The following is a 65,872-nucleotide window of genomic DNA, read 5'->3' as shown; positions in this document are numbered from 1 at the left end:
GAAACAACGTATGGCGGCGGGGTCCTCCGCTGAGCCCTGCTGCGCGTGGCCCCAAAAAATGGGAGTAACCGGCACCCCCTAAATAAAATGTTTAGAATTGCCTGTATGAATAGTTTGGAGGAGAGCGCAAGTACGGGTTGAAGACGCACAGTCAAAACACGACGGCAGCGCTGAGCAATGAAGTTCTTCCTTTTGGCAGAGGTTGTAAAAGGGCCATTTGAAATCATGAGAGATGGATCCCGATGGATACTTTGTGGCCACAAAGCTTTAAAGTAGATGCGGTACGAAAGACAAAGTAAATATAAAGTCACTACTTTGCCAATGTTGTCAGTCGCCGTGAGGGCGGTCTGGAGGCTGATCCCCCAGATGGTTGTGTGCGGTCTCTGTCTTTTGCTCTCCTTAAAATGTTCTTTCATCTCAACATCCACGTCCACGCGACATCGTTTGGGATATAACGGTAAGTGTGTTGAATGAGGCTCTCCACCCAACAGTTGAGTAAGTCAACACCCCCTTGGCAGAAATTCAACATGATGGTTTTTGCATAACAAGCACTTGACAAGAAAGTCGAACGTTCCCTAAAAATGCGCCACGAAAGCATACAAAATGGCATAGGAGATGCAAGGCTGCGCATATCGGATGACTATTTAGCTCGCTTCTGACTGCGATTTCAAAAAAAAAAACACACACACACAAACATGCACGCGCAAAGCCAGACACTTGTGCAAATGTTGTTGACTGATACGCGCTTTTAGTTTTGAGGGTGCCTAACGCAGAAGAATCGACTGGAAACTCTTGAATGTATCGTGTGCTCGGCCGTGCTCGAGCAGCGCTCTGAGCGCGTTGGAGGATTTGGACGACCGTAATTGATTCGGCTTCACGGGCCTCACCGGGACAAGCGTCCTCAGTCGATGTACGCGGAGGCTCAGCGCGAATCGAAAAGTTTTGGGCGGACACGGTCGCGAGGGCGAGGAAGGCAAGGTTGGCCGCGCCGGTGGCAAAGGAGCCCGCCGGTGAGCTCCGCCGGACCTTCGGGATGAAAGGTACCGATGGCTGAAGGCCGGCGCCGATGGCTGAAGGCCGGCGCCGATGGCTGAAGGCCGGCGCCGATGGCTGAAGGCCGCCGCCGATGGCTGAAGGCCGCCGCCGGTCGGTCGAGCGGTTCAACTGTTGCCTCTGGCGCGCCGACTCAAATGGACCGTTCCCAAAAGACGGGCTCAATCGTCGTTTTCCCTGACTTGAACATGGTTGTGGATAAACAATTGGCCAGTCCTCAACAATTGACACAGACATGGTTTGGGTAGTGAGGTGCTTTCCTTGCTCAAGCCAGACAGACAGACAGACAAACTTTTCCCCCTTTGGCCTGAGTTTCCCTTCTGCCCTAATGTGAGAAAATGCTCACATTTGCATATCTGATCGGTGTCGTGAAAACTTGTCATGTCATGATGCTTTCCTTCGATTTCGTCCGGATCATCAATGGTTGGTGTGGCGTCAACCTGTTTTGCAGCAGTTACGCACCGCGGCTTCACCTTGATCTTTCAAAGCGGCTGGCGCATGGGGACGGGACTCTGACTTGGATGGAGCTTTTCGACCTCTCAAAGCGCTTTGACCGCCGGCTCCTCATCCCACGGCCCGGCATCAGGAGCAAATGGCGGCGCAGTTTCTTGCTCGAGAACGCTTGGACGCGGTCACGAGGGCCGAGGATCGAAGCCGCGAGCTTCGCACCGTGACGCCGCCGTTCGACCGCTTGAGCCGCAGTTCTGCCTTCCTGCACGTGAGAAGTCTCCATTTGACCCCGACCGACAAAAAAATTGGCACTCACGCTTTAGGTTAACGATATTGCGAAAAGGCCGCTACGTAGACACCCAAATAGAGCTCCGATGCCTCAAAGGATGCATGTTGCCTGTTCAAATGTTGCTGCAGGAATCTTCCCCAATTCAACAAACAAACAAAAACAAAAGTAGCATTTATATATATAAGAGTGCTGCCTGGCCACCTGCTTAACGGAGCACCGCGAACCCGGGCCGTCTACGGCTGACGTTGCGTTTTGGGCAGTGCCGGAGCACTACGAGCGCTTTGCATCGTGCGCCGGGTGATCCAAGTCCTCCTCTTGGCTGACATTTCTCAGCCGGGGGCTGCGAGTCCGCCGTACTGCCTGGAAACGACTCCCGTTGGTGGTCTGCAACCAGGCGACTGAACAAGGGCTATTCGGAGGAAAGAGGCTTATAAAACAATGGGCGCGCAGAATAATGGAGCTCTGCTGGCTGGCTGTTTACGCGGCACAACAATGAGCAGGCGGCGGCGGCGGCGGCAAATGATGATGAGCGGCACAATACGAGACTCGACAAGTAAACGCGCTGCTAACGCCCGTTCCAAAACGTGTCGGTGCGCATGCAGCATCGGAAGCTACGCGACGGCCCCAAATGTCGCGGACATCCTTTTTGGCCCAAACTTGGCTGAAAATGGACAAATGAATGGTCGTACGGCATTGATTTGGCATGTGACTTTATCCCGATACTTTTGAGTGGAAATGGAGGTCAACGCGGCATCAAATGGCTGTTGGGTTTTGTAACATTAAACGAACTGCCACTGTGGACTCAACATGTTGGACTGGCAAATACGTTTGAAGCTTTGGACATACTTGGAGGCTCAATGCTAAAAACGTTGTTGTTTCCCATAACGCCACACATTATTGAAGTGCGCATGTGCAAGTACAAAATGAATTGCATAGCATTTGACCATTATAGCAATTTGCTGGAATCAAGTCAGTAGAGATTGTTTCTTCCTAATTGTATGGTTTCTTATGTCTTCCGTGCATGATTTGCGTTTGGCATCTTCTGCCATAATGCCACGGGGCACTGGCTTGCGCATTGCGCATGGCCCCGCGGCATTATGGCCAAAGATGCCCAATGCTAATCATGCACGGAAGACATAATAGCAAATCATACAAATTACAAACGAAAGAAATGAAGACAACAATGTGGCAAAAACCTTTTCAACTGTTACATGCGTTTTTTTGTTTGTTTGTTTGTTTGTTTGTTTACGTTCTATTCAATCACATCATTCCCACGTGTGTATATAAAAGATTATCTTTCCTTCTAAAAGCACATTGCAAAGCTTTTTGTTGTTTTTTGGGGGGTGAGGCTGCAACTGATTCATGGTAAGCAACAACGTGGCAGCTTGACAAAGTAGAAGTCGGCTACAAAATGGCCGCAAACCTTCCCAGCTTGCAACGGCTTGTCGTTTTTTTCCCCCTTCTTCTTCTTGCACTATGTTGTAAGACTTGAAGCGAGACTCATCCTGACCACACCTCCCTCGGCATGCGCGGAACACCAACGTGCGTACCATATTATCATGTGATTTGGGTAGACTGAGAAAAAAATACTATATTAGGAGCAAAATCTGAAACTGTGTTTCATTGTACCGCTACCCATTTAGGCAGCAAACTTCTTGGCGATGAAATGAAACATTCCTGCTAGCACGTATCTCTGTACGGTACATTAAAATGCACGCCGATGACAAAACACTGATTCCAAATGTCCGACGAGACGGTTTGGTTGCATGTGTCCACGCATGCTAATAATAACACGTGAGAGGAGAAGAGGAACAGAAAGTCATTGGCATGCGCTGTGCGCATTGCCACATTTCAGCACATATGGTTGCTCCATCTGCGGCGTTAAGCGCATCTGCATTTTAACAGCAGGCCACGTGTCACTTTGCAGACAACGTACAAAGTTTAGGTTTCACGCAGGCAGGTGGACACAAAACGTGGCGATGCGGCAGCAGGACCAACGGACAGTCACGGGAGTAGGCCAAAAGGATGAGCAATGACATTTTCTTTTGTTTGATCATTGAACATATAAAACGTGGAACAATAGCTACTCAAGTCAAACAAAATTGATGGAAACGAAAAGCTCAGCCCAATTGACATGTTCAAAGAAGTACCAAGTAAAAATCTCGTATCTAGTCCAGCCTCTGTTCTCTATAAAGTTTTGACTTGGAATACAAAAGTGGGTTATTCATATAAAAGGTGCTCAATGCACTCTAGCCCTGTACAGTTTTTGTTTCCCAATGTTGACTGATTTAGCTACGTGTGTCATGTCATGTCATCTTCCAAACCGCTTATCCTATATAGGGTCGCAGGGAGTTGCTGGAGCCTATCCCAGCCGTCAATGGGCGAAGGCAGACTACACCCCGAACTGGTCGCCAGCCAGTCGCAGGGGACATTAGCTACGTGTGCTAAAAGCTAATTGATATGCTAATGTGGGTCTTACAATGTGCCCTGTTGTCCGGTTTCAAGTAAGTAAGCAAAATGCTAACAGTTGCTTGGCTAATATACAATAAGATGGCAACCCAAGTAGAAAAACATTACGGCTGATTGAGAAGGACTTTACATTGAGCCCGGGTACCGGCCGGGTACCAATTCAAATGAGTCGATCAAATGCTAACATGCTAACAGTTGATATGCTAACATGAAACAGCCTGAGTACAGTACCGGTACTCAGTACCGAGGCAGCTCAATATCGATTTCACATTGAGCTCTAGGAATGGTCAAAAGGCTAACACGTATGGTAAGATAGCGACAATGGGTCAAATGTTAACAGTTGGTTGGCTGACATATCGTAAAATAACAAGCTGAGTACAGAAAGCACTCTGTTCATTTGAGTTCTGTACATAGGTGGTTACGTGCTCGAATGCAAAAAAAAAAAAAAAATGCAGCTGCGAGGTAGCAACCTGAGTAGAAAAAGTGCAAAGACTGATGAGCGTGTATTTTACATTGTGGCAAATTCTAACATGCCAATGTTTTATATCGTAACATCATGTTGTATCTGCACTCATTACGAACTCCAGATTGTGCCCCATTGGAGGTTCAAACCGGGCCTTCATCACTTGAGCGTTAGCGTCAGCAATTAGCCGGCGCCATGATTACGACAGAGCCGATTGCGGTTAGCGGCTGCGAGGCCGTCTTCGCAGCCGCATGACTAATGTGAGCTCAGTCACGTCTCCAAAGAGGAGGAGGCCGCCCCGCCGCAGTCTTATTAAGTACGGTAACAAGCAAGCGCGCTCATCAAAAACGGCGGCGGCGCTTCATCACTTAGCTTCGGGGGCTAATTTCTCGCGCTCGCTGAAATGTAGCATGTAATGCCCGGTGGACGGCGGCGGCGTGCGTGCGCGTCTGCCATTACTAACGGCGAGCGGCAAAGAATGCCCTTGTGTGCCGACGACTTAAGTAAACTAAATTACAAGAAACACGTTTTCGAGAGCGGAGGGAAAATAAACTGCATCAGATGTGACAGATGTGGCCGTGTTCGGAATCCAAATAGAAAGAGGCTTTACCGAAGAATAAAGTTCAGATGTTCTGGTTTCTTCAGACGTCTCTGTGGTCATATCTTAATGCGGTACGACTCATTTACGATTGCATCAGCTGGTAAAAGTTGGCATGCTAACATCTAGCATGCCATCAGTTGTTGTTAATGACGATGCAACTGCGCTGCAACTAACGATGATTGGAATCAACGATTAATCTGTTATTAATTAACCCATGAATCAGATAAAAAGAAAGCATGTTTTAATTTCCAGTCCTTCACGTCCAAAAACTGAACATTACCGTAGGTCAAATTGACAGTGCGGAAAAAATGCGCAAACGCAATGACTTATGATTCAGTTCCCGGTTTGGTCCGTAACATGTCAGAAAATCGGCAACAGTTGGCATCGTTGTTTCCAAATGATTGCCAATGTCTTATTGGGGATAAAAAAAGGCAAAGGTCAAAAGTCATTCAGCTTTCTTGGAGAACAGAAATCCGAGAATATGCGGTTGCATTTGGAATAGTTTCAGTTTAGCCAGGTCAGGAAAAAGAATTGATGATGAAAAACATTTGTGGCGTCTCCAACCCTTTTTCCACTTTGCACCGTCTGGTGTGCCAGTGTGGCTGTTGTTGCGATCCTCGGGTCGCACTTGGTGACCGCTGACGCAATAGTCCAGCTCATTCCGGAGCGCTCGCACACTCCTTCTTGCAACTGTGTTGGCTTTGCCCCCATTTTTTTTCTTCCTCCTCCTCCACCCGGACCTCCCCGCCGTTCCGTCAGTCAAGGGCCTCTTCCTGGAAAGTTGCGCTCCACTTTCAAAACAAGGACCTTTGGCTTCACGCTCGGCGCGACCCCGCCGTCCGTGGTGAGTAGCCGCTCTCGGGCTTTCCGATGGCATCTCTGCTTGGCCTTCGCAGCGCTTGCTCGTCCTTCATGTTTTGGGTTTTGTTTTTTTTCCTGCTTGGATATGCTGCCACTTTCGGCTATGCTATGGCAATGTAGAACACTTGCAAGTGCTAACTAGGATGTTGGCATTCGGGGATGTTCTTCTCATGGGCTGGATACTGTATTGCTCATGTGACATTTCAAACCATAACTAAATCCATCTTTTGTCAATCTGGTGTAATTGCATTTGTACACATCCTCAAGTGATCACATTTTTGTTTTTTTTTATGTCATTTGGGACTGTTTTGCCCAGGGCACAATCAGTGATCCCAGATTGCTCTGTTAGCATTTGGGACCGCTTTCCTCAGCGTACGCTCATCATAGTATCACATTGACACTTTTACGATCCATTTATCAAAAAGAGGATGTGAAACAACCAGATCAGAATATTAGTATTAAAGATTCCAAGCGATAGCATTTTTCTTTTCTTTTGGCATTTGCGAACGTTTTCATGTTTACTCTCTTTCCACCCATTTATTCAAAAGAGGATGTGGAACACCTATCGTTCCCCTTTATTAAAACATGTAAGTCAATTGGAAAGCAAGATTCATATTAGAGAGTCCTCAGCCATAGCATTTTTCGCTGTTGGCATTTGCTGCTGGCCTGTTTTCTGTGCCTGCGATATGTTGCCGCATGCATCGGCTGAGCTCTATTGAAAGTGACAGCATTCGGGAATGTTTAGCTCACTGTATGCTCGTGCGTTGCTGAGCTATTCCGTGTTTGCGCACTCGCCGTCCGTCTAATAGGAGGATGTGAAGCTGCTATCTTAAACCAAAAAAAAACCAAATGTGGGATTTTTATGTCTTTTACGACTTATAGGTCAATTGGTCGAAAAGATTCAAGCGCAACGTTGTATTCTTATCTAATCGTTCCCTATTGCGAGTGGCCTTGTTGTGAGAAATAAGTACACCAAATGGGGAAGTGGTGTTGAGTGTGTAATCGTACTGTGTGTCAAGGATGTTGCTAAATGGCCAAAGTGTCGCAATAACCTCCTCCTCCTCCTCCTCCAACATCAGCAGCGGCAAAGGAAACATATGGCGGGCCGGAGTACAATCATTGCAACAACGCAATCATGCATATGCCTTCGCACCACTTACTGCAAATGTGAGTGGCGGGAGAGCGCAAATTGGCTTGCTGGCAAAAACATGTGCAAAGAAAGAAAAATAGACCGTATTCTACAAAAAGACGACAGGGAGGACATAATGTGGTTTTAGAAAGTGTGAAGATACAAAAATAGTTGTCACATAACGAGATTCATTTTTGGAAACGTTGCAACATTACATCAAGTCATGTAATATAGCCATATTGATTTTTTTTGTTCTTTTAAATCACATCTAATGATTTAGGACAGCATTGGGCAACTGGTGGTGCTCACACTCTCAGTGGCCCCTTGATTAACTCAATTCATATACTGTATATATACATATATACATATGTATATATATATATATATGTATATATATATATATATATATATATATATATATATATATATATATATATATATATATATATATATATATATATATACATATATATATATATATATATATATATATATATATATATATATATATATATATATATATATATATATATATATAAACAGTACATGAATATAAGTATTGCTTTGGCATCTTAGTGCCATAGGGCCACTAAGTTGAAGTGAGGGGCTTCATGTCAACAAAAGTAGGGCTTTTCCATCAAATTTTTTTGGGGGGTGGGGGTTGGTGCCTTGTGACATTGTAGTCCAGGATGAAGACTTTAGAGCGCCTCGTTGTCAGCAGTGAGTGTGCGCACGTCATGGAGAAAGAGGGGGGATTTTTTTTATTGATGTAAATTTGAAGCGACTTGGCAGCCAGCATGCGGCCCAAACTTTACACTGGCCTATCAGCTTTAGAGCGCCTCGTTGGTTGTCCCAGCTTTTTATGTTTTGCTCCCCCATGTGGATGCGTCGTCATAAAGTTGCTAGACCAAGTTCAATTTTGTTTTTGCGTGTTTGATTGACAGTTGAGCAGGGCGCGGCTCCAGAGCATTCCGTGCATTCGGCGGACACGCCCGCAGCATTCAGAGAGAGAACGGCTTGATTTCCCACAAACCGAAAGCCTCCCTTGATGTACTTGGCGAATTGTTTTGAAGCGTTCAAACTTGGCGGGATCATGAGTAACCCTCTTGTCTGCCATCTTCAAATTTAGAGGACATTTCTTTTCACTAGACAGGCATTTTAAATGTTAGGTAGCCCAATGGTCAAAGAATCTCGACATTGCAATTGGGTCACTTGAAGCATGCGGCCACAGTGTGACTTTGTGGTACAAGTGTTGGTGTCATTTTGACTTCTCGCCATTGTGTTGACATACAAAACCAAGGGAAGTTTCCTCACACTGTCTTCCATTTGTGTCCCGGTGAGTGTGTGTGGGTGGGGGTGTGTGGGTGCGTGGGCGTGCGTGTGCGTGTGTGTGTGTGTGCCTGCGCGCCCGTGTCCTTTGTGCATTTGTGAGGAAAGGTAGATTAGTAACAATCCATTGTACATGACAACATGTATTTGTGTTTGGTGTTTTGGTGACGGTGCTTTGGCAAGTTCTCGCAGGGGAACAAATTAAGTAAGGGACAGGAAGTGGAGCGTTCAGTCACACCAGTCGGTCTCCTGACTAAAGCAAACAAACACAGTGCAGCTCAGCCTCTGGATGGCTTTTGGCACTTTATCGGCATTTTTGTCATCCTTTTTAAAAGCGTGATCATTCAGACTGTTCAGAATGTCACTTGTTACACTTGTTCCGAAAAAGCGGACGCAACAATTGGCCATTGCGCTTTGCTAAAAGAAAAGATTGAAGCTTTTCTATATGATGAAATGTGAACTCCATTTTCACTTGGGTAATATTGTCTGATATTGGACAAAGGCATCGCTCTTTCTCGACATCTCCTCCCATCTGCAGTATTGCGCAAAAACTACCGTTTGCCCTCCCCCGAAAAAGAACGAGTGTTAAAATATGTTTTGAATAATAAATAAGAAAAATGAACAAATGCTTTGCTACAATAAGAATGTAATCTGTTGACCCATAACTCTGGTCAACAAATTGGGAGCATTTTTTTTAAATCTAAGATGCCAGTAAACTTTTCTTGATTATTTATTCATGTAGTTGTTGCGCTGATTCCAAATCTGTTCTTGTTATTTCTCTAGCACATCAGGTTCTCATAATATAATCACAAAAATATCATTAAAGCTTAGGTTCAGCAACAGGTTGATTTTTTTTTTTATTCTTTCTGAAAATAAATTCAACACATAGTAGAATCCGTATTGTGCAAGCTTTAATAGGTCAAACTTAAAAACCCAAAAAATAATATCTTGAAAAATTGATGAAAAAACGTAATTGAAATAAGCATCAAAAATACTTCTGGGACACATAAAGCCACCTCTGATTAAAATTTGCTGTTCGGCAGAGTAATGTTTATATCTTTTTTATATATAATTGACTTACTTTACTAGATTGTAATAAACTTAATTATAATGTTGAAATTTTTACTGATTAAGAATTCATATTCAACGTACACCAACCAGAAGAGGTATAGTAACACACCGTTTAGTTTACTTATGTAACCTTTTGACCAAATGTTACTTTTGCAGCAAATGCTTGAGTATTTTTGTTTTGAAGAAACATGACTTTTACCCTCTTACTCATTACATTGTGTGCGCGTTTCCTTTTTTAGCGTCACTGCAGCGGCGACCGGCAAAGTCCCGACTTTCATGCGTGTGGAATGGTGAGGAGCTCAAAGACACGCTATCGTGTTTCACTCCAAGAAGCAGCAGCAGCAGCAGCAGCAGCAGCAGCAGCAGCAGCAGCAGCAGCAGCAGCAGCAGCAGCAGCAGCAGCAGCAGCAGCAGCAGCAGCAGCAGCAGCAGCAGCAGCAGCAGCAGCAGCAGCAGCAGCAGCAGCAGCAGCAGCAGCAGCAGCAGCAGCAGCAGCAGCAGCAGCAGCAGCAGCAGCAGCAGCAGCAGCAGCAGCAGCAGCAGCAGCAGCAGCAGCAGCAGCAGCAGCAGCAGCAGCAGCAGCAGCAGCTTGTTGATGATATGACATCAAGTCATAACTTGACTCCAATCATTTCAAAAGAAATGACAGGTTTTGTGATTGTGACGTCCCGCGTTTGTTCTTCGGCTGCCTGACAGTTTTTTGTCTTTGTCATGGCGGCCGCGTGGATGTCGGCGCTTGTCATGCTGGCGGCCGCGAACGCGAAAGCGGCGGAATACGGTAAGTGAGCGTCGCTGTCGGGGGGGGGGGGACGTGACCATGGAAAATTGCAAGCCCGAAAGCGTGAGTGCCCTCGTCGTGGCGTTGGGCTTACTAGGCTTGTCAGCAGTTCAGGAGATGTCGCCGCATTTATTAATTAGCTTCGGGAAATATTGTCATACACGATCATGTAGAAAAGTACAAAGGCTACACAGGAGGGACAAAAATATACAATGAGCGTGCCGGGGGGGGGGGGTTTCTTACAGGAAAACCAAAAGTATTTTGTCAAGAGAATAAACTTTTCAATATTATAAGCCATATTTTTTTACGAAAAGGTTACTTTCATCATCAATTAAGGTGACATGTGATTTCTGCCACGAAACGCGTGGAGGAAGGACCCAAAGCAGGAGGCAAAAATGATGTGCAATATTGAATTCAAAGAAAACAAAAAGGCCACAAGGCGCTGGAATGAGTCCAAAATAACAAAGTTCAAAAAAAGTGGGTGTCTGATTATTCCCAGAAAATGAGTAGTATTACGAGACTTGTCAGAAAACAAGTCAGGACAACGCAATAGTCATGTTTTTTTCTCGAAAAGGGAGACTACGAGATGAACGTATGGAGTGAACTCATTCCGTACCAGACTTTCAAACCCAATCATTGGGATGGAATGAGTTACTAGTTCAGTTATCACTATTCAGATTAAGTCTGTTCTTTTTCACAAAGATGGGAAACGCCACAAGATTGATTGTATTGTTTTCAATACAAAAAACGAGGCATGGGCGCGTTCTGATTACCAGGCCGCTACCGGCCTCATTTGAAGGCCTTGCGGAGGCGGTGACCGATACCGAAGGCTAAAATAACGAAGCGAACGTATTCAGCTAATAATGCTGCTCAATGCGGCAGCTTGAATACTGACTATAGATAGCGAAAAGATCATAGCAAATGTATTCATTTCGTTCTTTCTTCCCGACTAGAGGTGCGTCGTCACACCCAAACGACAACTATGCATTCCTGTTGAACTCTCTTCTCTTGTCTCCCTTCCTAGAAGGTGACAGGCGAGCATGCGCCAGCGTCCACGCGTCCAGTTCGGTGGTGACGCTGGGCTCGCCCGTCACGGCCACCTGCGTCATCCGCGACTGCCCCGCCGTCGCCGGACACCAAGTCCAATTTCGACTGGGCGACCGCATCCTTCCCGGCGCGCTTCCCGTGGCCAACGCCAGCGGCAGAGCCTACCGAGTGGTGATCCCCGCTTTCAACCTCAGCCGGGCCACCGTCACCTGCTGCCTCGGGGCCGCGCCAACACAAATCATCGCGGGGATGGAAATACGAGCTGGACGTAAGCAGAGGCTCTTTCTTTTACTTTTGGAACCCCTTGATTGATGACAGCGCAATCACTCTGTGTGTACACAGTGCACACACACACACACACACACACACACATATATATATATATATATATATATATATATATATATATATATATATATGTATGTATATATCTTTTTTTTTTCTTTCCCTTTTTTTTTTCTTTCCCTTTCTTTGTCTTTTACATATCATTTATACAGAGGTGTGCATTTTGCCGTTCCGTCATTCGCTGTCCGTCAGCGGCCAGGGTACCCGCCCATCTTTCGTCATTTTTCGTGACCAACTGAATTGTAATTGTCATTTAAGTCCGTCAGTTATTCCCTCTGCCCCCCCGAAAAACGTCAGGAAAACGGGCCATCGGTGACGGACCGACGGACCGTCACAGACGGACGCGGTTCTTTGTGAGGATTAAACTGACGGATGAAGCCATACTTTCGGCGTTCGTCACTCCGTCTATTTTAAAAGGTGTCCCGTCATTCGTCAACAAAACCGACATGCGTCAGTCTGACGGAATGCATATATATATATATATATATATGGTATGTATATACCGTATATGTGTGCGTAGACTGTATAGATACAGTCGACGCACTGTGCGTAATATTGTTTGTATGCATTTTCCTAAACTTCAGACCCACCTCCAGCGCCACAGAACGTGAGCTGTCAGGCCAACCTGTCCACCCACGCAAGTCTGACTTGTAAGTGGGAAGCAAGCCTGCCGGACTCCCACCTGCCCACAAAGTATAGCCTCCACACGCACATAAGGTAAATATTCCAACGTCAGCCTCGAAAGCTGAGTATAAATGTCACTCACACTTGGTGGGATTCGGACACTGTCAACTATTCCTCTGGCTTGTTTCATTTCAGCGATTTAAAGCAGAACCGCACATACCAGCTGGCGCCGGGGGTCCGCAGCTATAGCATCCCTCGCTCCGACTTTGTCTTCTTCTCCGAAATGCAGATATACGTGAAGGCCGTCAACGGGCTCGGAGCCACGAGCTCGGCGCGTCTGACTTTGGAACCCGTCAGCTCAGGTAGTCGCTGTGCCGAGGCTTTCTCGACGGCCTCTTCCTCCAAAGTGCAGAAAAGAAGGACGCGAGCTCCTTCGCCACAACATGTACTGTGTTCATATTGCTCAATTCGGACGTATGTGAATGTTTTGGGGGGGGGACACATCAAATTCAACATAAAAGTGGAGTCCATCATTGTAGAATAATTTATTCGATGTGATGGGACAAGCCGAAAGTCGCGACAAAAACAAGATACTATGACCTAGACGCTACGTTTTCACAGGGATTTTAATTCAATAAGAATATTCGAATTGAGGTTTTCTGCCGACCGCGCGTTGCGCTGTAAAACGCGATGACAAAAATGCCGAGGAGAACGGCCGAACTTTATTTGGAGTTGATCGGAGCCAATGGCGGCAAGGTGTGTGATGACTCCCGTTTAACATGACTCGGAATGTGCTTTGTTCATTCTGAAAACAAGCCCATCCCAAGTTCGAAGGGGGTGCGCACACTTTTGCAACCACACTAGCGCTCATATTTTTACTCACCCTTTGACTTTGTAATTGAAACGCAAACCCCCCAAATCTTTTGGAGTTGCACAGCATAAAGGCCGCATTAAAAGGAGAAAACGTTTTCAACCGATGGATCTCGGTCTTATGTGACGGAAATGTTGCATTTGAACAGGGCTGTGCCGACTTTTGTCCGGTGAAAAAAAATCTCAAGACAAAGCAAGCCTTGCGATTGTGATGAACTTGTGGGATTTGCCCTTTCCTTGCAGCCAAGTTTGACCCGCCAAAGATCGTGAAGCTGCAAGCGTGGCGCGCCGGCTGCCTCAGGCTCATCTGGGACTTTTCCCAGTTCCAGGCCTGGATGAAGGACTCTGTCGGTCTTCAGGTCCGCCTCAAGCCGGAGGCGAGCGGCTCGTGGAGCGAGCGGCCAGTAAGTCGCCGCTCCGCTCGTCTTTTCCAATGGGCTACCTTGATTTAGGTTGCGATTTCTTCCTGGATCTCAACTTATCCTGCTATCGTAGCCGTTGTGCCGTCGGAACGCCGCTAAGCCGTTCCTGCCTCCCCCCTCCCACCATTTTTTCGAGAAAAACACAAGATAAATATGCGTATATAATACAAGGGAAGATCTGGAAATCAACGGCTTTCGTGAAGTCTAATTAGAGTGACCACGCGAGTACAGTGACACCTGAGTGTTCGTGCGGCCTGTTTTTTATTTGATTTCATTTTGTCCGAGTTTGGACAGAGCCGCTCGGTTGAAATTGCTCTGTAGCAAACTGGTGACTTGGGGGTGATTTTCCGGAACGGAGCGGCCGCACAAGCGGCGGCTGGCCATTGGCAAACGTGCCGATCTCTGGATCCCGGTACTGTTGTGGTTTGATGCCGAGTGACCGTTTCAGACGCTGGGGCAGGCCATGCCCAAGAGGCACGTGTACCAGAGTGGTCTGCTGCACGGCACAAAGTACGTCGCCCAGATCCGAGTCAGATACCTGCAAAGCCCCTGGAGCGACTGGAGCGACGCTCGGTCGGCCGTCACCCTGGAGACCGGTAGGCCTTGGACCCGGAGCCATTCCGAGCTCATATGGGGGTGGGGGGGGGGGGGGGGGGCGGGGGGAGTGGGGCGTGGGCCTGAAGTTGCACAATTCCGTCCCGTCGGCTCAAAGCGATGGTAAACGTGGAAGGCCACGACCAGGCTGCAAGCTTTGGCATCAAACGTGTCCCCTTGTCTCGCTTTACTGGCACGTCTCGTTCCGACCGATGTTTAGCGGTCACGCCGCGTCCTTTCCGGGGTTTCCGGCAACGGGACGTAGGAAGTCCTGCGTTGAGTTGATCAGAAAGTCTTGACTGCTTCCAGCCCCCACTGGCGCCCTTGACACGTGGATGAGGCTTACTGGGAATCTCATGCACAAGCAACTCCGAATGCTCTTGTTTTGGAAGGTAGGCATTTTTTTGGCCTGGCCCCACGCGACGTGACGTGCGTTTCCAGTAGCTGTCCTCAGCAGAAGCGGTTCTTTCTTCTTTTTTCTTTCTTCCAGCCGTCGGAACGATTTCGAGCCAACGGCCGGAACGTGACTTATGTGGTCTCTGCGCTAAAAACGCCGAATGCGAGGGGGAAGTTGTGCGCCACGGCCGGGAATCACTGCACCTTCCGTGTTCCCAGGAAAGCCAGGAAAGTGTATCTTGTCGCTCTGAACGCGGCTGGAAAGTCCCCCCCTACGTCGGTCCCAATCTACCGTCCCTTAGGTACGACCGGAAAGAGGTTGCTTCGGAAAATGCCTCCTTTGTGACAATGTCCGTTGCGTACCCGCAGCCGGCCAGCTGCTATCGGACCTGAGCGCCACCGCCGCCGGAAACGGCTCCGTGCTGGTCCGATGGCAGAACGCGCCGTCGGCCGCTCTCCTCGATTACGTCGTGGAATGGAGACCTCTGTTGAACAGCGACCTGTCCCTCGTTCACTTTGAGACTGCCAGACGGAATCTATCGAGTCTTGTGCTAGCAGGTATATTTCTGCGTCTGTGTCTTGTTCTGTGACGTGATCATGCTTATCGTTATTTTGCATGTGGGCAAATGTAACACATCGGACCCGTACCGAATCGTCTCGCGTCATTCTCAAAGTCAACCGTATCGCTTTGGAATCGGAACGCAAATTGATCTCGTAATTGGAGTGAATTGCGGCGTATATGGACCCAATCGCATTTTATGGTCATCGAAATGAAGCGCGCCGCATCCTAATCGCGGTCGGCGGTATCCTATTACATCGTAGGTGGAAGGACTTCAATGGTAACTGGAGCTAATCGTTTCCCATCTTATCTGGAATGAGCCATTGCCGTAATTGGAGTGAATTTTGCCTCGAGTGAATCGTGTTGCGCTGGTCTTGTAGCGAATGGTATCGCAGTATAATTGCAGGGACTCAAATCGCCGCATACTTTGAATAAATCATTTCACAATTGAATCGTATGGCGTCGCATTTGCAGCGAAAGGTACTGCACGGTAATTGGATTGCATCGTTCGTAATTGGGGATGTCGCCTTGTCACATTGTAATCGGAGTCAGTCGTACCATATTGGGATTGGAGCGGATTACGGCATATTGCATCCTCAATCATCATTGGTTCAGTACATATACGCCCAGGCAAAATTCTCTCGAGCACTCCACGTCCTGGTCACCGCCTCTTCCAACTCCTTCTCTCAGGCGGGCGCCCACAAAAACCAGTAGCTTCTTGCCATGAACCCATGGAGCGGATTGTATCATATGCTAATGGTATCGTATCGTAACTGAAATGAATGTTGTCTCCCCATAAACGGAATCAATCGTGTCATGTCGCGATTCGAATGCGCGGTATTCGGTTGTCCTGCATTTTTAACAGGCGATGTTTCTTTTCGGACCGTGGCGGCCCCGGTCGGCCCCGGTCGGCCCCGGTCGGCGGTGGCGCACACCGTATCTTTGGCGGACCGGCAACCATTCAGTGAGCGGGGACCGGGGTAGCTGATTTACGTTCCTGATCGGGATGCATATTCCCCGCTACGAAAAAACCCTACGATTCTCCTTGTTGACCGCTGTTTGGGGACCGCTGAGAGATTAAATAGGAGCCCCGTACGGGTAGGTATTGGCCAATTTGGTCCATGAGATGCGCGGCGTAAATCCACTTTTTCACTTTCACATGCCAGCCGTTGTTATGCTACTCACCACTGGGTGCTCGTCTCACTGCACGCCCAGGAATGAGCTTCCTGTTACACCCTGTTGGGAGCTTGCGGATACACTCCAGCAACCTCCCTCGCTCTCCCCCACAGGCAGCTTTGAGCCGTACAAGCCCTACGGGATCTCCGTGTATCCCAGATTTAAGGACGGCATCGGCCCACCTCGGACTGTTCAAGCCTACTCGCTGCAAAAGGGTGAGTCGCTCAAGTTGGCTGAGGCAGGCCGGCCTGAGGTGCAACCAAAGGGGGAGGACATGCAGACATGAGTTGTGTGATGTAACAGTGCCCTCTTGTGGCTGCAAAGGAAACTGTTGGCCGCCCTCAACTCTTACTGTAAGGCGAGATCATTCAAATATGCATTAACTCTATTTTTGGTGTTTCAAGGAAAATATCATGTATTACGTTATTTCACTTGTTTTATTTGACCCTTTTAGCGCAACACATATGAATTGGTCATTAACGACTAATAAATACATTCAATGCAATACACTATTGATCAAATACATTCAATTCCTAGTGACATATTGATTAAAAATGAGCCCAATATTTTTCGCATTTTGAAAAAAACGCTTTCACGCTGTAGTCACACTTGGAATTATATGGTCAATTCAATTGGCCTGGTGTTTATTTTCCCCCCAAAAATGACTCCTGAACTACATCATTCATTCGTAGAGTACATTTAATTATTTATTACTTATTATCTATTGCATTTTTTCCCAATTAATTTTCATAAATCTCATTTCGAAAAAAACGTTCATCATTGAAATGACTAATTATTCAAATTATACATTGAATTGCTTCGTTCACTTCATTTTGACACATACTCAATAATTGTCGATTTATTGAATCAATAATGATTAGGTTTGACGTAATTATTTTAGATTGTATTCCACAATTGACCTCATCACTTAAACAAAATAAAAGATTCAACATTTGATGACTCGTTGAACACTTGGTCATTTTCCCACATTTGAATACATTGTTTTAGATTTGAATGAGGAAGTGTACATTTTAATGAAACATCTTTTGAAGAAAATTAAAACACTGAAATTCATATTTGAACAAGTTCATACTTCAACAATCTATTTAACTGGCTTTGCTTGTCTCATTTTGGCTATAGTACATTAGAATGTCAGTCCATGTGTGTTTCCTTATGATGGCCGTTTTAATCCATGCTAATCCAGCAAGGAATCATGTGGCTTTACTGCCTCACAACCAAACATGGTTTCCTGCCCTTACAAAAAAAGCAACAGTATATTTTAATGACCATAATAATCACCAACCATGATCTTTTTTTGAAGCTCCGTCGGAGGTTCCAAAGATAAGAATGAAAAAGAACTGGCGGTACCATGTGGAACTCACCTGGGATGAAATCCCTTTGGAGCGGCGGAACGGGATCATTCAAAGCTACAAATTGTTTTACTGGGACGAGACACAAAGGGTACAGGGTAGGCAATCTCGTATTTCAAGAGAATATTTGGTGCGCTTCATCCGGTGTCAAGCATGAACACGTGGCTGTCATTTCAGTGGCGAAAGGAGATCTGCAAGAGCGAAAAGTGGTCCTAACGGGCCTCAACTCCTTGTCCGTTTACGACGCCGTCTTGGTGGTCAGCACGCATGGCGGAAGCCGGAACGGGTCCATGGTTCATTTTGACATCAAAGAAATGGGTTTGTATTAGATTGCACTTGTTTCAATCAAGTTGGGAAACAATACGGAGCAGGGTACTTGCGGCTCGTTGAACTGAAAATAATGGCAAAAACGTCTTGTGTTTGGGTTTGCGCTGCCAGATATACTTCCAAACGTTCCAAGTTTGTTTTTTTTTTGGCTTACTTTGAAAATTCCAGATGAATTCAGCAGACAATTGAAAGTACTCGAGTGGATGCTATACAAAGATTGCAAGAATGCCTGGAGGTGTATTAGCCATTTGTAAATGGACAAGCTGAGAACTAAACGGCCATTATTTTTGTGGGTTTGTTGAAGGCATTTATTTTCTCACAAAATGGTTGTTTGGGTATCATTGAGCAAAACAAATTGGCAAGCCTAAGGGGTGCGCCGATACCAATGTCACTTTGGGTATTAGTGCTGATACTGTACGTTTGCACTAATGATTCATTATTGTATTATGATTACTTTTGCTTCGATTTGCAATGGTGGCCGTGAACTCAACTCAACTCACTTGACAATTAGTGGCACTTAGTAAATAATTCTTCATTAAGGGGCTTCAAGCTGTTCACTGCCAACCCCAGTTGGAAGTTACCATCAAGCTTAACATAAACCTCGGAGATTATTTAAATACCTCGGGTATTTAAAACAGCCACATAGCTTATCCTGTAGTCTGCTAGCTTAGTGCTAATGCTAACACAGAACGGGATTGCTAGCTAGCAGAACAGTCAATCAATGATCCTGTCCCTCAATGGTCATGTTAACTTATGTCTGAATTTCCACCACATCTACTTTGTAACCACCCTACCTGTTGAAATTTGAGTCAGGGTTCAATCAGGGTTCCCTTCTAACTTTGTGAGATATATCGCTATCCAAGCACATAAACATCTTCTTTTCCGCTGACCCTCAACACATTCACAGTAGAGAAGTATGCTAACATTTTCTTTCAATCCATTTACCCTATTTGCTCTGCCTCGGTCAAATGACATGGTTTTTTTTCTCAACGTTTTTTGTAACTAACTACATATAGTACAACGAGCAACCCTCATGTTCCCTTTGTGTTTTTGTCATCTTAGATCCTGTCTTTTCCTTGACAATTGTGGCCGCCGCTTGTGCTTGTTTGTGTCTGGCGATCATTTTTCTGGTCAAAACCTGTTCCTCCAAACATAATCGGTAAGTGAGACGGAAGCTAGCTGCGCTCTGCCGCTCCATTCAAGTTGTGACTGCGTTGTGTGTCATTCGTTCCTCATGGTCCCTTTTCTACAGGCTGAAAGTGCGTTTTTGGCCCGACGTTCCGGATCCCGCCAACAGCAGCATCAAAAGCTGGACCTCCGAATCCACACAGGTGACCCGTCGGCATTGTCTGATGGCCGCGCAGCAAGCGCAGGCTGACACGCCGCAGTACAGCTCACCTCCTAACGTTATGCTTGTAAAAAGCTCTCAAACATACCTTGTGGCGAGTGTTAAAAGTTGCGCGTCCGTTACAAATAGATGCCCACGACTCTCCACTGTCCACTGTATCGACATGCAAGCGTTTGCACGTTTTGCAGGATATCCGATCTTCGTGGGACTTTGAGGAGCCAAACCCGATTTATCTGTCCCACCTGAGCTTCCTGGAAATACCCCAGAAGCCGAGTAAGGAGGAAGACGTCAGCGCTTGGCTGAACAGCGCAGAGGACACCAGCGACCTGGGGGAGTCCATCTGCGGCTCCCCGTTCATTGCCGGTTTCAGCTCCTCCAACAGCGACTCGGTGCCCTACGCCACCGTCATCTTCCCCGCCCCGCACCCTCACGAGTACCTGCGCTCCGAGTCCACGCAGCCCCTGCTGGAGTCGGAAGAGTTAGGGAGGCCCAAGTGTTACCAGAACGTGGACGCGGCCAAAGGCTCACAGTGCTTTTTTGGACCGTGCGGGCCCGGAGAGGAGGCCGACGCAGCCGCCGTCCAGTGGGAGGACTTTCCTTTCCTTAGAGCGTTAGCCATGAATGACACTCAGTGATTCCAAATGTTTGATTTGACTTGTACAGTCACGCGGAATACAGCCGGTGCCTCGACTTAGGAGTTTAATTCATAGCCACAGTCAGCACTCAGACACTTGCTTCTCAAATCCTCTCTTCCTATTCAAATCCAAAGAAAATGCCCCCAGAGATGGCTAAAAACGGGTGGATTGGTTGCTTAACTCAGATTCCACAAACACAATCTTAATCAGAATGCCTTGTTTCAACTAGCGGGCCTGCATAGAACATATTCTTGAAAAAAAATATGCTTGGGTTGACTCCCACTTTAAAGCGGAAGTCAACCCAAACATGTTTGAAAAAAAAATATGCTTGGGTCCCCAAACATGTTTGGGAAAAAAATATGCTTGGGTTGACATCCCCTTGAAAGCGGAAGTCAACCCAAACATGTTTTTTTTCTTCAGAATATCTTCTATGCAGACCCACTAGTTGAAACAAGGCATTCCGATCAATATTGCGTTTGTGGAATAAGTGGTAATCCTCTCGTTTTTATCCATCTCCGGGGGCGGACATTTTGTCTTCTGTCGACTGAAAATGACATCACAACTGCTCACAACGACCAATCGTGGCTCAGTTTCAGAAAACAGGTCAGCCGTGATTGGTCGCTGTGAGCAGTTGTGATGTCATTTTCAGTCGACAGAAGACAAAATGGCCGCCCCCGGAGATGGCTAAAAACCAGTGCATTTTGCTGCTTGATTTATATTCCACAAACGCAAAATTAATCAGAATGCAGTGTTTCAACTAGTGCGCCTGCTGGGAATATATTCTTGAAAAAAATATGTTTGGGTAGACTTCCGCTTTAAATCTAACGCCATAAACGTTTGCGTTTCTCCTGCCGAACTGGTAAAAATGTTATAATGGTTGACTCGAGCTACAAACTTGTATGTATAAAATTTCAAGTATTTGTTAACAAAACGTGTTTTCCCTCCGAATAACCATTAACCACAATCCTTGCAAAAGTAGCAGTAATCTATTATTTTATTTTTTATTTAGTAACTCAGAACATACAAATGCAACAGCCAGGGGGGGTGACAAACATAGAGGCAAAGAAATATATTACATAAATATATTCGAAAGCGTGACGTCCTCGGCAGGCGCGCAGGCCACCGAAAGACCCCGATACAATCTTGCAACCCGATCACATCTGGTACCCACACCCGTCCTGTGAGCACATTCAGTATATAGATAATCAGCAGGCGCATGCGAAGGCGGGAGCCTGTCTGTGATGCGGGTCCGGTTGTTTCATTCATTCATTCATTCATTCATTATCCAAACCGCTTATCCTCACAAGGGTCGCGGGGCGTGCTGGAGCCTATCCCAGCTGTCTTCAGGCAGTAGGCGGGGGACACCCTGAATTGCTTGCCAGCCAATCGCAGGGCACACAGAGACAAACATCCGCACTCACAATCACACCTAAGGGCAATTTAGAGTGTCCAATCAACTTACCATGCATGTTTTTGGAATGTGGGAGGAAACCGGAGTACCCGGAGGAAACCCACGCAGGCAGGCACGGGGAGAACATGCAAACTCCACACAGGGAGGCCGGAGCCGGGATCGAACCCACGACCTCTGAACTGTGAGGCGGACGTGCTAACCAGTCGATCACCGTGCCGCCCCCCGGTTGTTTCAATAAATGTATAAATACCCGAGTCTGGGTGCCACGTTCACGGCCATCTAACAGGCCGGGTCTGCACTCTAGTATGGAATCTTATAAAAGATACATTATCAACATAATTAATATAATGTAAAGAATTAAACCCGTTGTGCATGCGTCATGATTCCATGCTCTTGTGCTGATCTAGTCACCAGGGCACCAGGGGGCAGTATAATACAGACAGACATACGTACATACATAGTACATAGATTTAACGACTACACAGTCCCTCGCAACTAAGCGGCAGTAATATTTCTCTTTTTTTTTTTTTTTTTTGCTTTTTTTTTAGAGGATAAGGAATACATACCTGTGAGTATTGTTGTATACTCTGTCTACATGTGTTTCTGCTGGTTGTGTTCCAATAGAAGTTGTTTAAAAGTACAGTAACACTGATGCCAGTTCCCCTTCACTGTCTATATGGAGTGATTAATTCTTATGAAAATGTTTTGATTCCATTGATGATTTGATGATGTACATGTCTTATCCTACTTTTTTTTTTAAAGGCAATAAAGTTTTTTTCTTTTATATGAAGAAATGTGTCATAATTTTTCTAGACTAAAAATGTCACTGTAAACATGTGTAACCATAAATGCAGTTAAATTTTCAAAAATATTTATAAAAATGTAGATAAACACGCAATAATAAAAATGAATGGCGTTCTGTCTGTAGTTAGCACAATTAATTGGTTGTATATTTCTATAATTATAACAGTTTTAACTTGTCCACCCCATCCGTGAATCGATGTGTTCTTGGTTCGTTTAGCATTCCTTGATCGAGGAGCGACAACTGCTTACGTCTAGCGAATATGGCGCAGCACGTCTAGCGGTCGAGGGTGTTTTACGTGTGTTTACTTGTGTTTTACTAGTGTTACTCCCTTTTCTCTTGTCTGCTCCGCTAAGGGTGCGTTTGTTGCCGAGTTTGCGAATTAAAACCAAAGCCATGCTGTCGAATATAGCGCTGAGGACCGTTCTAAGGTCTTCGGTGGGCGCTTTGAGGGAAAGCGCCGCACCTCCACGGACGTGCTGCCCGGCGTCGTTGTTGGGACACAAAGTCAGCGGTGGTAAGAAAACAACACGGAGGCAGGAACAAAAATGGAGAGTGGACTTATGTATTGTGTGCTATTAAAGACAACGGAACGTCTCTTATAATAAGCTTAATACAGCATTAACAAGTAGCATCGTTAACGTTAGCTCGTAGCTAAGTGACAGGCGAGAGTTGCGACGAACTGCGCATGCGCGGGCGACACTCGCTGGACACTACATTAGGTACACTTGCACTTTGGAATACTGTAAGTGTACGTTCTCCATAACAGTATTTGTCATCGTAACATAGCATTTTATTCGGGGACATGAGACGGTCAGCATTAGACTCACCCGTCATTATGACAAACTGCAACCACAAATGTTTATCATTTTCAAATATTTATGGAATAATTGAAAATAACATTCTCTGACGGTGATTTGGATGCAAGTCTTTAAGTGTCCCTTAAAATACGTGAAAATACCACTTTTCAGATCTGGGATAGCTCTTATTTTATGTTCTGAAATAAAATGCTGAAGTTAACACGTTGAAATGAGCATTTCCAAATGTAAAATGTCTCATTATTATAATTATAAAAAAACAGTTCAACACTTAAATAATTAAAACCCTTTTACTTATAATAATGTAACAGTTGTGTATTTTATTTCCTGAAATGATTTATAATACATTTTCAATCGATAAATAAAATCTGTCATCTGGAATTTATGTAATAATAATAATCATAATAATACATGTTTCTTTTTTTTTTTTCAAGATCGTTTTAAGCTTTAAAAATGAATGTAGTAACGCATGCGGTTGTCTCTCTTCAGCGTCAGGAAGCTTTGCCCCTCCGGCGCCAGTCCGACATTATGCTCGCACCGCGAAGAAAAAGGTGGCCGGTATGTCAGTGTAAATTCCATGGGTAGGCTTCTGAATAAAAGGCTCACTTTCAAGCGGTCGCCCTTTTGTTTGCTCTGCCTTCCAGGTCCTGAGAGCCAACTCTGCGACCTCCCTCCCACCATGCTGAAGATGGAGTACACCGCTGTTCCACTCGCTCAAACGTAAACACAACGCACAATGCTGTACACTATACAGTATACACAAGTAGTTCAATTCAAGTGTGGGTCTTGATTGAACTTGGATCCAGTTGGGTCAAATTGATATTGCGGCGTAATCTTGACTAAAACAAGCAGATTTCATGCGAGCGCAGTCGCAGGGTCTGCTTTGTTGATCTTTTTGTAGTTTGTGCCCGTCGTTAGCCAAGATTGAAGCGGGGCCCCCCACGCTGGCCGGCAGCCTGCCGAGAAAGCAGAAAGTCCACAACCTGATCCTTTACAAGACGTCAGGGCAACTGCTTTGAATGGTTGAAATAACGCAGACTTTGTCCCTCTCGAATGAAATCCCACGACTGCCTACGTTATGTTTCATACTTGAACTTTTGACGGCCGGCCCACATTTGTAGGGATCAAATTGTGTGATTTCTTTGTTCCAATCCCTACTGTTGGCTTTGGCTGTCACAAAGCGTGCATGTTTGTCAATGCAGGACGGACGATGTTGTCAAAAGACTTCTTTCGCTGGAGTTGGCGAGTCATGTAAGTTATTTGAATGGCTACATCAGACCATCAACGGATTGATTCATGCATGTCTGTCCACGTGCGTGTTGGTCCTTGTTTTTGTGTGTGTGCGCGTGCGTGCGCATGTCCCTATGTCCATTTGTGGCTGCGTGTCCCCTGTGTGAATGTGCGTCTTCCTTTGTGTTTGTCCCATGTCTGTGCGTGCGTGCGCGTATGTATGCATGCATGTCCCCTTGTGTGTGTGTGCATGCATGCGCGCGCACGCACGCACGCGTGTGTCCCGTCAGAGTGAAAAGCTGGCGCTGAAAAAGGAGCAGCTGATTGCCAAGGTGCAGCGGGACGAAAGTGACCGCAGTTCAGTGGAAGTTCAAGGTGAGTTGTCTTCACTGCCGCACACACACACAAACACACGCACGCGTATACGCACACACATGACTTTTGCGAGTGGAGTGTGTACGCCGAGTGACCCTTGAGGCGTGTGTGTTGCAGTGGCCATGTTGACGGCGAGGATCCGGAACTTTCAGGAGCATTTGCTCAAACATCACAAGGTAAGCTGAGACAATTCGTGACTTGGGACTTGGGTCATTCGAGATTGGAGAACGTTTGTGTTCATATTGTATTGTTATTTGGTCTTTTCTAAATGAATAAGATAAATGTACAAAATGAAACGACATGGTAAAAGGTTCATCAGAACGTTAAAGTGTCAACGCGTTTCCTCTCTGTAGCGTCACAAACATATGTGCGCGCGTACTACAGGATATCCTGTCAGTCACGCCACGCATACGATGGTCGTGGTCGGAAAATTTCCACTTTTTCAACACAATTGGGCTGTCCTTTTCGCTGTGTTCAAATGAGTATTTTTCTTTTTTTTTTTGACTCCATCCAAGCGTGCCCTCATTTGTGTCTTCCAGGACAAGGCCAACAAGAGACGCATGCTCATGGCCATCGACAAGAGGAAGAAGTTGCTGAAGAACCTGCGGCTGGAGCGCTACGACGCCTTTGAGAATGTGTGCCAGCAGCTGGGCATCACCTACACCTTCCCGCCAGAGTACTACAGGAGGGCCACGCGGCGCTGGCTGGCCAAGAAGGCCTTCTGCATCAAGGTAGCGAACTCGAGGCACCCAAGGGCGGCGGCACCAAAGTCGCCCCCTGCTGCTTGGCGGCAAGTTCCAAAGTCACTGATGGCCATCTTGTCATCAAAATGTGGCAAAACAATCAGCAGTTACATTTAGAATGTTGTATTTCATTTCGTCAACCTTCTAAAATAATGGCCTATGTCATTATTTCGTGTTTTTTTTTATTTTTTTTATGTATTTATTTATTTTTTCCAGAAAACACAAAAAACAACCAATTTCTGATTAGACTGTATTTAGTAATCATTTCATTTCAGGGGTAGAAATGAATGATCTGTTGAACTAATAATGTCACCCACTTTAGCAGACGTAGCCAGCATCCTGAGATGAAAAAAATGCTATATTTATCTGACTTCATTTTAAGAGGCTAATGATTTTTTTTGAAAATGTTATTTTAGTTGTCTTTTTTTTAATTTATGTATTCATTCATTTTATTTCTTTAAAAAGGTGTGCGTTAAAATACACACAAATATATTATAAAATACAACAAATAATAACTACAGAGTTTGTTTATTTGAAAATTACTATACACTATTTTGATGGGGGGTTTTCTTCAAAAAATACAATTAAAATGCTGAAATTATTGCTCAAAAGTTTGATATGAACTCTTCAAACATTATTTTGATATTGGAAAATATACACTCATTCATTTTACTTATATTTCTAACAAATAATGATTAATACAATACCCATGCATTATTACACATTTTATTTATTTTTTTCAAGTCATGTGTAATAATTATTAAATTAATAAATGAAAAAAATGTGGTAAATGTCATCATTTTGGGGTATTTTGTTTGGAATTGTACTGTTCAACCTACAAATATTTTCAAAGTATACAAATGAAACAAACAATTTGTAAATTAACACAATTTTTTATTATCTACAATAACACATTTTTTTCGTGATTACATTTTTTCATTACAACTTTAATTTCAGGCGCCAGAAATCGCCAACAGATATTTTAAAATTATTTTATTTCATTTTTTTTCAAAGAATAAATAATAGTACATTGGAGCACCACTGTTTGTGGTCATTATCACATATCGGCATATAACTCACACCCATCAGTATAATTACAGATTTAAAAAATGCATGTATAGAAACGGATGTTGGCTCTCCGGGAAAGGAAAAGAAAAAAAAACCCCGATATATTTCATCCATCCATTATCCGCGCCGCTTATCCTTTTCAAAAGAAATCTTTTTTCATATGGTGAACGTGCGAATGTGTCAAACTGCGAGTATGCAGCGTTGCATTCTATGTAACATTAATGTGCATATATATTAACAATATAATTCTGTGACAAACAAATGCCTTGTTTTAATGAGCACTAGCAGTGGAAAGAAGAGGAACCACAGCCGAGCAAGTCCTTGTTCGGCCTGTTTCGACATTTGATTTAGTCACTCCAGTTTGTCTCCGTTGTTTCTTTACTTGTCGCCTGTGGCGGGGTACGAAGAAACGCGAGAAAAGCAAAACGTTGTCTTGCCGACGAGCAGCGCGTCGTTGGCCACGTACAATTTGCGTTGGCAGTTTTACGCGCCTCACCACAATGGCCTGCTTTCTGTTTCTGTTTGTTTCTTCTCCCCTTTGACACCCGTGCGGTGGCATCCGCAGGTCTTCAAGGAGGTGCAGAAGCAGAAAGCCCAGCAGAAGCTGAAAATAAAGCACGACGACGCACAAGCGGCCGAGACGCAGACTGCCAGTCAGTAGCTGCCATCGCTCGCCCCCTTTTTTCTCCCAGGTCACCCGTCTGTATCACACACGGGTGTCCCAACTGCAGCCCTGGGGCCATTTGCGGCCCACTGTCCGTTTTTTGGGGGGGCAGCCCGGCCCCACACCGTAGAGGGCCCAATCCACTGTCACAGCTGTGATGCAGGATCTTCGTATGTGTGGAAGAATAATGAGGTCTGGAAACATCCATACTTCCATTTTGCTCATTTACTTAACAAGATAATAAAGTGGGTAATTAGTGGAAAAACACCTGACTCCCGACTTTTTTTGGGGTAACGCTTTACGGTCCTTTTTCTCACAAAGGAGACACATTGTTAGCCTAATAGGATCAATTTGGGTGACAAAAAAAAAAAACCCAAGTTGTACGGTTGCTTCAATTCAACCTTTGCACATTGCCATGACCTGGATCACTGCCAATCTGCGCATAGTGGAATTTTTTTTTATTGATATTGTGACATTAAAGGCCAAGTCAACCCGAAAATGTTCTCTGCAATATGTTCTTTGCGCCTCCACTCGTCTAAACATGGCATTCGGATGAATATTGCATTGTGGAGTAGAAATTAAGCGGCAAAATCCACCCATTTGAATTACACTTTACACACCCTAGCTCTTGTCTTGCTGAAATTGACCAATTTTGGGGTGCCAGCCCCAGATGAGATTTGCTTCTACTTATTAAGAGAAGACCGCAGTCAGGGAAAAAAACGGATGGAACAAGAAAAAAAAAAAAAAAAACATTTTCAACTCATGGAGGCAGCTCTTCATACACCACACTGTGTGTATGTGGCCCATATGGATACATGAGCAAAGACAAGTCGCCTCCACCGCCACCCACGTGTCGCCAACTTTGCAGAGCAAGCAAGTACGTTCGCTTGTCAGAAGCTAACGCTAAGCTATACGTCCGACAAAACTCAATCCAGCTCTGCTTACCCTTTAGGGTGGACACGATAGCATGGGAGTTGCGCCTCTGAGGAACGTGGGTGCTTCTGCATGATGGCGTTTCCCAACTGGCTGGCCGTCACTTGAAAGCGGCTCCGGATCTTCACCCGGCCGAGTCGATCGAGTCACGGGCAGAGAAACGGCGTCTGTGTTGGCTACCGGGTAAGTTAGCCCACAGCAGCTGTCAAAAGACGTACTTTGTTGTTGAATTTCATACTTGATGGCTGCGAAGACGGTCCAGAAGCACAAGCATGTGCATGCCCATTGTTCAAAAGTCAACTTTCCATAATATGTCCCCCCTAGAAATGTACAAGTGGACTATGCACATGATGCAAGAGAGAGAGCGAGAGAGAGGGGGAAAAAAAACCCGTTTCATGTGCGAATCACCGCAGTGATCTCATCATCCTTCTGAGCCGTTTAGTTTCACAAACGTTTCTCAACTTGAACCCCAAACTTCCTGTGTTGTCAAGCTCGTCAGTTTGATCGGGACCAGCGCACACTCACACACGCCTTCTGGTAAGTCGCCTTCTGTTTGTACTACTGTGCAAAATATGAAAAGATTTAGTGCTTAAATTGAACAAAAATGCATGTCACTTATACTTGCAATTCATCCTTGTAGGAATTTTTTTTGTTTAGCATACTTGACATCATCTATTGCCCATAGTTTGAATTGGCTATAACCTTTTTAGATAAGATGAATACCTTACATTAAAGCTCTGACATTTAGCAACATAAAACAATATTTGAAATTGTTTTTTTATAAACAATATAACCCCAAAATGTTGAAACATACACTTGTGTATTATCATTTCGTATTTTATGATACTAAACGTATTACAAATGATGTTGATACTGAAGAAATATGAACTAATATATTGCCGCCGTCATGTGAAAAACACTTATCTCCATTTTTTTTTTCATGTTCATATTTTTACATGAATTGTGTTTCCGCGTTACAGACATCACATTAATGTGAAAATCAAAACAATTTCCAAAATTGGAGATAAGTGTGTTTCACAGGACAGCGACATACATATACAGCAAATACTGTCTATGTCACCTTTCGCGGACTCGCTACACTGCCGATTTTTTTGACAGTGCTATTTTTTACAGAGTACGTAACCCCCGCGATAAACGAAGGGACCACTGTATATTGTTTCAATTCAAGCAATATAATACACAAGATGTGATACGTTCTAAATAGTGATGTTGTATATTTAATTATTCCAAATGTACGATGAGTTAGGTTGGTGGTGGGAAAATATCATTCCAATTGTTTTACTTGTGAATGTTTCTTTTTATTTTCATTTTGAAATAATTTTTGAAGTGCTTTATTCAAAGATGCTCAGTATTATGATATTATGAATTGAATATATCATTTTAGTATTCAAAAATGTATTTTTTAAATTAAGCATATCTGGAAAAAATGGGTGGGATTAGCATGTTTATTTTGTTTTAATATTAGGTTTTTGTGTTTAAATGATTTTTATGGGGACATTTTAAATGTATCATTGTCACGTGTATGATTTAAAAATAGTGATATTGTTTTTATTTTTTATGCTTCACTTTGTATTTTATGTGAAATAAAAAAATACAATGAAAACAAAACTACATTTATTTTGTATGCAGGGGCCCTTAAATTGGCCCCTGGTAGGAAGGAGGTCCCTAGCCCCTGTGCCTTCAAATGCAATGAGAGTAATGCTAAAGGTGAGTGCGCATCTGCTGACGGCGCAAATAACACCAGGTTCATCTTTTAGGCTTATGACTCACCCTGTAAAGTGGGAAAAAACAAGCAGAGCACAACAACAATGTGACAGGATTCAGGTTACATTGCTTCCTGTTAAGATCAAAAAGATGTACATATTCAATGTCTCAGAACTTGCAGCCCACATGTCAAACCCAGCGGTAACCAGTCAACCCGGCGCCGGCAGCTATGGCACCAACATCCAAACGGGAGAGTGGAGCACGGGCCTCTGCTCCTGCTGCAATGATTTGTTGATTTGTGAGTAGAACGACGGGGTTTTGTTTGTTTATTTTTATATAATTCAGTCATCAGAAATAGTAATACATCCTTCCTCCACCAGGTGCTTCCGGCTTCCTCTGCCCATCCATCCTGGCCTGCTACACGGCGGACAAATATGGAGAACACTTCTGCTTGGGCTGCGTGCCGGGCGGTTTGGCGGCGATGAGGACCCACATGAGGCTCACGTATGGCATCCAGGTATGTGGAAGTGAAGAAGAAGAAGAAGTGCTTTGATTTCACTAACAGATTGCACCAGAAAGGAAATGTTGCTCATTGGGGTGCAATTGAGAAAGTCGATCGCACTTATGTAATATGTGCAAGTTACAAGTAAGTCTTGAAGTGGAAGTCATGTCCAAATTTTCCTTTGCAGTAATAATAATAATAATAATAATAATAATAATACATTGCATTTGTAAAGCACTTTTCATTTAGCCAAAATCTCAAAGTGCTCCAAAGAATGCTAAAAAGCAGGGCAAACGCCAAAGCAATAAAATCTGAGAAAATAAAACCGTATTATTTTTTAATAATAATAATAATAGGTCTATCTGCTCCCACTTGTCGAAACATGGTGTTCTGAGTAATGTTGCCTTTGTGCAATAAGAATTAAGCAGATCAAGCCACCCATTTCCAGTCATCCAAGGAGGCGGACATTTTATGCAACACCGACCCCGCTGTTTACTGAAATTGGCGACAAAGTGCCCTTGCGCTCGCATTACGAACGACGTCACGTGACACCGACGTCCATTTCAGTGGACAGCACGGGGCGGTGCTACATACGATGTCAGCAAAATGTTCCGGACTTCAAGTCAAGTCTCTTGATTAGCAAGTCAAAGTCAAGTTCAGTCTTTCATACGTGCAGCCAAGCAAATCCTAAAATTGTTCACTTAAATTTGACTTGAGCTCGAGCCACCCACCTCTGAAACTTCCTCGGCGGCACGAGAGCTACAATTTATCCATTTAACTTAAAAGATGATTTTTTTTCCGAATCCTAACGAGGAGCGCCGGCGAAGGAAATTGCCGTCAACTGTGTTTTTTTGTTGTTGTTGTTTTTTTTGTTTTTTGTTTTTAATGGGAATGGGCGGAGGAAAGTCCTGGTCCGCTCTAGTTTGATCTGGGAAAGTAAAAGAAAAAAAAAGATTAACTATGGCCATAAGATGGCGGCATTGGGTTTTCCTTCACTGTTCACTGTACAAGCAATTAATTTTCCATGTGTGCTCTTTCATTTATTCGCAGGGGACAGTTTGCAACGACGCACTCATGTCATTTTTCTGCGGCACCTGTGAGTTGTGCAGAATGGCCAGAGAGGTCCGCATCCGGAATGGAGAAACGTCACTGTAATAGCAACAGTAGATCAAAGGAGGGGCTGTCCCCCAAAAGAGGGATACTTTGTGATTATTTTGTGTACTTGAAATCCAATGAAGTACCACATACGAGAAAAAAATGTGTGGCGTGTTTTGATTTCCATAACTTAGCAATTCAATATTTTTTTTATTACAATATATATATATATATATATATATATAATTTTACATTCTTTTTAAACAAATGTATTTAAACAAAATCAAAGTCAAGATGGCTGTTTATGGTTTGTTTTAACGTTGTTTTCGCTGCAAAAATTAAACCCGCATGTGGGTCTGTATGTCCAAAAATTTCAAGAATGTGATGTGGACGAAATACCTCTAAAAATGCTTAAATTAATATTTGAATGTACCCATTTTATACATCATTAGAAATGATAAATATGATTAATTATACATAAAATTGATTAAATAAAGTAACAAAAATATTCATTTTATGCATGAAATGTTAACAACTGTACTTAATTCAAATTTGTAATAAAAGATAATATATTACTTTGAAAAAGTTCTATACTTTTATAGTAATGCAATAGACATTTACCTTTACGTTACTTGTTTTATAATATCCAAATAATTTTGGATGATTATTGAATGTATGGATGTATTCATTTTCTTTACGTTACGTTTTCATATTATTTGTAATAATAATTTTGTTCGACATTAATTTCAGGCCGCAGAAAAAATAAGATTCCATAACGTAATAGCAGATGAATAATTCTCCCTTGTTTTATTCATGTACTTTTTTTTTTTCAAACAGAAGCCAAATAAAACCGCGTAAGACCCCAATAGTGTACAGTACATACAGTTTTAGTACAACTTGTACACTTTTGTGAAACTAATAATAATTACGATAATGAATACCAGTAGTATTTTTTCATCCAACAAGTTTTCGCTGAAAAAAAATATTTAGGGATACCTGCCTTAATTAGAAAGTTAATAATTAGCTTGTAGTGATATAAACGATTTTAGACTATAGAAACCGTTCTCATCCTCTTCCGCAATTATACTCAACTTCCTGTTTTGATGACGTCTATTTCCCTGATTAGCTATCTCCTGCGTGGCCTGGCAACCAGTTGAGGAGGCATTAGCAACCAATCCCCTCGTCAGTAGTAGTGAGCTAGCCACAATTGCTAGCTCTCTGTCTTTTCCGAACGGGTCAGTTTGTGGTTCAACATTTTCCAAGGTTCCAATATGTCGTCGAGGACTCTCCCGCTGCTCTTCATCAATCTGGGCGGGGAAATGCTTTATATTCTGGACCAGCGGCTACGAGCTCAAAATATCCCCGCTGACAAGGCTAAGAAAGGTGATTAGCTTTTGGCTACACGACAACAAACATTACAACAGCTAAGAGACAAAAACACGGCACACTGACTAGTAAGGTCGATGTGTCGTTTTACAATGTATTTATTAGTTACGTCTTCACTGTAGCTGACTGGGTAGACGATAACAGAATGTGAGGTATTATTACAACAATATGTGACGTGTAGTTGCTACCGTCGCTTCAATATGCATAAATAAGGGGAAATTTGAATAAGACTCTGGCCATCGCGTGTCTCTGGATCAAGTGTCTCTGGATCGTCTGCTTTCCGGACAGTGTGTGATGTCAACCGTGACATAGTGATGTAAGATATCAAAATAAAGGAGTCAATTGCTATATTTGGTTCTAGAGGTGCAGGAAATGCGGTATTTGATTCCTAGCGACTGATGTGCTATACATAGGGTTCAAAAGGGGTGGAAAATTTCCGGAATTGTGTTGCCCCAGCGAAAAGTACAGTACTTTCAATGGCTATTGGCCACAGTGCTCACCCACCAATTTGTCAGTCATCAGTATGGCATCGTGGACAATACCTTAAGCCTTCCCGCTCTTTCCCTTCATCTCCGACTAGTCATGAATGACATCATCACTACCATGTTTAACAAGAAGTTCCTGGAGGAGCTTTTCAAGGCACAGGAGCTGTATTCCAAGAAGGCGCTGCGCACCGTCTTCGACAGGTTGGCCCACGCCTCCATCATGAGGCTCAATCAAGCGAGCATGGACAAGGTTAGTGTGATCATAGCGTGCTGCGTCGTGATACGTTGCATCATTTTAGCATGCACACCTTCATGTAATGTCGTATCAGTATACTCCACCAAGATGAAGGAAAATGCAGAATTGGATTTTTCAATGACCACCAAATGTGCAATCTGGATTAAACTTGATTTCACGTTGTAGTTTCAGCAATGCCTGCCTAACCCTAATGCCTGAAAATTTCTTTCAATCCCGATACTTTTTACAATGATAAGAAGTGTCTGAAAATGTTACATGTTAGCTATGTACTGTATATGTCCAAGTATGTTGAATTGGATTTAAAAATTCAGTTGAAATCCCTCTCAAATCTGTATCAGATCTGGATTCAATTTAGTTTCGAATTCCATCTTCTAACCCCGCCGTCAAAGTAGCGTTCATCCATCCCTCTTGCTCCCGCATAGTAAATGTCATTCAAATGAGCACCTTGTACTCTGTGCTACGTACTATGGATCAGATGTGGATTCAACTTGGCTTGACATTACAGCTGTACGACTTGATGACCATGGCCTTCAAGTACCAGGTTCTCCTCTGCCCTCGGCCCCGGGACCTCCTCCTGGTCTCCTTCAACCACATGGACGCCATCAAGGAGTTTGTCAAGGACACGGCTTGCATTTTGGCTCAGGTGGACGAGACGTATCAGCAGCTCATCGAGGTGTGCCGACACTTGCTACGCGGGGAATTTGAACTGGCTTAAATGGAAGCTAATGTGGTTTTATTTTCCCCTTCCAGATGTACGCCCCGTTACCGAGCGGCGAATTCCAGCTGATTCGACAAACTCTTCTTATCTTCTTTCAGGACATGCACATAAGGGTAAGTCTTGGAACGAGCATTTTGTAGATCGCGCAGTCAATATATTTGCTGTGTCCACTCGAGACAGAGCCCCGCTGCTAACAGTGACGATCCAAGAGGAGTCAACGCTTCTCCAAAGGGACTAAAAATTGTCTATGGACGCCACAAGATGGCGGCAACGCACCATGCTTTTCTAAATCAAGAGCTTCTCAAAAGTGCGGTTCGTGTACTACTAGCTGTACTCAGGCTGTCTATGGCCTTACGCATACGCAAAGGAATCACTGAATGAAATGTTACTGTGGCTGAAACTTTTTTTAATCGGCACATAGTTTGATTGTCAAGTGAAGTTCAGTTGTTTTTAACTTTTAGGTACTATACATTTGCACTTAATCTTATAGTACCATTTGTTGCTAAACGTTAGTTTAGGTACAAAAAAAAAAAATGCAGAGGTTGAGTTTGCATCCAGTAATTTTACTGTCATTGTTTTGCTATCTTGTATGCCAGGTCTCCATTTTCCTCAAGGACAAAGTGCAGAACTCCAATGGTCGATTTGTGCTCCCCATCAGCGGTCCTGTGCCCCACGGGACACAAATTCCGAGCTTGATAAGGTGACACCGACTCGAGCTGAATCTAGCCGCTGGTTGAAAGTGTCTCTGGATCTTGGCCCATCCTAGCTGCCGAGTCGCGGATGGACAAATTCAGTATTATGCAAATGAGTCTGTGACTGTGAATTCAAAGCGGCTTTTAGGAGATAGGCAGCTCAAAAAAGGTTTAACTGGATGTCAAATGTCACATTTGATGATTGGGGGGAACATATTTGTAGTATATATAAGACCTTTAAAAATAAATATGCAATATAATCTATCGACTTGAAGAGTGGTGAGGATGAAGATCCTTCACTGTGTTTGCCTTCCTTAATCGTCTTGGTTGTGATTCTACCTCCAAGCTCAAGTTGGCCCGCCTGCAGCTAATTGCATTAGTCTTGCTTCTCGGCCTTTGCGTTCTAACTTTAGACCACTTGGGTGTTTTGATTGTGTCGCGCAAGAGTTGTGCTCATCAAAGCGGGAATCAAAACCAAGTTCAGGAGCTAAAGTCAGCAGTAGACAGGCCAGAGAGAAATTACAAACAATTATGTCATAGTAAAAGGACATCAGTGATAGTTCTGATTTGCCGAGTGGAATGCACTGCACAGTACAGACGCTGTGTGTGCAAAATACAAATGAGAGATTGTCCCTGTCCAATAACAAGTATTATTAAATGATTGATTTGAAAGAAAACAACAAAAACATGCTGTTCGTTGCGCCGTATGTAAATCGATGTCAACAAAAATAATCTGAACATGCATGGATTTAATTCCCGTCAATACATCAAGTAACAAGAACAAGACAATCCAAAAATAAAAGTTATAAAAAATGTTTTGTATGAACCAATAACAATGTCCATGTTGTTTGTTTTAAAGCCATTTGTTGCACAAATTAAAACTAATTTTAAAAATGTGTTACTTTATTTACTATTTTAATCGTTGAAATAATTGAAGTACACTATCCAAAAGGTAACGTTGTTAAATGAATCCTTTTTACATGACCTTTCTAGACCTGCATATGCTGAAAATGAATAATGTGCATTTTCTATGCTTGAAAGACTTTAACATCACACAAATTGAGAAAACATCAATTACTTTGTAATAAAATGTATATCGGATAGCTCCAGAGCCAAATAGCGAAAATCTGGCAGTTTTTTTTAACACTCCCAGAAAAGGTTTATTGTTGCCTACGGATGCCACAAGGTGGCGGCCAATCATGCTGTTTTCTAGATAAAGCTCCCCAACCTGCTTGAACATAGTTCCTTGGCACCAAACGACAAGATAAAAAAAACAAACAAACCGTGATTGCGTATTGGGGAGCTCTGTGATTAAACGCATATTTAAATATGAGTTTTAAATTCAAGCGCAAGCAAATCAAAAAACTATACATGAACTCATTCTATCCCAATGACATATTTATGTCATTTCACAATGGATCTGAAAAGGCTTGGTAGTGAATGAGTTAAGCGGGGGGGGGGGGGGGGGGAGTAATAGTTTTGAAATGATTGTGATGTTTTGAACACACGAATGCGGCGATTCCAGGATGTATAGCTGCACTGGCGAGGAGTCGAGCAGGCTGCAGTTCAATAATGGCGGAAACTACGTCGCTGCACTCTGCGAAGGATCCTTTGAGCTTTTCGGCGACAGGGTCACCAAACTGGGCACTAACATGTAAGACTTTCCCAATGCAACACATGAAAAAAAACAAAAAAAAACAAACACACCTTGACAACAAGTTTGTATTTTGACTGTAACTTTCCTGATGCGGCCTCACAGGTACAGCGTGTGCCGTCCGGTGGAAACTCACATGTCGGGAACCTCCAAGCACGCAGCTCAGCACACTAAGGTCCAATGTTTTTTTTTTATATTTCTACACACATAGGTTACTACAGTCAACGAAAAGGGGATTACACAATGTTTAGTGGTTTTTTTTGTTTTGTTTTTTGAAATGTATTTACTAGCTAACAAGCATTCTCTGAAAACAAAATCAAATGAACCCATTAAAGCCTAAAGCGCTTGGCTCAACAGCTCCCCAAACCTGCGGTCGTCTTTGGAATTACCCTTGAAAACCTGAAGTTTTCCCAGAAATTCAACACCTACAAAATAATTGATATCTCAGCCCCTGTAGCAGACAGAAATATAATTCCAAAAGATTTTGAGACCTTAGACATGTGGCTCGCACACAGGCCCGAGTGTATTCATCTTTACTGTTTCAATCGAAGATGTAAAAATCGAGTGGTAATTACCATCCTCTATTTTGTTACAAAGACGACGGTAATGTCATTGTCTACAAACATATGTCTTAACCATATATCGCGTTCGACCGGTTCTACTGGTTCAAAGTCCACAAGCGCATCGTCTATATCGCAGCCGTTACTCATTTCAAAGCTCCCGCGATCGATGGTGTCCGCCATTATGACTCGAAAGAATTCCAAAACATCCTCTGCGGGCTCACGACACCGTCACGTGTATATTCTGCATTTCATTGGTTAAGAGAACAAAAATGGGATTAAAAAAAAAAAAGAAAATGACGTATATGCTCTCCAGGCATTAAGGGTAGAAAGACGCAACAGCGCTCCAGGCTTTAAGGGTAGAAAGACGGTTATGCACTCCCACCCTTAATGGGTTAAGTGAAGAGCAAACATCCAAAGGAAATAAAAAGTAACTCTAACGAAAACTCCCAAACTATGATCACCCTGGTACACGCACGCACGCTCGCCCACACAAACGATTGTGTTGTCGACAGGTCAAGCTGGCTCCCAACCCTCTAGCTAAAGAAGAGCTCAACCTCTTAGCCAAACTCATGGGAGGCTTGGAAGTCCAGAAGGCCGGCAATGCGGAGAGCGGCTTCCGGGTCAACCTGTTCGCAACCGACGAGGAGGAAGAGTGGGTACCTTCTCGCTAAATCTGATTTGTCCTATTCAAAACTTGACATTTGTGTATTTTTTTTGTCGCCGCAGAGAGGCGTTCATGTCCAGACCGGATGAGTTGTCGTATGGATTCATAAGCATCCAAGCTACAAAGGTACCGCTTCTCTTGTTACGGCGCCCACGTCACTCACCAGGCCAGGGGTCCTTCCGCCTTTTAAATCCAAACACGCTCAAAAGTCACAGATACTACAGTAGAATGTGAGGACGGCATCCCCAAGCGGGCAAAATACTAGCCGCACCTCAGCCGCAAACATGTTACTGTGTCGTGAAGCATTTCCGCCGGGCAACTCTGCCCCACAGGACCAAAGTGCCAACGCCGAGCTGGCCAAGATCATGGGGGAGTTCGGCGAGTCTCGGGAGTCGCCCCCCCGTCAATCCCCGAGTGACGGCAGCAAAGGAGACGATCTCCTGGCCATGATGGACGGTCTGTGACGTCCTCGGAGCCCCGCCTCACCAACCCCGCCCCCACAGCGTGGGATGGACCGCAATACGTTGTCTGCACCAGCAAAAGTAATGCTGCCGCGGGCTCGCAGAAAACCTTCAGGTGCTTTTCTCCCCGTGTGCGTTTTGGGGTACGTTCAGGAAAATGGCCCGCGGCAATTGGACCTGGGAGACCGGAAAATACAATACCGCGGTTTCCCGAACCTAATCAAATACATTACGTGGGGCATTTCAGAATTGGACTGGTGTATTCACTTTTGTTGCCAGCAGTTTAGACCTGAATGGATGTTTGTGGAGTCATTTTGAGGGGACCGGAAATGTACAGTCTTGACAAGCCGTACGCTGGCTTCTTTGTAGTGTCGCAAAGTGTCATTTCTTCCGTATTGTTGTATGAAAAGACGTGAAAAAAATATTTACAAAAACGTGTACTTGCTTGAGTGAGCTATTACACACAAGTTTAGTCGTCAAATCCATGCAGAGGTCGGTTAGAAACAAGTACATGTAGTTTACATCATGCATACATCATTTCAGTTGTTTTCTTCAGGACCCCAGATAATTTCACGTTCAAGATGCAATGCCATTAGGGAAATTGCTTATTCTTCTGTATTTGAAAGGATGCGGTGCGGGGAACCTGCAAAAACCCAAGTGCTCTTTTTGAACCCGATTGTGATCCGATTGAAATGATGCGATGAGCTCATTCGCTGCCAGCACATGTAAAATGCGTCTTTGACGTCTCTAGCCGTCAATGGCAGCCAATGAGTTCAGAAGTGAACATTACCATACTCGCTCAGGAGTCATTTTACACGATGATGTGAAACATTATGGAGCTGCCGGCCACAAATGAAGGAGAACTTGTTGGTCTCTAACTGCAATGTCAACAGCTGTAAATATGTATATTTCAGTTTTATTTATTGCATTTGTGTACTTTTTTCTGTGATGTGCAGTTTTGCAATTTAGCAGTACCAAAAAATAAAGTTACATTTCACAAATGCGGATTTGAGTTTTTATTTTTTTTAATTTTTTTTTTGTTGGGTTTGGATTGGGTTTGTGTTCAGGGATTAATCATTTGGAAATATATTTTAAAATATCAAACAAAAATACTGAAGAGGCTTAACTGAGGCTATGGCATAGTGAAGTAACAATTAATATGTATTCTTATAGACCGCAATAAAATGTTTTAACGTGTATATTATTATAATTTGCAATGATAAAGCAAAATACATTAAAAAAAAAAAAGAATAAAAAGGTCAAAATTGCCGGATTGATTGTGCCCCCTGCTTTCAAGATAACAAGGGAAAAGTTTTTAATAAACAGTATTCAAATGTGTTGCACTCAATAGGATATTTTAGCGAGTGTATTTACAAGCCATTTCTGTGTGAAGCAGTTTGCTTTGTCCACACAATGGTAAACCCCCCAGTTTGTAATCGTTTTACACGATGATGTAATCCCATCCTGTTCCATTACGCAAATTGAAAAAAATGTCATCATCGGCGAGCTGCTCGCCCCTGATTGGTCGAGCCGGGCTGTCAATCTTGTCAAATGCGTGTGCGTCACTTCCGTTGTCAGGTGGCGTTGTCGCTGTGGAAAGATGCGATCAGCGGCGAGCGAGCAGGCTTTTCTTCGCTAATCGCTGCTTTTTCGGAGGCTTCAAGCGGCCACCCGACCCGCGGCGGTCCGTCCGGAACCGTCGTCAAGCAGAGAACTCGCCCTCGCGAGAAATGTCGACGTTGTGAGGGCGGAGGACGACGCCAAGACCCTTTTTTTTTTTTTTTTTTTTTTTTTTTTTTTTATTAAACCCGGCGGTTTCGGCTCGAGGTGAGTTAGCAAGTTAGCTTCATGTTAGCCAGCTGTAACATTTCCTACTTTGTTTAAATGGCCTCTCCACTCCACTTGACGCTCGTCAGTCGAACCTTTACCACCCCCGAAAAATGGAATGAACATGCTAAATTATCCCTTGTTTTACGCCAGCTAAGTAGTTTTCACGGAGAACTTGGTGGTGTAGCGTGCCTTCTTTGTGTGTATCTTTGCCTGCCTCTGTTGGAGGCTCCTAGCTAAAGAATTCTTAACTTTTATTCCACACGGATTTGAGTAAAATCTAAAAGCTTTCTGTCCCCTCTGCAACTCCAACCAACACCAATGGTAGTAGACCGCATAGTAGACTGCATAGTGAAAGGATTCGCTATCGATTGTTGCGGGTTAAACATTCATGGGACACTTCATTAGGTACAGCTACATTGTCATCTTAAAGCCATAAACCACTACAACTCTCAAAAACATACCCATGTTATGTTTATACGTAAGATTTTATGCCTTTATTGAGCCAAGGCAATACAGTGCAACAGAGGTGCGTGGACAAGCCCTCAATTATTTACTTTATTGTATTATGGTGTACGTATCCCTCCAAATAATTGCTTAAGTACTCAGTGAAAAAAATACTCATGCGCTGTAAGTTCTGATTTCCCTTTTTTTTTTTTTTTTTTTTTTTTAAGTTTAAAGGTTAACTTCACGCGCATGTGAAATAGGATAGTGAAGTGAAACTGTTAAATCTTTATAAAACAACATACATTTAGTGTACAATTGTCAAACCGTAAAGGTTTTTTTTATTTTTCAAAGTGGAGTACTTGTGGGCTGAGATGTAACTGTTCTTTTTCATAATCCATCTGTCCATTTTCTATACCGCTTATTCTTACTTGGGATGCAGATGAGCTGCGCCTGTCTGTTAGACAAGCTTTGTATGCTGTGGAGGAGCTAAATTTGGCCTGGGTTGTTAGTGGAAAATACATCAAGTATTTCCTTCAAGTGCATTTTTTTAGATTCAAGTAATCTATAAGTCTTATTTTAAAGGGCAATGTAAGATTTGTTTAGAAGTGTAGGTTCACTGTTTTTTTTACGTGGGGAAAATAATCTCATTGCCTGGCACACGCAAAAGTCAGAAAAAGTAGTCTATAATGTCGAGAGTCTCAATTTACCGAAAAATGTATTTGCTCAGTGTATTTCACATGATGGCTATTATTGCGTTGAATGAATGGCAGCAGGTGGATACGCAGGTTAATTGTACCGTGTACGTGTTATCAAGTGAAAGAGCATTTAATTGTCCTGGCTGTCACTCTCACTGGCAAAGATGGAAGACTAATAGAATTCACTTTCAGCTGTGACCTTGGATCATTTCACAAACTGGTTTGGAATTGCTTCCTTCCAGCAATTTAGGCTGATGCAGGTGTACCTAATATTGTGAGTCAACTGTGGATGAGTTGTTGTAAAGTAGCAGCCGAGCTAAATTTAACCGGTGGTAAGGCGATACCGTACAAATGCAACGGGAAATGTGACCAACCACGTGCGATTGTTACTAGAAGACCCTTTCACGTGCGACATTTGGTATGATTTCGAGGACGTGGGGTCGATTAACACTGGTCGGTCAGTGACAGTTTATATCCACGCAAGAAGCGTCAGGGTTCGGCATAACGCTCCTCTTCTCTTCTCTTTTTTTTTTCACTTTTTTTTCTTTTCTTCAGAATTTTCTTGAACAAACTTGTAACCCTAACTGTTTCGGCGAAGATTCTACTCTGATCAACTTTGGTACGCTTTTATTTTGAAGTTGTGCGTGGCGGCTGTCTTGACTCGTCGTCTTCCTGACTGGAGAGGCTGCATAGTTGGAGGCCCAGTTTACAATTAAGGACGCTAAAGGGAAGAAAATACAGTCATCTAAAAATGAAAACCAATTGGTCGTTTATTATTGAGTAAAATGTGTTATTTTCTCTTCCGTATTCATAATGGTGCTTTAACCTATACATTTTTTGAGCTGCACCCCCTGTAGAGTGATTTTTTTTTTTTTTTTTGTACCCCTCCCCACACCCCGTTTTGTGTTGGTGCCATTTAAACAAGGCCACGATGTGGGACGGAATTAGGTTGAAAAGTTGAAAAAAAAAATCTGGGCTGTGCAATGCGGTGTGACCTTGTGCAATACAGCGTGACCTTGCCGCCCAAAGCCAATCAAGGACATTGCCAATGTGGTCTCTGCAGATGTTGGCCTTCATTTTGTTTTAGGCTCCAACAAATTTGCGTCCATTCACTCATTATCTTGGTGGGGGTTTTTTGTTGAATTTGTTTGCATCCAGCAAGAAGTCCCGTGGGTGGATCTAGTTGACCGCTTTATGTGCTTGATTCGATTCTATTTAAGGGAGCCGGCGTGTCCCGTGGGCAGCGGCCTCACGGGTCACGCCTCTCCTCCTCGCGCCCCGTCGAGCTCCCGTTTTCGCCGCAACGTGATCTACAAGACTCGTATGTGTTGTCTGTGAGAAAAGAGACGGCCGCATGCCGTCACCGCGCTGATGTCATCTAGGTCGTCGTGCATTCGACGGCGGTGCTGACCTTTGCCTTTTACATGTTGGAAAGGGGCGGGGGTGTTGTCTGGCGTTTCGTAGCTAGCTCCATGTGTTGCCTTGGAGGAGCTGATTGCCTTGTTGTTGTTGTGTGTTAGGTAGCTCCTCCCAGTGAATCATTTACATTGCCCCAAGGTGCTCGGATGATAATATTACTCAGGTTTTGTTGTTTAGTCAACTCCTGCCCGTTTGCTGTTTGCTAGTCATAAATGCACTTTTATTTTCCCTTCTTCACTTATTTGGTGGAAAAAAATCACACGTTTGTGTTTTTGTTTTGCTCTTTTGGTAACACTGATGCTGTAAAATGGTGACAATGCCCAATGCTGGCAGAAAAGTAGTAATTGTTGTCAAGGATACATGTCAACTGTGCTATACACGTGTGCTTGTGGTGCAAGTTTTTCCAAATCAAATCATCTGCAAGGCATTTATCTTGAAAGGTAATGCAAGATGAGTTTCGATCTAACCGAGGTATTGTCGCTAGTAACTGGTCAGTCGGTGTTCCGAGCGTTCTTGACCAACACTGTCATGTTAACCGCTGCCGGCCACCCATTAACTAAGGCAAGTTTGATATAAAGTTTGACTTGAAATGTGACATGCTCATTTTGGACCGTTTCTGGTGGCGTTCCCTTCCAAAGGCGCCAATGTAACCTTAACAGTCGTTTTTCGGTCAATTGCCGCACGCCGTAGTCTAGCGCTATTTATTCAATGCAAGTTGTTTGTGTAGTTTCTCAGCCTAAAAAAGAACATTTATATAGCTTTTAGTGTGACTCATTGCAGTTGCACAAACACAATGATAAACACCTTGTTCAGTTAATACCTCTCCAACAACTCAGCGGTAGTGTCATTGGTGTCCACTAATACAGGAAACAGCCTCGTCCGATAGAGTTTACGCTTTGACTAATATTAAAGTAGTATGAAGGGGTTATATGATTTCCAGTCTTTTTATTTTTTGCTTGCTCAAGTAGACGTGATGACCCGGTGTCACGGGCGGTTTGCGCCATCGAGGCTGTCTGTCAGCAAGCCTCGCTGGGCGATGACTCGCGGGGAGGGGGACGGATGGGCGAGAGACACCATGACCGCGATAACGCGCGGCTGTCTGGGATCACCAAAGAAAAGAAAAAAAGCCTCACTCGCGGAAGTGAGAATTCGCAGCGGCTGCCAACTGTCGTGCCTGCGCTCTGGCCCAAAGTGCCAGTTGGCGAGTGGCGTTCGTTCGAAATGAGGATCCCGCATGATTATAAAACCAGCAAGTTACTTTTGCACTCTGGCTCACAAAAATTCCCTGCAGCCTGTTGAATCTGTTTTTTTTTTTATTTTTTATTATTACAATGCTTGGATTCTGCTTGCGTGAGTCACCCTTCTCCATCGCTTCGCTGAGCGCAGGATTACTGTATCGAGTGTACCCTGGTTTCTTGTGGGGAGTCTGTTCCAGGCCCACTTGCAGTAGGTAGAAAACCACAACGCGCAAACACTTTGAACACATGCTTTAAACACAGTTGAGCTAAAGAGTCTTGAACCAGAACGCACAGAAAAGCAATTGCCAGTGTCAAATGTATTGCAGCGTCTGTGTACATGCATGTGCCTTTGAAGAAGCGGGGCCTCCCCATTTACTTTCCAACGGTGGCCTCGGCTCGAATAGAATTGGGCACCGTGCGGCATTTCACCCTGAACGTAAAAGTGTCTTTGGTGCCCTGATCTTGTTGTTAGGGGTGGAGACAAATGAACCGCTAAATGCTACCCCAACCAAAATATTGACGAGCGTGACCTGAGAGCCACACGGCACTTGTTTGCTCATCAGCTTTTTGGCCGCGCTGCCGTTCCCGCAGGTGCGTCTTTGCAGAAACTTCACGAGCGAGTATTTTCCATTCTCTGGCCGTGCTGCTATTCGGAGTCGCCAGGATTCACATGAGACCCAAATAGAAGCTGCTCATTTGAACACCTTCCTTCTTTTTTTTTTTTTTTTTTTTTTTTTTTTTTTTTCAATCCAAGTCGAGTCAGCTTTCTTTCCACCTGCAATCGGGATTGTTATTTGCAGCTGCGGCAAAGTGGGGCGTAGCAGCACACCAGAAAAATACCAACAAAGAATCAAGCAACATTAGGCAAGGAGTGAAAGCGCATCAATTCCGATGTGTTTGTTTGCTCTCAAGTGCCACGATTGGGGAACGGCGTCACGGCGTCAGCTTTCGGCAATTGTGGAGCTGACCCTCGTTGCGGTCATTTTAGTGTCAGCCCAGGCTAACTCTTTGTATGGTGTCATATTGTTTACTTCGATTCAGTGTTGTCACAGCCCGGCGCTGACGCTCGTCTCGTTAGTTACATTCAATCCGGGCGTCACGTGAAATGAACGTGGAAGCGGACCAACAACACGAGGAAGTCGGAATCGGGCACTTCAACATGGCCGTCAATTCCGCCATAGACATTCCTCCCAACTTCCGTTGAGTAGACCCGGAAAAAAAGTCTCAAGAAGCCCAAGCTGCCATTTTGGTTTGATGAGGCTCATCCCAGGCTTCCTCACTGGTGCTCCTCCAAGAAACGTTGTCCGATTGCCACCAAATTTGCAGGACGTATTCTCGAGCGGCTTGGGTGAGGCAAATGGTGGTCGTGCCAGCAGCCCCTCTCTGCTTTTCTGACCCAGCGGTCAGTGTAGATCCAGCCTGCGTAGAACGAGATCAGAGCTTTACAGATGGGAATGGCTCACATGTGCGTGCATCGATGGATGCAAACGACAGCAAGAATATGAGTTAGGCGCTATTCGGTTCTTCCTATTCATACGTAGATACCTGGCACGCAAACACCCTTGCTCACAAAATGAGGAAGTTCAATTTTCTCAGTCACAGACATTGCTCCCTCCGCCCCCCCACACATCCACAGCAGCAATGCCTTTTGTCATGCTTGAAACCTTCCAGAGCTGGTTTGACACGCGCGTCACACGCTCGGGGCTGCATTTGGTCCTCTTTGGTGTCATCACCTGAGCATTGAAACGCATATCGCCGTCCAACGACGCTGGAAGTCCAAAGCGGTGAGTCATTGCTCTCCTCCGGCTCCAAGCAGCACTTACTTCCCTGTTACGGGAAGCCGGCGTAATTTCTCGGCGCAGGAACGCACAAAACAAAACAAAGCTTAGCTCTCCATGCATAGCCGAGGCGTTTTTGGATCGCGTCACACCGTCGCGGGCTCTTTTTTTCTGGCATAGTCGAGTGCTTTGTCAGCCTTGTCGCGACACGCACGGCACGTCATGGCAGGTAAGCCGTCAGATTTGCAGATAAAATGCGCAGGTTAAGAGTGGAAGGGTCAGGAAAGCACAAAGGCAAAATGAATAGATGAAAAGCGACCGCACCCGCCGTGTGTGTGTGTGTGTGTGTGTGTGTCCCACGTGAACGAGGAGATTGTTTGTCAGCAGGGGTCGAAGTCAGGGTGTCATCCTCACCACCGGCAGCCGTCGTTGCGAACGGAGCTGTCACGGTCTCACGTTGGCGCTGAGGTGTTGCTAAACGTGTGGGAGGGACCTTGGAAATAGGGGGGGGGGGGAACTTGCCCTGTGTTTTACCTCCTTTCACTTGTCTGCACGCGCTCGAGCCAGCAGGACTTGCTCCCTCTCAGCTTTCGGTATCGTCTCATCTTTACCAAAGCCGGGGCAATGTTTTTGCCTTATTTGGAGCATTCAGCCGCCAGTGCCCGTCTTAATCTGATTTCCTTTCTTTTTGTTCTGTTCTTCCCCTGCAGAGCTCCAGTATGTCCAAGCGGCGTGCGTCGGAGAGAGGGGCCGGAGAGACATCAGGCAGGGCCGGCAAGCTGCAGTGTCCCGTGTACAGCGGGATATCTGGCAGCAACGCCAAGCGAGCTGGGCCCTTCATCCTTGGTAAGAAAGTGACCGTGCAAAGACTCAACGCTCAGACAAAAAGCTGTATTTTCCACATAGGCCATTTTACTAGTCTTCAGTGGTGAACAAATGGGGGCTTGTCGTTGTTGGGCCTGAGGTGGCCTTGGGATTGTTTTCATTGCTTTTAAATTGACAATTCTAAAGCATAGATGCAAGTGAGCATGCTTTAAATATTTTTTTTTGGGGGGGGGGGGGGGGGGATGATTTCCACACGCTTGTAGCATAGAACGGCCGTATGGCGTACTGTGACTAGTGCTACGACACAGTGGCGTAAAGTGACAAAATTGGGCTAATTTTGGATTCTCGGACCATGTCCAGAGGTATGGAGACTGTCACCGCACCACAGAGCGTTCTAGACCGGCGACGACGGCAGAAGGGCAAGTTGAAAGTCCTCCTTACATTGGCCAATTGGAAGACAAGATGCAAAACCTGCCATGAAGCAGTCGTCTCCTTTTAAAGCGGAAGTCAACCCAAAGGCCTAATGTTACTCCAGTAAAATAAAAAAAGTTAAACGGCAAGTCCACCCCATGTGGAAGATGAGTTGGGCACTAGTAAAATGCACCCGTTTTTAGCCATGTCAGGGGGCGGCCACTTGCTGTCCACTGAAAACGGCATCACAGTTGCGCAGGGCTCGAGTAACGACCAAGCGTGGCTCATCTTCAGAAAACGGGTAAGCCGTGAAGGAACGTATAATTGCAAAGAATTTTGGGGTGTTGACTTCCCCTTTAAGCCTCAGTGCAAACGTCAGTGCAGTGTAGTAATGTAGTACCTTTTTTGTTTTTTGTTTCCCCCCAAACAAATCTTAATTGGTGTCATTGTGTCTTTACTACTGCGTTAGCATAGGTTAGTGATGGACTATTCCCCATTGTCACTTTTTCATACAAATTTAGTTCCATCACCGCCATTAGAGAAGGAGCTCTGTTGTAAAGAAACAAAACAAAAATAAAGTAAGACCAGTCACTTTTTGTCCCGCCTTTTGTTGGTATTGCTCGAGTTACTTGGTGTTTAATAGATGTAGAATCGTTATTTGATTGTATTGTAGCCAGCCACTTTGACAAGTTCCATTTCCTGTCGTTCCAGCGGTTATCCGCACTGTTTCCGATCAAGTGTACCTTTGGTGCGTTACACAAGCAGCCGGGACAGACGCTCGTACGTCACTTTGCTCCTGCTACGGAAAAATAAATTCTGGGAGCGCTTCGCCATCACGGCTAAAAAGAGACTTGCTGAGATGTGTGAGATTTTTTATTTCTTTCTTTCTTTATTTTTTTAAATCGTTTTTTTTACCTGACTTTTGAAACTTAGTTTTCCGCACGCCTTCGACTGAACTTGAGCTTGGATGGCAAGTCGTTCCTTCTGGTGCGTGTGCGCGTGTGTATATCAAAGAGTGGCGGGCTGTCTGCGTGTACGTAGGGCGGAGACAAGAATGCAAAGAATTTTGCTGAGCGCCATCACACAGACCGGAGAGGTCTGCGTTGACGCAAGCGTGTAGAAGATGTACTTTCTTCTCACCCTCGAGGCCCTCCTGACACGTCCCGTTTACTCTTTGAGCCATCTGCAAAGCGCCAAACTAAACATTGCGCCGCCATGGGTGTTAATTTTTTTATTTTTTTGTAAACGAGCACACACGCCAGTATGTTGCCGGCCTTTTGGTCATGCAGCTGTTCTGTTGTTTTTTTTTTGTGTGTTTTTTTTTCCGCAGGGCCTCGTCTTGGCAACTCTCCAGTGCCCAGCATAGTGCAGTGTCTGGCCAGGAAAGATGGCAGCGACGATTTCTACCAGCTCAAAGTAAGTGACGTGCAACTTTGAGATCAAAAACTTTTCACCTTCCTTTTTGCTGGGGTTCACTTTATGGCCTGGCCTGGCATGGACAAACCAATCTGTGCGCTCCCGTTTATTGGGGGCGGCTGCCATGTTACACAAGCAAGGGGCATGCAAAATGGGGTGGAGGTTAGCGGCCCCCCTGCAATGTACACGTGTAATCCCCTCATCCGGAGACACCGCGTTGTGAGTCAAAACTGGCCAAGGGTACACGCTGATCTCGTCACCGGCCAATCGCGGGGCCCACATAGACAAGTGCTCACACCTCTGGACAATTTGGTCTTTCAATGAACAGAACTGATGCAATCCAGAGTAGCTGGGAAAACTGCACAGAAGTGCAGGGAAAATGTGCAAATTCCACAGCGGAAGGCCCTAATACGAGATCCAAATACAGGACCTGGACTGTGAGGCAGACATGCTAATCACTAGTACCAAGTGTTATTCGCTAGTTCATGCTGTGCCAATAGGAAGCAACAACAGGAAGTTACTAGCAGAAAACCTCCGTTAATTGTATTATGTAACCTTTTAATTCAAGTGTAAAAACTTAGAGTCAATCGCCGTACGTCAAAATGTAAACAGAGTCAAACTACTTGTCATTTGACATGTTACATCAGTGTTTCCCACAGATTTGAAATCTACTTGGGTGGATGGACGCAGGCGGGGATGGGGCAATTTTTTTTTGGTTATTTTACTCTTCATATCATGCATTCTAGTGAATTTTCAGAGTAAAAATTGTCACCGCAATGTTAACGTTACATGCGGTATCTACGGTCGTGACACGCTTAGTTTTTTTGTTTTTTGGGAGGTTGTGTTTTTTTTTAAACATTTATTTATATATATATATATATATATATATATATATATATATATATATATATATATATATATATATATATATATATATATATATATATATATATATATATATATATATATATATATATATATATATATATATATATATATATATTTTATTATTATTTTTTTTTAATCAAATTCTCTTAAACATCTTGGGTGGGCCGCCCAAGTATTAACATGGTGTGGGAAACACTGTAGTGCCGTGTTTGCAAAAATGGAAATGGAAGCCGGTGAGCAGACTTCATGCATCGCGCTTTTTAATATTTGAACCGTCATACAACCACCATACATGAAAAGTAAAATGAAATGAAACAACTCCAGTTGACGCCTAACAGATCCTGAAAAACGAGGCCTAGAAGTGTATATATATTCATATTCTAACAGGTGTGCAAGTGTAAAAAGAAATTAACTTTAAACAGGGAGTCAACTCCAACAAATTCTCTGCAATATGTTCTATGCGCCTCCACTAGTGTGAAATCGGCTTTCTGATTTAATGTTGTTTGTGGAATACGAGTTAATCCAGCCCATTTTCTCCATCTCGGGGGCGTACGTTTTGTCACTTCTGTCGACTGAAAATAATGACATCGCAGACCCTCGGGGCTCAGATAACGACCAATTACGGCTCACCTGTTTTCTGAAGCTGAGCTATGATTGGTGGTTATCTGAGCCCTGAGCATCTGTGATGTCACTTTCAGTCGACAGAAGTGACAAAATGACCGCCCCCAGAAATGGATGAAAAGGGGCGGATTTGGTTGCTTAACTCAATATTCATCAGAATTCTGTGTGGGGGCCACATAGGACTTATTGTTATTGTCAGGAACTGTTTTTTTTTTTGGCTTAACTTCCCCTTTTTGAGCAAAATAATTGTCGGATGGCGACATAGAACCGCGTTGCCTTAGCGGCCACTGTCTGGCTTCTTGGGTCAACCCGCTCAGGTTTGAGTGTCAAGTCTTGGGATGGTCTTCAACTGGCAGTAAGCTGCCCCCGCCCCGCAGTCTGAGCCCAAATCCTCCTCTGATGGCCCCCGCCTCTGTTTCCGCAGATCCTGACGCTGGAGGAGCGAGTGGACTCTGCCGGCGAGACGCAGGAGGAGAGGCAGGGGAAGATGCTGCTGCACACCGAGTATTCCCTCCTGTCTCTGCTGCACAACCAGGACGGCGTGGTCCACCATCACGGCCTCTTCCAGGTAGCCGCAGCCAAGCGCTTTTATGGGCCAACCTATGTGCAAGGTGGCAAGTCGGTCCCTGAGCTTCAGCCGCCTTTGGTGCGCAACTTAATTGAATCTATAGAGCGCTTCAAAAACTGCTGCAGTTGAAACAAAGTGAGAAGTCAAACGCATAATATTGAAAATCGAACAGTGCCCACGCTCAAATTCATTTGAGAGTTTTCCATGTCTCAGTCAAACAGGCTCAGCCGTTTTTGCTGCCTGGATGTGTAAACGCTAGTGGTAATTACAACTACTACCTGTTGTCCTTTTCCTGATGGGACTAGGTAGACGTGCGTCCATTTGAAGTTGAATTGTAAGTGAATGATGCACCCGGTGACTAGTAATCTACTTAGGGGGACGCCCAATCTTTGAGGAAAGAGGATCTCGTCGATAGACACCAACAGCCAGCCGTCTGTTTATTCCTTCAATAGTAGAGAGTCCACCCTTAAGAGCCTTATTTATCTGCCGTCATTCACTTTTCATTGCCTCGTCCGTTCCCCTCACCCCTCCCTCACCTGCCCTTCCCGTCGGCCTGCCTCTTAACTGTGTTATTGCTCCATCTTCCCGTCTCCTCGGATCGGCGGCAGCGGCCGACCTGCGCCCTGATTCATTTACGTCCGCCGTATCGATCGCATTACGCTTGCGTCCACCACGCCGGGAGATCAAGATGATAGAAGCTCTCAGAAGCGCCGGCTCGAGCTTAGAAAAAAAAAAAACACGTACAGATGTGATACAGAAATCAATGAGAGCTCTGCTTTTAGAGAAGCTGCTAGGGCAGGTTGAAACAATACGCTTGAATCTATGGGTATAAACACATTTTGTTCCTGTTTTCTTTTTCTTTTTTAATGAACGTGACAGACCACACTCACGACCAAAGGAAAACGGGCTATTCCCGAACATTTTGTTCCTTTTCTTTTGTTTTTTTTTTTTGAATGAATGTATGTGACAGACCACACTCACGACGACGGAAAACGGGTCACGCTCACTCGAGATAACGGCGCAGCACAGCACACGCAGCTGTTGTCATCACGTTGACATGACGCGTTGCTGTGCGTTGGCCTCTTTGCTGTGCGCTGATTGTCAGAAGCAAAGGCGTCTAAATTCCGCGCCTCCTCCCGGTTGCAGGACCGGGCCTACGAAATGCCGGAGGACCCGGAGGCCAGCAAGTTGCGCAAGATGAAGAAGCGCATCTGCCTGGTGCTGGACTGCCTGTGCGCGCACGACTTGAGCGACAAGACGGCCGACCTCATCAACCTGCAGCACTACGTCATCAAGGAGAAGCGGCTGGGCGAGCGCGAGGCCATCATCATCTTCTACGACGTGGTGCGCGTGGTGGAGGCCCTGCACAAGGTGAGCTTCGGGAAGCGGTTTCCAACATAGGAGCTGTTCCATTCTTACCCGTAGCCGCCGCGTACCGACAAGCCTTTCTTTCCCGTCTGCAGAAGAACATCGTGCACAGAGACCTCAAGCTGGGAAACATGGTGCTGAACAAACGGTAAGGCTTGAAAAGAACCAGCCACCCCACCCGGCTTTTGCAACCGAGTCGTCTTCTCCGCTTGGTGCCGTGTCGCGCGCCACCCGAGCCGAGGGCCGCGTTCTTGCGCTGACAGCGGGATCGCTCATAGGAAGACTCAGTCTGTGACTTCCTGTCTGCGGCTTGAGGGACTGAGCTGTTTGCTTAGCTCTGCGCTGCATGTCAGAGTTTATTATTGGTGCATATTGACTAGGGCTGCAAAGGGGTGGAGTTTTTACATATTGGGAACCTGCCACGGGAATTGAGGGTAGTTTTATGCAAAGGTGTCTTACTCAAGCATAAATGCGTATCTTGTTTTGTCATAAGCAGGCATTCATTCGCGCGAAAAAGGACCAGAACAATACATTGGCCAACGCATGTATGGACGGGTCTGCTTTCTAATTGGCTGACTCCCACGTCACTTACCAGACTAGGCCCCGCTTAATCACAGGTGTGGAACTTGATGATTCTGACAGCAATGATACCGGCCACTCACATGCACATGCTTAATATCGATCAATTGATTTTGATCCGATTACTCCTTTAATCAACGGATGATTGATAGGGTAACTGGTTTTAAAAATAGGTAAGACTTGCATGAAATGGTGTCATTTTAGTCTGTATTATGTTAAAAATATTTTCCCCAACTGTATATAGGTGACATTTTGGTCAATGCCTGCGTTTTTTTGTCCTCATTTGTGAGTTCTCATTTATTCTCATGACTGCACGTTCCTTTTCATGGCAAGTGGCCAACTTTGAAAAGAAAATGGCGGAGCTTTGCGACTCTGGCATTGACCGGTCTGGATGGCAGACATCAGACCCCGTTGACCCCGGTTGCGCTGATGTTCAAACAGTGGAGAGCTTTTGTCGGGCGGGGGGGGGGTGGCGCGATGGAACACCGCGTCCCCGCCGGAGACAAAGGGGAGGCCGCCGAAAGGGCCCATAGCTCGCAGCTGACTCACGCGGCAATGCACGCACACACATATTGTCATCATTTAGTTACCCCGCTCCCCCACTTTTCCTGCCTGCTTCCATTGTCCATGCGAGTTGTCTCCTCTTGTCATATCCTTTTTCACTTTCCCCGTCATGTCCGCACTGTCCCTGGAGCCCAATTCAATATCCTCCCACCTCTCGCTTTTCGTCGCAGTCCATCGACAAGCTCGGCAGTTGGCGCACCAACGGCGCCGCTTCCCGACACGGCCGTCATTCAAGCAGGATATCGTGAATCCATTCTTTTTCCCCAACGTGGCCGACGACGCTCGCTGGTGCGCGAGTCTACGCTCCCGCCATTGCTACGAATGCAACTACTGCTGCCAACGCCGCTAGTACCGCCACCACTTCTTAGGGATGTCGCGGTATGATAATGTCGCGATATTGTGGCGATGTATAAAAGCTCACGATATTGTGATTAAAAAAAAAAAAAATTATTTTAAAAGTTCGGTTCCTACACTGGCGGCATTACACGAATTTCCCCGTATGTCGGATTTCACCATTTAAAGTCGAAATTTGCTTTGTATAAAAAAACTAAAATACATTCAAATAAAAAGCACAAGATGCTGTACTGAAGTGGATGGAGAAAGAAAAGAGGAGGACACTGCGCATGCTCATTGCTCAACTGCAGGAAATGCTGGTCTTTGTAGTACAGGAAGTGCTTGTATGCGGAAGTGCGGTGTTTGGCGCAAATACACCAGCTGAGGTAAACGAGCTCAGAGACGCAGCACAAAAGCACACTTTTGGAGCGAGGACGAAACCGGCTGCTTCATTCCTGTGGTGAGCGACATGAACATCAAGTGTTTTGTTGGAAGTAACGAGCGGAAATGACGTCCGTTTGAGTCATGCCGTCGTGTGTCGCCGTACACGGTGGCTTATCCAAATGCCGGTGCAACTCTGTCCGCTCAATCATGTAAACGGGATATTCAGAATCTTTCAGAAATCGGAATTTTGACCTTAACCTGAATATTGACTGCATGTGAACGTAGTCCCTCTGGTGCTGGGAACAAAATGGAGGGAGGGGGAGGCACGGGCGTCGTCAAGTCGAAACGTCGTAGGTGGCGTACGTCGTAATACAAATAATACATGCAAGAACAGCATTCACAAAGACATGGGCTCGCTTGGCCAGTCATGCGCTCGGATTGTCGATGAGCGCAAAGTCTTAAGCATCGAATTCATCTGCACTAATAAACTAACCACCAGAGGGTGCTTGAACGGCACAAATGGAAAACAACTCTGGCTTTTAAACACATTTGCTGCTATTGATATCGACGGTGGCAATTTTAATATCCCGATATTGCCGATACTGTGACATCCCTACTACCTCTCCAACCACTACGTATACTGCCAGGCATGGGCAGATTACACAATTGGACGGGTGACTGAGGTAAACCTTTTGTCTATTTTGAGGGGACATTGAACGTAAACAACCCGCCTCGCTCGTACAAGTTAATCGCCTCCAATCAACTTTTTTCTCACCCGCCTTCTCGTGAGCACTTTCACACAGAGGAGGAGGGCGGTGGGGGGTAAGGGAACAAGACAAAAGAGACAAACACCTTTTTGATCAGTGCAAAAAAATAAAAAGAAACTAGTATATACTATCTACAACTAATATACTAGTTAGCCCCAAGGACAACATGAGTAGCAGACGGGTCTGCTCTAAAACTAGCTCACTGGGACACTGTGATACTGCAATATTTTTGCTGACGGTTATCATCACTTCAGAAGTAATCTCAGCCAATGCCATAATAGTGTACCGCCTCCACTCTACCATTACCACTAACGCCAGCCCTATACACACGTGGACAAAATTATTAGCCCTCTGTTAATGAAAGAAAAACACACGGCGATCCCCAAAGTAACTTGACTCTGACAGAAATCTCTGTGGCAAAGAGGACGCGTTTATGCCGAGGGCGTCCTGGAAGCGCCGCGGGCGTGGTGTTCCGTTTCTTGTGTTTGGCCTTCCTTCTAAATGGAAGCCCCTTGAAGGGCTGAGCGGAAAAGAGCAGCTTGGAAGAAAGAAAGAAAGAGACAGACAGCCATTGGCTGACACCAAAGTCTGCGTGTGAAAGTGAGAAAGAAGAGCGGAAGCTGCTGGTGACCTTTTTTTAATTTTTTTTTTTTTTAGAAAACAAGCACGTGTCTGGAGAAAGGTTTCACAAATGTGGCGTGTCTGTCCATTTTTTGCATGGTGTTCAGCTTTCTAAATCCAAATGGGCCTGCCAGCTCACGGCCACGCTGGCTTGGGAATCAACAATCATCGTTGACTCATACGTTTGTGTTCTGTTTTTTTTTTTTTTTTTTCTTTCTCTTCCTCCGACAACAAAGCCCCGCCCGGTTCCTCTTGTTTCTCGAAAGCAAATTAATCACACCGTGCCGAGTGCCATTAGCGCTCCCCTTCGTTTTGTCCTCGTACTGGTCAATAGCTCATTTCCTCAATATCGCCATCCACTCGCAGAGAAGCCATACTTGAGATTTCTTCACTTGAGCACAAGTCTACTGGCTGGACTTGAATCCCATTTGGTGCACAATGTTCAACGTGGCATTCTCTCAGCTCGCGCTCAAAATGACACCGCGATGCTTGAATTAATAGCGAGGTGCGCTCACAATGTGAGAACGTTTCATGTCGGGACATTCAATCAATGCATTTTTCCTTCCCCCGGGAAAAAACCCCCCCACCCCTTCACTTCCCCGTCTGTTAGACTCGCTGGCTGAAAGATTGCAAATTGGATAGAAACACTTGATGCCTTAGCTTTCAATGTCTTTTTCCTCGCCCGAGGAGAAAAAGAACCCATTGTGCCACTTGTTGACTGTGAATACGGCGACTTGGTAAGACTGGTCCCTCCCACCACGTTGTGACATCACAGAGCACCTACCCGCACATGGCAAATGTAACATTTCCACACTGAGAGCAGGCAACTGATTCAGCGAGTGATCATCTCGGATAAAATGGGTCAACATCACCTGATATAAATGTCATTTGACGAGCTCAAAATGGACTTTGTTCCAAATGACGCCAGCGCTCGAGCGAATGAACGCATCAGCGTACTGTACACGAAGATACAGTAGTGGGTGGCGCCTAGCTTTACTTTGCCGTCACTCGTTGTGATTGGGGAACACAATGACGCGTGGTTTGGTTCTCTGTTGCTATGAATTGAAAAATTGAGTGGCCGCCGCTCATGTGCGCGTGTTGTTGCAGGACGCACCGAATCACCATCACCAACTTCTGCTTAGGGAAACACCTGGTGAGTGAGGACGACCTGCTCAAAGACCAGCGAGGAAGCCCCGCCTACATCAGCCCCGACGTGCTCAGCGGTGAGTGTCGTTGCCTTAGGGCGCAGGTGTGGAACTCCGCTGCCCTGCCTCTTTTCCATCTCTCCCAGTTGCAACACACTTGTTTCAAATGAGCAGCGAGTTCTGCAGGGGCCTGATCCCGATGGGCTGAATCAGGTGTGTTGCAGGAGGAAACCTCTAAGACATGCGGGAGGGCGGCCCCCCGAGGACCAGAGTTTGACACCCTTGCCTTAAGGGCTGTTGCGCAACCCCTTCAGGGCCAGCTGCTTGTTTTTTGTCCGGGGAATCGTCTTGTTTTGCGGTATGGGACTAAAAGCAGGAAGATGTGTTTTGTCATCACTGCGTGTGCAGAGGAAGCTGCAGTGTCTTCCGTGAGAACTTTTTTTTTTTTTTCTTGATGTTTGAAAAGAAGCAGCCAGTGTGCGATTGCTGGGCTTTCCAACAAAAAACTCAATGTTGACAGTTGGTCTCCGCTGCTTGACTGACGCTGTTTGTTAACAGGCACGAAAAGCTGTACATCAACCTGTGCGTGCGTGCGTGCCAACATAACGTGACTGGCGTGCATTAAAAGCAAGCGTCAGTGAGTCACGCACTGATGACTCACTGGAGGGAAACTACTCCCGTATACCCCCCGTTTGTGTGTGCGCGCATGTGCTTTGCGGGTGTGTCTTTGTGGGTGTTTTTTTTTTATTTTTAATTTTTTTTAAAACATTTTTTTTGTTTTGCGCATGTTCCTTTTTGTGTGTGAGTTTTGAGTGTACGTCCCTCACTCAAGGCGTGCTTCTACGACGTGGCGTGCGCGCAAGCGTTGATCAAATTGCCTGCTGCTGCCGCTCAGTTGGCTGCAGCTTTGCCTGCATATGGCGTGATAGAGCCGCCCGCAGCCACCCCCCACGACTCCGAGGGTTAATTGTACCGGCTACACGTTCATGTGGAAATTTTGCGGAACTGTAAACGCACACGGGCTCAACTTGTTTGCCTTGACTCATCCAGTTAATGATTCCAGCGGCCGCCTTGACAGGAACTCGCTTAGCAGCCTGAGTCAGCCAGTGTCAAAGTTGCCCTTGTACGAAGCCTCGTGTGGACGTTGCCGCCACATTCGATTTTCCCCTTGGGTCTCCCTAAATGTTGAAGCCTCCCCAGGTTGCGGCAAGAATGATGACAAATGCCCAACTTGGAATTCTTGTCTTATCCGACAAGAAAAGCGCTCTGTTTGTTGGGTGCGATTCACGTGTGCGCTGTCAAGTGTTGTCCTAATTGAAACGGAAAATGTCATTGTGTCGAAAAGCTCTGGGCTTTGTTCAATCCAATGGGATTGCATGGCGATAACATATTTTGCGGCGCCTCGCCTCCTTTGTGTGTGCCTTTGCAGGTCGCCCGTACCGCGGCAAGCCCAGCGACATGTGGGCCCTCGGCGTGGTGCTGTTCACCATGCTCTACGGCCAGTTCCCCTTCTACGACAGCATACCTCAAGAGCTCTTCCGCAAAATCAAGGCCGCTGAGTACTCCGTCCCAGAGTGAGTCGCTCCGGGGGCATCTGGCCGCGTGGTCCCACGCAGTTACGGCACAGAAACAAGTTGGCAAAGTGTTTTGCTTTCGGGTGAAATTTCACAATCCTATTCAAATGTGCTACAAGTGAGCTTCATTTGACCTTCTCTAAACGTGTCGGGTGAATTTCCGAGGATGTCCGCCCCCTCTCTCTCTCTCTCTCTCTCTCTCTCTCTCTCTCTCTCTCTCTCTCTCTCTCGTCCTCATGTGACGTCAAAACGGGAGCCGCGCGATCACGAGGACTGTTTGGATTCCCATTGGGACAGGAGATTCAAACAGCTGCTGTGAATTTTCTTCGACGGCTCCCCGTTGTGCAAAAAGTAACCGCAAAGCTGCATTCCAAAGTTTAGGGATGGTTGTGGTGCGTTTTAGGTTCATCCTGCAATTTCACCTGAAAGCAGCATCTCTGTTTTTTTTTTGTTTTTTTTCTCCCCATGCAGCACTTTCCACTGAGAGGACTTCCAAAGTGCTTCCCGTAGTTTTTTGTTGTCCTTGTAATTTGAGTGGTGTCTAACGTAAACAAACGTGCCCCGCAGAGATGGCCGCGTGTCCGACAACACGGTGTGTCTGATCCGAAAGCTGTTGGTGCTCGACCCTCAGCAGAGGCTGACCGCCGGCGAGGTGCTGGAGTCCCTGGGTGACGTCATCGCCTCTTGGCAAGTGCCGCGTCCGATCCCGTCGTTGTCTGTACACTTGGGTTACAAACGATACCAACTTGCGCTGGGCGATATGGCCTTAAAAAGGGAAGTCAAGCCCCCAAACCTCTTTGCAATAATATGCTCTGTACGCCCTCACTGGTCTCAACGTGGCCGTCCCATTAATACTGCCTTTGCGGAATATGAGGTAAGCAAGGAAAATGCGCCCGTTTTTATCCATCTCGGGGGGCGGCCATTTTGCCACTTCTGTCCACTGGCAATGACATCAGTTGCTGAGATATCGAGCAATCACTCTGAAGCTGAGCCGGCCGGGAGCATGTCATTTGCAGTCGGCGGAAAGTGGCAAAATGGCCGTCCCCCGAGAAGGACAAAAATGGGTGCGTTGTACCGCTTAACTCATATTCCAGAAACGCAAATTTGGACTGCATAGAAGATATTCTTGGAAAGACAATGTTTGGCTTGACTTCGCCTTTGAAATAAAATTTCAGAGCACCCCTGTATTCCCGTCATCTCCGCCAAAGTGTAAAGATGTTGCTTTCCTGTCGGGCTGTCACTATCGAATATTTTTAGAATCCATTATGCTGTGCGTTATTCCATCTATTAATTGAATAATCCCATTTGAAAAAAAAAACTGTTTATTAACCAATTATTTGCTATCGTTTCGTGATTAAAAAAAACAACAACGGAGCTGCACTGAAGCACCACACACGATTGATGACCTTTTTGAAACTTACAATCACTCGGCTTTCATGAAGAACGACAGAAATCCGAATAATGACTGCTGAGATGCTGAACTCAGAGCATGTGGCCAATTTGAATTGAAGCGGCGTCTCGAAACGACGACTCGATCGTGAAAATGGTTGTCGATGAAATTGATGAGCGGTGGCTTTCATTTGAACACCTGGACCTTCCAGGCAGTCTGTTTCGTCGCTGAGCGGCCCGCTGCAGGTGGTTCCAGATATTGACGATCAGGTCAACCACCCGGAGCATCTGCAAGAGGTAAAAGGAGCACCGGGCAGGCTGTGCGCTATACACGAGTCCAGTCAAAAGAAAAAGAAAAAGAAGAAGAAGAAGAAGAAAGATTGACTCTTTGTTTGTTTGTTCCAGCCCAAAGTGACGGAGGAGTCGTCGCAGTACGAGTTTGAGAACTACATGCGTCAGCAGCTTCTGCTGGCCGAGGAGAAGAACACGTTCCACGAGGCCAAGAGCTTCCTCAAGCGTCACTTGAACGGCCTGCCGCCGGTGCGGCGGCTGGGCCACGACGCCCAGCCCGTCGGCCCGCTGGACGCCGCCATCCTGGCGCAGCGCTTCCTCCGCAAGTAGGCCCGAGCCCCGAACCCCGAACCCGACTCGCGTCCGCGTCGGGTCGGCCTCGGGCCAAACACGAGAGGGCGGAACTGCTCGAGGCAGGCCCCGGGTTGACCTTGGAGTCACTGTGCAAGCCTCCGCCCGCGTTCTCGGGGTGTGTTGTGACGCTCCTGAGCGATACGGGCCCACCCTCATCTGTAGCAGCACCTTCACCTTGCCATCACGCCTCCCTCCCTCCTTCCCTCCCTCCCTCCCTCCCTCCCTCCCTCCCTCCTTCCTTCCTTCCTTCCTTCCGTCCGCCCGTACTTCCTTCCTTCCTTCCTACCTTCCTACCTTCTACTGTCAACCCGTTTTGGAAAACCTTTCAAATCAATCTACCTCTCCGTCTCTTTTTCTGTGTTGGTCAACCACGCTCACTGTTCTATGGCACCACCGGCAACGTTCATCTTTTTCCCCTCGCGCTACGGGGAAAGAAGCAACAAACCCTCTCGAGTGGTTTTCTGCGAGAGGCGTGGGTGGGGGGGGGAGTACAGAATAAGCTTCTTTTTTTTTTATAAATCATTATGACCTTGGAGTAGCATTTCTAATTTCCTATTGAAGACGGACATTTATGGGAAACACGCTTAGGTACCGGTCGTCTTGCCCCTGTGGAGATCTCTTTCCTAGCATCAGGCAGCTAGCGTGCGGAACGCCTGGAAGTCGCCATGCCAAGACCCCCGATGAGGCCCAGATGTTGGACGCTGCCTCGTTAACCTCCTTGGTGCCACAGCCAAAAATCACAACAACAAAAACCTGACACTTTGGAAACGCCACGGATTCGGTACCCGGCACCTCATTCGGAATTGAAACGGCTTCCAGGTAATCCGACCAACGACGGATGAAAAGATTTTTTTTTTTTTTTTTCAAATTTTGTGTGTGTTTTTTTTTTTTTTTCCTCCAGTATGAATGTGAATGACACTTTGACATGTTTGCATCGCCGTGAGTGCGCGTGTGTCTCAAGCCAGGGCCCGCCGAGCCGTCCGCCTCGGCAGCCATCGTTAAGCTATCCTCCAGTCTTTGGACACTTTCCCACGGCGCGGTACTGGCTTGGCTCTGGGAAAACACGCAAAGTCCATGCAGCGTAGATCACGTCGACCGCACAAAGTCAAACAAATTGAATCCAAGGCTGCTGGCGAAATGGGGCACTGCAGCCAAGGGGAGAGTAACGGCTCACATTGTTGGCCTGTTTTCACGCTGCCCTCAGTCTCCCCTCGGATAAATGTGCCTCCTTTCTGTTGCTGTTTTTGCATTTGTATTGCCCGCTGTTCAAAACCACGGAAGCGGCAGGTAGGCGCACAGATTTGATCCGAGAGCAAAGACGGACCTCGGCAGCCAAGTGGAGAACACGGAGCAGCGCAGAGTTAACATTGGCGCGTTTATAGATATGGTTTTGGTCATTTCTAGCTCGTCGACCTGCAGTCCACATCATCCATATGATATTTGGAAGTGCTGCCGACCAGAAATAGTACCTCCTCCTAGTATCTGGTACTGATGGTGAGTAGAGCCAAGTGGGTACCATGCAGTGGAAAAGCATCCAAATAGTGTTTCTTTTCTGGCACACTGTGAAAAGCAGCCCAACACCGAGCTAGCCCTCGCTTGTGTAATAGCAGCCCCCTCATGTACATGCATGTATTATTCCACTTTGTAGGTGCTTGGTGATCCATACTGTAATATTTCTCTTTTCTTTTTTTTTTTTTTGTTCTTGTTTTCCTTTTTTTTCTGGTTGCCTTGGATTGTGGTGACTGTTTACGTAATCAAGGTTGTTTTTATTTGATTTTTCTTTTTTCTTCTTCTTTTTTTTTTTTTTTTTTGATGAAGCTATGCTCCAGCGACTTTGCTGCAGGCTCACTTAGACTTCCTACTATTTATGTTTGCATCCCAACCTCATTCACTTGTAATTTCAAGTGGATTTATTTATTGTTCTCCAAAATCAGCTACAATAATGGAAAAAGTAGCTTTTTGTTTTTTTGTTTTATTTTCTTTCCCCACCTTCTGGGACCCCAGACCTATCATGTACTTGCCATAAACCACAATTCTTGCCGTATTGCCACCATTTAAGCTACTCTGATATATATATATATATATATATATATATATATATATATATATATAATTATTTTTTTTTTACTCACAAGAGTTAAACTTCTTTCTCCAGAATCATTCAGTTCATTAAAAAAAAAAAAAAAATCATCATTAGGAACATGAGTCAATTCCATATCAGTACTGTAGTACACAAAATACTGGCCCAACGTGATAACGTCCCACAAGATTGTAATTGGAGGTAGGATATACTTACTAAATGTAGATGTTATTCGTCTGTCACTCACTCTTTCTAGAGTTGCCAGTTTTGATTTTCACATGCAGTTATGTTGCTACTGTGGTTTTGAAAAGCATGACAGTAATGCAATGTGGAGGTGAAATGCATGATGGTGCCATTCATGTAGTAGCAAGAGTGTATTGATTTTTTTTTTTTTTTTCTTCCTCTATTGCTTCCACAAATTTTATTTAATAACACTATATTTTCGAAAGGTTTTTTTTTTTTTTTTTTTTTTTTTTTCTTTCCCCCCACGGGTTCCTTCCAGCAATTCAATCTCAAAAATTACATATTTTTTCAAAAAGTGACACATTTTAATTTCTGTATGTATGATGAATTGATGGATAGTTTTATAGAAATATGAGAAGTGCATTATTTTTCAAGGAAATTGTCTCCCCTAGGTTCTCTATTAATTTTGTAGCAATGGAAATCTTGAAATATTCTTTCAAGATAAGTTACCTCCCTTAGTTTCATCGACCACACAAGGAAATAGAACAAATCTGTGCCAATATTTCCCTTCTGTTCCTCGCACTATTTTTATGGATGAAAAAAATAGACTAATTTCCCCCAAAATATGTAACAAAAGGTTTCCCCTGAATTTGGGTTTCATTTTTATCCATTCTAATTTCAATTTCTGGCATGTCTCAAAATTGCTTCCATATTTTTCCCCTCTGAAAGTATTTCCTCTGCATTTGCTAAAGTTCAATGGCAAAAATATATCCACCTGGTTCAATCCACTGATTTTCAAATGTGAAATAATTTTTCCCCAAATTATAATACCAAATTATTTCCCCTCTGCAGTTCAACCACATTTTCCCAATTTTATAAGTTTTTATTTAGTAGCAAAACCAAATATATTTGCCACTTGGTTTCATCCACTACACTGGTTAATTTTTTTTCTGTTTAAAAATAGCAAAATGTTTATTTTTCTTAGCTCCCAAACCAAAATCGTTCCCTTTCTGATTGCATAGTAAAATTCAATTTTACCTGCATTTTGGGAGGTGTAATTTATTAGCAAAACTGCCTTAATAGGTTTCCACAATACATATTTTGTCCTTCTCCCAAAAACATTTCACCTTTTTTTCTGCTTCTTTCATAGCGAAACTTTTTTTTTTTTTTTTCTGTTTTCTATGTTTTGTTCCATGTTTTTTTTTTCTTTTTACGAAAATGTCCCCATCTGCTTTGAAATACTGTAGTTGGGTATATTTTGGACATATTGCTGATGTGTTTCAAGCGATAATTTGACAAGGCAAAGATTTTGGTTGTCGTTATTGTCTTTGTAAGCTCCTTGGTCATCATTGGGGGCATCCAGAGACACATTGACATTATTGTACAGTTGGAAAATCACCTTTGTATAAAAAAAAAAAAAAACAACAACAACATATTTTTCTACTTCATCAGAAACTACATGCATGTCAGCAATAAACTTTGATATGGAAAATGAGTCTTGTTTGGTGATTGCAAAGCTTACTTTTGGCCGGCAGATGGCGGAGTTTCTCAAATGATCAACTAGGCCAATAGTGACACAGTCATACATTCTCTATTTCTAATTTAACAACAAATTGTCATTTGACGATTAAATGAAATTGAATTATAATGAGTTGTTTTAATGTTTCAATTCTAGTATTTGCATAAATTTGCTCTGTCTGTCTCGCTGTCTGTCTGTCTGTCTCTGTGTGTGTGTGTGTGTGTGTGCGCGTGTGTGCGTGTGTGCGTGCGTGCGTGTGTGCGTGTGTTGTAGACCCTACAGTTTATTCAACTGTAATTTTATTTTCCGCAGTGCTCAAGCAAACGTGATAGGTGATGTTAACACTGAGCGGCTGGGCCCTGAGGAGAACCATTCTTGGATCACACGGACGACTACAGTACGTCACACATCTGCAATGTTGTTGCCTAATACCCCTGGAGAGCTTTCTGTGCATTCTGGTGACAGACATCCAGAAAAAAAAAATCGAAGCAGGCCCAAGATCAGCCCAAACAAGGAAGTGCATAGTTGTAGCTCCACTCAATGCCTCCATCCATCCATCCATCCATCCATCCATCTTTTTCTCTGGAGTTTGTTCTCATTTGGGTCACGGGTGACCTGGAGTCTTCCCAGCTGACTTCGGGCTTCAATCACAAGGTCACGTCTTTTAAATTTAGAATGAATTTACTTGGTGGCCCCAGAAATGAATGTCTCAAAATGACATTTGCATTTTATGAGTTGATATGAATTGTGGCTGCCTTGAAAATGATATAAACAGCATTGTGAGTTGCAGTAAAATACATGTCGATGACATGCTATATCCATTGCAATTCAATTCTTTTGTGGCCATTAGAATTCACTCCAAAATGTTGGGTGGGGCGGGGGTCACAGCTACTTTTGCAGTTTATATGACAAATATGAATTATAGTTGCCTTGGTCCTCAAAGGTGAGATTGGCAGCATTGCACTGGAATCCATTCTGGCGACATGTGATGGTGGCCGCTATCTAGTGCACGCAGACTCAATTTAGAAGGAGCCAAGCAGAAAGACAGCTGTTGTGATGATGATGATGATGATGATGATGATGATAACAACAATTATTCAGGACTGATTTTGCCTACACCGGTTCTTCATTTTTGCCTGCTGCTATTACCAATGACAAAGAAAGTGGATGTGGAAATCACCTTGAGGCATTTTAAAGTTAATCCTTGCCTTTCATGTATGACACTGCAGTTTTTGCCCTTCTAGGGAGTCATGCAAATGGGAAATATATGTTGTTGTAAAAACGGGAGCAGAACGGAACCCGGAGAAGGGAGCTTTTTCGAAAAAGGGCCGGGAGGATGGGGAGGTTTTTTTTTTTTTTTTTATGCGATCCTGGATTCTTTATTTTGGGACCTTGGTGAACGGCCTTTTTTGTGGGGGTGCACCTGGACATTGAAACTTTGGAAGCACTTTGGATCCTGGAGAATAGAGTTATTTGTTGTTATTTGATACTTTTCTAGGGGGGGGAAAGTGGAATGGTGAATTCATTTTGTGGATCCCTGCAGGGAATGAGTACTTTTTTTGTCCTTACTATCTGTCAATCAAGCACAAAAGGAGAAAATCCCGCCCCAGTCAAAAACCATCAGGTTGAGTGCGCCCGCTAACTTCGAACACGCGCTCTTGCGGCGGGGAGGCCGTGAAATTTGTCAACGGTCGCTCTTGTTTGGCGTGTCAGCGAGCCGTTGCCAGGCGAACGAGGAGACGCGCGCGCCCGTGTGTGCGCATGCGTGCGGAGCCGAGCGCTTCCGGCAGGACTGCGCCGATGGTTGGCAGGCGCGGACGTGACGGCGCCGCTCGTCTTTTTCTTCAGTCTGCCGTCCCATGACACACAGCAGCTGCGTTTTCTCCCAAAATGGGATTTTGACTTCCTGTTCTCTGATTGCAAATATTCCAAACATTCCACATTAGTAGAGGTGACGGAGCCCGAGTGCAGTTCACTTGGACTTCCGCTGGGAATGATGTTGATGATTGTCAAGTGCAGCAGCAGCAGCAGCAGCAGCAGCGCATGCATGCAGTCACAGCATTTTTGGAATCACACAATCGACTCGCCTTGTGTAAAGGCTGTTCCAAAAGGAACTTTTGTTTTTCTGTTTCACCTC

General features: G+C 44.9%; 5 protein-coding genes across 10 annotated transcripts; all 5 read left to right on the top strand.

Moving 5' to 3' along the window:
• Nucleotides 1-10,280: 10,280 nt before the first annotated feature.
• Nucleotides 10,281-20,639, top strand: csf3r (colony stimulating factor 3 receptor). Its single transcript, XM_086038969.1, has 15 exons — nt 10,281-10,493; nt 11,518-11,808; nt 12,470-12,602; nt 12,705-12,871; nt 13,623-13,783; nt 14,250-14,397; nt 14,705-14,787; nt 14,886-15,093; nt 15,161-15,349; nt 16,640-16,741; nt 17,848-17,994; nt 18,074-18,214; nt 19,286-19,382; nt 19,476-19,554; nt 19,760-20,639. The coding sequence occupies exons 1-15, from the start codon at nt 10,427-10,429 to the stop codon at nt 20,204-20,206; spliced, it is 2,460 nt and encodes an 819-aa protein (XP_085895095.1). The 5' UTR covers nt 10,281-10,426; the 3' UTR covers nt 20,207-20,639.
• A 1,982-nt stretch (nt 20,640-22,621) lies between these two features.
• On the top strand, nt 22,622-27,582 carry mrps15 (mitochondrial ribosomal protein S15). Its single transcript, XM_086038739.1, has 8 exons — nt 22,622-22,936; nt 23,727-23,795; nt 23,882-23,957; nt 24,440-24,488; nt 24,758-24,842; nt 24,960-25,018; nt 25,382-25,573; nt 27,219-27,582. Exons 1-8 carry the CDS (start codon nt 22,816-22,818, stop codon nt 27,312-27,314), a joined length of 747 nt encoding a protein of 248 aa, XP_085894865.1. The 5' UTR covers nt 22,622-22,815; the 3' UTR covers nt 27,315-27,582.
• Nucleotides 27,583-27,737: 155 nt separating this feature from the next.
• On the top strand, nt 27,738-31,987 carry LOC147142843 (cornifelin-like). 6 transcript variants are annotated; one of them, XM_086038746.1, is made up of 6 exons: nt 27,738-28,433; nt 28,575-28,787; nt 29,901-29,978; nt 30,157-30,273; nt 30,356-30,492; nt 31,528-31,987. In XM_086038746.1, the coding sequence occupies exons 4-6, from the start codon at nt 30,162-30,164 to the stop codon at nt 31,630-31,632; spliced, it is 354 nt and encodes a 117-aa protein (XP_085894872.1). In that variant the 5' UTR covers nt 27,738-28,433; nt 28,575-28,787; nt 29,901-29,978; nt 30,157-30,161; the 3' UTR covers nt 31,633-31,987. The 6 variants fall into 6 exon arrangements, with proteins under 6 accessions (XP_085894872.1, XP_085894869.1, XP_085894870.1 ...); XM_086038743.1 differs by having other exon boundaries at nt 30,148-30,273; nt 31,528-31,984; XM_086038744.1 differs by lacking the exon at nt 29,901-29,978 and having other exon boundaries at nt 31,528-31,985.
• Nucleotides 31,988-32,686: 699 nt separating this feature from the next.
• Nucleotides 32,687-39,458, top strand: oscp1b (organic solute carrier partner 1b). Its single transcript, XM_086039013.1, has 10 exons — nt 32,687-32,955; nt 33,539-33,693; nt 34,205-34,372; nt 34,450-34,530; nt 35,014-35,117; nt 36,635-36,763; nt 36,869-36,938; nt 37,839-37,978; nt 38,053-38,116; nt 38,323-39,458. Exons 1-10 carry the CDS (start codon nt 32,844-32,846, stop codon nt 38,452-38,454), a joined length of 1,155 nt encoding a protein of 384 aa, XP_085895139.1. The 5' UTR covers nt 32,687-32,843; the 3' UTR covers nt 38,455-39,458.
• A 581-nt stretch (nt 39,459-40,039) lies between these two features.
• Nucleotides 40,040-63,711, top strand: stk40 (serine/threonine kinase 40). The gene is made up of 11 exons (XM_086038957.1): nt 40,040-40,278; nt 46,566-46,701; nt 48,422-48,507; nt 50,441-50,584; nt 51,731-51,955; nt 52,048-52,100; nt 56,308-56,423; nt 57,775-57,919; nt 58,487-58,610; nt 59,525-59,605; nt 59,714-63,711. Exons 2-11 carry the CDS (start codon nt 46,575-46,577, stop codon nt 59,927-59,929), a joined length of 1,317 nt encoding a protein of 438 aa, XP_085895083.1. The 5' UTR covers nt 40,040-40,278; nt 46,566-46,574; the 3' UTR covers nt 59,930-63,711.
• The last annotated feature ends 2,161 nt before the right edge of the window (nt 63,712-65,872 follow it).

Source organism: Filicampus tigris, chromosome 8 (assembly GCF_054856515.1).
Source record: "Filicampus tigris isolate MCC_2025a chromosome 8, RoL_Ftig_1.0, whole genome shotgun sequence".
Lineage (NCBI taxonomy): Eukaryota > Metazoa > Chordata > Actinopteri > Syngnathiformes > Syngnathidae > Filicampus > Filicampus tigris.
Note: the sequence above shows the minus strand (reverse complement) of the source record. Positions and strands in the feature narration are given on the sequence as shown.

Excerpts from the sequence above, each read along its gene's own strand:
- mrps15 (XM_086038739.1), top strand. The coding sequence starts at position 22,816 with ATGCTGTCGAATATAGCGCTGAGGACCGTTCTAAGGTCTTCGGTGGGC. Across the intron at positions 22,937-23,726 it reads GGGACACAAAGTCAGCGGTG|CGTCAGGAAGCTTTGCCCCT; the intron begins GTAAGAAAACAA and ends GTCTCTCTTCAG. Across the intron at positions 24,843-24,959 it reads CAGTTCAGTGGAAGTTCAAG|TGGCCATGTTGACGGCGAGG; the intron begins GTGAGTTGTCTT and ends TGTGTGTTGCAG.
- stk40 (XM_086038957.1), top strand. The coding sequence starts at position 46,575 with ATGTCCAAGCGGCGTGCGTCGGAGAGAGGGGCCGGAGAGACATCAGGC. Across the intron at positions 48,508-50,440 it reads ACGATTTCTACCAGCTCAAA|ATCCTGACGCTGGAGGAGCG; the intron begins GTAAGTGACGTG and ends CTGTTTCCGCAG. Across the intron at positions 50,585-51,730 it reads ACCATCACGGCCTCTTCCAG|GACCGGGCCTACGAAATGCC; the intron begins GTAGCCGCAGCC and ends TCCCGGTTGCAG.
- csf3r (XM_086038969.1), top strand. The coding sequence starts at position 10,427 with ATGGCGGCCGCGTGGATGTCGGCGCTTGTCATGCTGGCGGCCGCGAAC. Across the intron at positions 14,398-14,704 it reads GGCCGTCACCCTGGAGACCG|CCCCCACTGGCGCCCTTGAC; the intron begins GTAGGCCTTGGA and ends GACTGCTTCCAG. Across the intron at positions 15,350-16,639 it reads ATCGAGTCTTGTGCTAGCAG|GCAGCTTTGAGCCGTACAAG; the intron begins GTATATTTCTGC and ends TCTCCCCCACAG.
- oscp1b (XM_086039013.1), top strand. The coding sequence starts at position 32,844 with ATGTCGTCGAGGACTCTCCCGCTGCTCTTCATCAATCTGGGCGGGGAA. Across the intron at positions 32,956-33,538 it reads CGCTGACAAGGCTAAGAAAG|TCATGAATGACATCATCACT; the intron begins GTGATTAGCTTT and ends ATCTCCGACTAG. Across the intron at positions 35,118-36,634 it reads CAAATTCCGAGCTTGATAAG|GATGTATAGCTGCACTGGCG; the intron begins GTGACACCGACT and ends CGGCGATTCCAG.
- LOC147142843 (XM_086038740.1), top strand. The coding sequence starts at position 30,126 with ATGTACATATTCAATGTCTCAGAACTTGCAGCCCACATGTCAAACCCA. Across the intron at positions 30,274-30,355 it reads CTGCAATGATTTGTTGATTT|GTGCTTCCGGCTTCCTCTGC; the intron begins GTGAGTAGAACG and ends TTCCTCCACCAG. Across the intron at positions 30,493-31,527 it reads GGCTCACGTATGGCATCCAG|GGGACAGTTTGCAACGACGC; the intron begins GTATGTGGAAGT and ends ATTTATTCGCAG.